Here is a 72,089-nt window from a genome sequence, read left to right as displayed (position 1 = left end):
ACGTCAAAAATTGCTGGAGTGCTTCATGCATTTGCCAATTGGTAAGCGAGAATACAATAGTTTCAGTTTGAGATCTCCTTCATGTCCCATGTTGTGTTTAGTACCGCAGTTGATGACATCACCTGATCTATTGATACCAAAACCTACTGCACTCATTTTTTATTTTATTTATTTTTTGTTTCGTTTTACAGAGCCTGTTGTTTTTAGGGTTTGTGGTGGTAACAATTTCTGACCCAGAACCCACCATGTTTGCTAGATGCAGGATAAAAGTTTGTTAATGCTAAGCTGGTACAGAGAGAGCGCTGGCCATATATAGTGCACTATCACAAGATCACAATACCAGATATTTCCGGAAACTATTTCCCAACGCATTATCAATGCAAATCTTCATGTTCCATTGCAGGCAGTGGGCATTACAGTTCTCTTTTCTACATATAAACAAGCAATTGATAATTAGTAACCGTAAACGATAGCATGACTTATGATGCAGATGCTACACCGCATGTGATGGGTTCAATTGCAGTAAAAGATCATATGTTTGTGAAATGGTCAGGAAGAAAATCACACATTGTATGGCCCATTTGTAGACCTGTCAAGCCTTCTATGTTACCCTACCGGAGGGCAGGAGAGGATAGAGGGAGAGATGCTGAGCTCAGAACTATGATGTGTTCTAGAAGTAACTCTTTGGTTGGACTCACAGGCTTTCTAAGTGTTCCGGTAGCGTCTTATCGGCTTTCTTTACAGGAAAACACTGAATCAAACGGTTCTATACATGAGTCCTACCTCTCAACCTCTATCCTTTGCTGTTAGATAGGATGGCATAGATTGGTGTTTCTCAAGTATCCCCAACAGGTCACGATTTGAGGAGATCCTGTAGAGAGAACATCTGTGGGCGCTTACCATAATTACATGACTTTTGCAATACTAACGAAATCATGACCTGTTTGGAGATACTTTGGAGTTGAGAAGCGCTGGTATAGATGGTCTGACGAAGCCACTGTATGTGACCACCTCCGTTGTTATGTCTGTGGATACAAGTTATGTAAACTGGCCTTGCTGCTTTTTCAGTGTTGTAATCTGGTAAAGAATATATATGTGTATACATATAAGACAGATCTCGGCTCTGATTTTAATGGAGACCTAACAGGCATGCCCAGCCACTTGTATTGGGAGTTGTGGAGACCTGAGCTCACTCCTATCTAGGTTAGACTTATGGACGCCAACCTTCCATTCAAATTGGTAGATTGCTTGATAGAAAAATTGATTTAACTTCAGCAAGTTTAAAGGGGTCGTCTTTGAAAAGAACTTATTCCTTAGCTACAGCAAAAGGATAAGTATGTGATTTGGGGGGTCCAACTGCTGGGATACTACCAGTCATGAGAATGGGGGTCTTGAATATCCCATGAATGAACGGAGCAGTGGTCATTCATACACACTATCGCTCTATTCTTTTCTACGGGACTGCTGGAGATGGAGTAAAAGCGCTTTATCTCCAGTTGTCCCTTTGAAATGAATGCAAGGGTATTGCGCAAGTATAACCTTCGCTCCATTCATTGAGGGGTATCCCAGTTAGATACCTATTGGCTTGGGGAGAAGTTCTTTTCATTGAGCAACCCCTTTAAGTCCTAGTTTGCGTCTCCATTGTACTGTATTTCCAATTGGTGTAAGCAGCAAATACTGAAAGTCCCAGCCAGTTTTCAGATCTCACGTTGAACTGTCATGTTCTAACGTGTGTGTGCCTCCTTGCCCACAAACTGAAGAAGCCCTCTTCAGTAGCTGCTACATTAATGCCCAACTGTGTTTTGGGAGGTGCTTCTATTCTTTTGCACTTGTTTTCCGATAGAAGGCCAGATCCTTCCTCATGACATTTCTGTTTTAACTTATTGGTGATTACATTTGGAAGTTGGTGGAACTTTTGGAGTGCCTTATAACCAACTGGTGTTGCTTCCTGGCTTGCTTCCTCCAAATCTGCTTTTGAGTAAAAAGCTTTCTTTGGTAATATACAGATTTCTTGAGTATATGTTCTCTCGCTTTTTTTCATATCCTTCTTGCCACAGAGGGCAAATGGATTGACATTCATCTTCCGATGTTTGTCAGTGCAGCGCACAATTACAATGCCAAAACCCTTGACCATGTATAACTGCTAGAGGGTATTCTAATGTACTGTATATTTCAACCCTTCTCTGCTGTAAGATCACCCCAAGCCATTTCAGTAGTAAAGTGTAACTTCAAAACACACCTTCCACAGATCCTATACTTTGGACAAACATAGGGCTACGAAAGGGTCCTTTTACATGGGCAGATTATTGTCTGCAATGAGCGCCAATCAACCATATAGCAAGTCGATGGCACTTGTTACCAACCACCGTTTTTGTATGGTGGTACAGTTGTTCATAAGATCCAGTTGACCTTCAATAATGGCCACACATGAGTGGACGTGCCACTGATAACTATCATTTTTGCACCCGCATAAAACATATGACAAATGAGCGTTTTTGCTGTTCGATTGGAGGCCATGTTAGGCAGTAATTGGAATTAGTATTTCAATATACAGTCATTTGTCCAATCATCCGCCTGTGTAAAAGGCCCAAAATAAAACACTCCAACCATCTGACAAACTCTGCTACCTACGCTTGTGTCTACACAATTAAAGTTGCTCTTATGTCCTTAAAAGCACAAACGACTCAGGAAACTCGATAACACAATTCAATATTTTGTGGACTCTTCCCACTAGGTATGATACTTGTCACATATATTGTTTTAAGGGAAACCTGCATAGCTTGATGTTTAAGAAACCTAAGGGGTGTAATGTATCCTAGATTGCTGTTGGACTGGAATGAGAAGTTTGACTCTGCTGCATTGGTTTCCTCAGTTATGGCTCACTTATGATAGTGATGGTGTTGATATAACTTGCAATTGCTGTGTTTTTTTGTTTTTGTGGTTGCCTTGTAGAGAGTCTTGGAGTTATTCATGCTTCATATAAAAAAGGATTAGTTAAAAAGTAATGCATTGTTTGGTATGTGCGACCATCATGAGTAAGGAAATACATTTACTTTCTCTTTGTGTATGCTGTAGGGAATTCGTAGCTGAAATTTTGCCAAAATTTTTGACCTTATGTATCCACATGGTATCGGATAAAAATGTCCTGACTTTCCACAGCAACCCACTAAGAGTGTATGGTGCATTTCTCCAGCACAGGCTAAAAAGTGGAGCAGAACTCTGGTAGCTGTGTAGAGCCATGTTGCTCAGATATTTTAAAGGGATTGTCAAGGCTGAAATATTTTTTAATTTTTTTAAATTTATTTATTTTTTTAAATCTGCCCAGAGTGTGGCACAAACGTGAGAGAAGAGCTAATCCTCAGACCTCATTTTTTTTTTCTTCTCCTCCCTCACTCACTCCTGGCCTCTGTTGCCCTCTTCTTCCTTTCAATGGTGTCACGATACCTTTCAATGATGTACTGTGTTGAGACGTCTCTTACATTGGATGACTGTCCGGCGCTTAGGCACCTGATAGTCATCCCAGTGATGATCACTTCTGTGAATCGAGGCAGAAGGGACTGGAGATCTCTTCCGGCCACCCGCCTCCATGTACTGTAAAGAGGCAGTTGCTCATAGATGAACGACTGCCTGTTTACACAGGCCAATCGACGTTTGATTTTTATGCGTGCAGAAACTCAACGGCAAACGCATTATCACTTGTAACTCAGTCCGCACTTATGCTGAACAGTTATTAGGTTTCCCAGATTCCAGTGAGAATCGGAACGATAATCGTTCAATGTCAAAGAGCCTTTGGCTGCTGCATCATGGAGCATTGGTGATCAAGTAAGAGGAGTATGTCGTTTTCTTATGTTTGCGCCACATTCTGAGGTATTAAACTTTTTTTTTTCTGCCTGGGTAACCCTTTTAACACGAGGCTCAAGGATCATGTTGAGCAATCGGTTATAATACAACCTGGTAACTCTATGGATACATGACTACAGCAATCTTATATCTGTGTGGTCTTTTTGCGCCTGGATACATAAGGGCAATTGTTTTGCCTGTGTGATAGCAGAAGGGTTGACTTTTGAGCAGAACCTTGCACCCTCTCATTTCTTCTCCCCATCCAACTAGCCCTCTCGGTATTTACCAGCTACATTTCGCATCGTTCTCCGGTCTCTGGATGGCCATGCAGTGTTATCGCCAGCTTGTTTAGAGCGCAGGCTTTATTAGGTTTTGTTGAGGTTTTTCCAACTGACACTTTTATTTCGTAAGTATTTATGTGTATGTCAGATAAGCACTTTGTTTAAAAGGAACTAGATTTGTTTTACATAAATTTATATATATATTCAGATATATATAGTTTCCTGCCATTTGCTGCTAACTCTGGACTGCTCTGTACGCTGCAGCAATACTTGATATAAGATACATGCCGCTGGCAGTTAAGATACAGAGGGACGTTTAAGCCTCAGGTTAGGTTGAACTCACAGGGTTGTCTATTTGACTTTGTCATCGGGGACGTGGTCAGACAGTCCCAAATTTTATTACTACGATACAGGTCCTGAATGATGTGGTATTAACCCCTTAAGCATTTCTACGTTTGCATAAGACTTAAGAAAAACGTGCATTCTTTGACGCTAATAAGTTGGTTGCATGGGCAGATCACTTAAAGGGAACATGTCACGTTCCCACAGCACAATAAGATATGATGCTAGTAGAGGACGTGATGGTGATCTGGGTGATGTATTTTTATATTCACCCGCTCTTGTGATCCGGTGGTGCTACCCCTCTGAAGATTGTCGGCTTTTCAGAGTCATGTGTACACTGTCCTATACAAGTCTATGGAAGAGCGTGTGCACAGGACTCAAAAAAGTCAGACTTCAGATGGGGACACCGGTGGATTGTGGGAGCAGGTGAATATAAAAAAAAATCCATCTCCCGGCTCCCTGTCACATCCCCTAATGGCACCATAACTTTGTTTACGGCGCTGTGAGGATGTGACAGGTTCCCTTTAAAACGTATATATTTACCTTTTAAACTTTATCTTACAGTTTATATATAGACATATAACCTTGAGTAACTTTGTAAATCTATTGCATTATTTCTCTCGCTAGTTATTATTGGCAATGGTTGTCAATTGACACATTTCTAACAACCTGGCTGAGTAGTTTTTCTGACATTCGCTAACTACACACAGCATGATGGAACGCTAACTCCTTCCAGAATTATAATCCCCATAGTAAACTACGTACAGAGAATAAGGGTCAAGTAGAAAGACTAACATACCAAAGTGTTGTAGTATGTTCTTGGTTCCCAGCACAGTCCACTTTTAAAAGAGAACTTTTGTTGAGTGGCCACCCACTGAAAGGCCGTGCCTTCCGTTGACTGACCCAAACTAAAAAGCACTTGGTAAATGAGGCAAGAACTGTCATATGCCAATTCTTTCATTATAATTGTTTGCCATGACATGTAGGACCTCCACTTATAGACTTAAGAAACACAGGAAGATTTCCGATCTGAACTTTGCAGAACTGTGAATACAGCTCCGTACTACAATACAGGCAAGATATGTAATGCAATGTATTTATGAACGCTTCAAGTTGATGAATTCTGAATATATAGGCTGTGAAAATAAACTTTAAGAGAAGGTACAGTAAGAGACGTTATGATCCTTTCCATAAACGGCACACCTGTAACTTTGAGTTGCCTCAAAGCTCTTATCACTATATAGCTCTTTTTACACAGAGCGATAAGATGTTTCCACGAGCGATCGATGACTTGAGTTCGCTCGTGGGGCCAGATAAATCATTCGCGATTTCTTTCAGAATTGCCTTTGCAAATCGTTCAGTCATCCACTGCACCAGTGAACGACTAACCGATCGCAACGACATGCAAATGATTTTTTTTTTTTTTTAATGCCTCTCGTTCGTCTTCCAAACGCTGTCCGTGTTTACACGGAACCATTATTGTTCAAATTGGCAAAATCCAACGTTTTTTTTTTTTAAATTAACGATAATGGTTCTGCGTAAAAGGGCCCTGATGTTAAATACAAGATGTTGTTGGAATTGTCCGATCATATTGAAAGCTCTAACAAAGCAACACCCACATCTCGTTTCTCAGGCCAGTCTAGTATAAGGTATTGGCACAATCGGTGTAACCCAGGACCAATATGTCTATAAAACCTTCTAAGTAGTAAGACTGTCTGTGCTTGGCCCAGACCACCAGGAGCCACCGTGCACCCTCCATAGAATGACACAGTTTTATAGGAAAGCTGTGCGGCTTTACACATTAACCAGGAGACTCTGTGGTATTTAAAAACAGTCTAGATATGGTTGTACTTTGATGCCAGTAATACTCTGCTTCCTCTATTGTCATTAAAAAAATATATACATATATTGTCAATCTTCTAGTGTACTTAATGCTGTCATGAGAAAAATCAATGTAAGACAACTATATATATGTATGTTGATTTCTGCATTTTGTGTACATTATTTTTGAGGATGGCCAGATTCCAGCTACGTACGGTTGCATAGCTGTGGGTTCATCTTGGATTTGAGCGTCCTATATAACTCACCTGTGTGTGGTGTAAGCATTGTAAAAACTCAACGTCTCATTTTGCACAGCATGCACACGTCACGCAAGGCTGAGGTTTTTCACCAGAAGAAACCTTACTGGATGTTATGCCTAAGGGATATTTTCCCTATGGTTTTGGATCTTGTTAAACTTGATTTAGGGCAGTTGTGGGTCTAGGAATGTCCCTATATGGGGAAAACCCTGAATTGTAGAAACTTGTCACTTTAGAGATGACCACCATGCTATTTTTTTTTTTTTGTCATTTCTCTATTCTCTTATGGTACTACTTGCCCATAGATGGTGCATTTATTATGGTGGTCTCTCACTATTGTCCAAATTGTGCTCCGAATGCCTAATTCTGAAGCCAACAACCAAACAAGGTTATTGGGCACAAACTCTATTCCAGTATTACTGTATTTTCCTTAAATACGTATTGACTGTCTGCTGCAGGAGACCCAACAGGTCTCGGAACTGTGTAACTTTTTGTTTGGGTGGTCATGTATAGCACTTAAGGAGACCTACGTCTTGTTTGTTACCCTTGCCTGTCGTGCGTGTGATGTGGCTTTTATAACTGTGCCTTACTTGTACATTCAGAATAGAAGTGGGGCTTGTCCTAGGCCCTTGTTGACTTGGACCATTAAAGACACAAAAACTTCACTATATGTGTGTTATGGACTAAGAAATGTGTATATTTTGAGTGCCTCTCTCCTGTCATGGGCAATGCTTGCAAACAATCTCAGTGATCACATAATGAATGGGATACGGTTTGGATTCATAGAAGTTGTATGCCATATTCCGTTAGACTTCATGTGCTGTGGGCATATACATGAAATTTTTCGTTCCTTTTCCATTGCAAATAAACATGACCTGTTGTTGTTTTATGTATTGAAGGCTATATGCTGAGTAGATGGCTAAAGTTGGACCGCAGTGTTGCCGATATACTTTTCAACAGTAGTTACGCTTTACCAGCCCAGCTCTTGCAGTATTTATTATTTTTTTTAACCCTTTTTATTTTCTTTATTGCAATCATGCATTATCAATGTCAAGCTCTAATTTAAAATTTTAAAAAAGAATTAAACTACTGTGAGAGAATTGTATTACAAATAGTTCCATAATTTGTTTGAAAGTTATTCAAGTACTAAACCCCTCCGGGATTGTGGGGAAAAACTTAAAGCCTGCAGCCAAGTGGCATGAAATGTCACCAACAAGACCTCCTTTTGGCTTGGCATAGGATGCCTCGTAAATATGCCACGATAGTCTTATGGATGTGGGCATCGGCTCTGAGACCCACATATATCTCTGTTTTTGGCCCTCGTTGCCCCCAGCCTGGATTGCCAGGAGTAGTAGAGACCTAAGGAACCCACCAAATGGGCTGCGCTACACTACTTCCGTAACTCCATAGAAGTCAATGAGAGCTATAGAGGCAGCGTGGCTCTGCGAGCTACGTCTCTGTATGTTCTAGCCACCACATTCAGGCGGGTTTGGGCCGGAACTAGAGATATGTGTTGGGTATCGGGAGGTAGGACCCAAACCTATCCGACTTTCATGGTATAGCCTGTGGATATGCCATGAAACTGTAAGATGGGACTACTTCTTGAATATCTGAATGACTATTGATTGTAAATGAGTAATTCTGCTAATAACACAATGTGAGACAAATGCTCAAAATACAAATCCCGGAGGTAATGGTTAAGTGACCCCAAATTTGAGCTTGTTATTAAAGGATAACTTCATCCAAATAAGAAATAACTTGATTGTGGTTGTTTGAGTTTGGCAGTAGTGATACAGGTACTCCCAAGTACTTTCTACACTGCTTATTGCAGTCCTTTTTTACCTTTTCACCTTTTATTATATTCTTTTCATTCCCCAAACTGTGGATTTTTTCATTGATAAGTCACTCAGAACTCAGTATCATTTTCCTGGACTGGATATACTCTGGAAGCTCTGCTTGATGCTGCTACAAGTCATTAAACAGATGCATATGACTAGATAACCTTACCCCACATTCGTAGGTCTTCATATTTTTGCACGTAATTTAACAGGTGGCACTTTAAAATGTTCGAAGTATGTTTATTGCAGACCCTTTATTTTTGATTGCTGTACAAGCTATTAACAGGCTGCTAAATGGTTTCCATAATTATAAACTGAGTTCCACTTCATGAGGCACCAATTCAGTCAACTCCTCCCAGCAAGTGTCATTACTAAAGTCCTAAGAGAAGGGCGTTGGTTTGTTCGTTGCACTTGGCCTTTGCACGCTTTTCTTTGCTTGATATAGCAGCCTTCCATTCCACAATAGGTAAAGTATTCATATAGATTGACTTGCTCTCTGCTGTTTTAATGTGTATATGTCATCATTGTACCACTTGCAATAGGACTTTACCCTATGGACTATAAACACACAGGAGGAGGATGTGTAGCTGGAACCCAATCTGGAGTTTGTAATACAAAAGTTAAGATACTGTAAAAAAAATATTGGTATTTAAGTTTATTTTTTTCAGTCTGTTATCTTCTGTTTGCCTTTTATTTAATAAAGTTGTTTGTCTCTTCACAGACAGATCGTGTATGTGCTTTATTTTACTACCCCCTTGTATTCCTTAACCCATTAAGGGCCAAGCGCGGTAAATATACGGCGCTTGGTCCTAGGCTTAAAGCCCCGCTGATAATAAAATTACGGCTGGGATTTAAGCCTCTGCAATCAGAGAAAGGATGGGCTATCAGCTGTTAGTAACAGCTGATAACCCAGAGGAGAATGCAGGAGGGGTTTTAACCCTTTCTGCCTTTTCTTTCCCCGAGTACATAGCGCTGTGTACGTGAAAGTGTAACTTCCACTACCGGAATTCCCTGCTATAGCAGAGCTGCAGGGTCATCCTAGACCATGACCAGCTCTGCCAGTGATTAATGTCACTACAGGGGGATGTTTTCCCCTGTAACTAGGGCTCCCATGGATGCCCCAGCTACAGTGGGAAAGTGTGAAATAAAAAAAATATGAATGTCCCCCAGAGGTCTTGTATGACATCATTGGGGACATAGATAGTAAAAAAAAAATACATCATTACATTACAACAATATATGCATATGAAAGAAAATCACCCAAAACAGACGCCAACCAAAACAGTTGCTGTAAGCGTCCTGTAATCCAAAATCATACATATTATATATCAAAACATCCGAAACAAATAGAGGAACCTGTCCCAATACTCTATTTTAGCATAAATATACTAATTAAAAAAAAAAAACTATAAATGTTTAAAAAAAATCATTTTTTTAGCATTTTACCCCAATAAAACCAAAAAATGGGGAAAAGTCAGTGAAAAAGTTATTTTAAAAAAATCGCCCTATATGTCACAGAAAAAAAATACAGCAAAAATAATTTTGGTAGCTAAAGGAAACAAAATACGGCAGTTAAACCACCACATGGGTAAAATCCCTAAAACGTCCTTTAAGGTACAAAACAGCCTGTTACTTAAAAGGGTTAAACAAATCTGCTTTATTGATTACAAAACAAACACAAAAATGCAGCGATAAGTTCACAAAATTTGATTAAATTGTAAAAAAAGAAGTCCAAATGTTTAGGTATAGTGAGTATTTCTGGGTGTTACTGCATCTGTTATATACTTTTGTATAGCCGACACAGCAGATATACATCTGCTTACTCAATTTCACTTTTTTAGGGTGACCCACTACAGTTTTTTTTTTTTTCCACAATGAAATTCGCATTGTTTTTTTTCTGCAGGGGTCTATTGGACTTTTAATGTTAAAATCGCAATTTACCGCGATCGCGATTTTAACATTACAAGTCCCATAGACCCCTGCAGAAAAAAAACACGGCATATTTCGTAGCGAAAAGAAACTGTAGTGGGTAGTCACCCCTAGGAGGTGCTGAATAACTGTCTTTTGCATCATCCTTACGCTACTGTCTAGATGGGAGCACAAATGGACTATGAAGCCATTGTGCTAAAAAAAAATAAAATCTTTTCAATAGAGTATTTGATTGTATGGCATAGAAATTCTCTTCCAATTCCCTGTCCTGACAGACTCTCTCCATAAGGCTGCATTCCCACGAACGTATATCGGCTTGGTTTTCACGCCGAGCCGATATACGTTGCCCTCATGTGCAGGGGGGGAGGGGAGGATGGAAGAGCCAGGAGCAGGAACTGAGCTCCCGCCCCCTCTCTGCCTCCTCTCTGCCCCTCTGCACTATTTGCAATGAAAGGAGGCGTGACGGGGGCGGGGCTAAGTGCTGAGAATTAGTCCCGCCCTGTTCCGCCTCTCCCCATTGCAAATAGTGCAGAGGGGCGGAGAGGAGGCAGAGAGGGGGCAGGAGCTCAGTTCCTGCTCCTGGCTCTTCCATTCCCCCCCCCCCCCCCGCACATGAGGACGACTTATATCGGCTCAGCGTGAAAACCAAGCCGATATACGTTCGTGGGAATGCAGCCTAACATCTGGTTTATAAAAATCTACACTTCTTGATAGGCAATCATTCATTCCACCCCTGGAGTTTTCTGAAGGCCGCTGACTGTTGCTACACCCAGATGGCACTGTGGGATCTCATGGAACGCTGATCAGGGCATTTACAGTGTTAAAATTGGTGTTCTCTGTGACTGCGGCTGGTGTGGCGGCTGTCATAGATGGCTGACACTGTGTGTGAAGTGGACTCTGCCCTCAAGCCTGTCCCATACACAGACATCTGACGTGTGCCACATATGTACAAGGAACGTCCAGAAGGGATTAATGACTCTCCATTTTGAATTCAAGTATCCTACAGCTTCTATGCAGACACATGTCTACATGGTTACAGATTATTAACAAACCCTGTGCAATCTAATCCTGCAATCTTATGTCCTGTTTACACAGAACGATATTGTTCAGATAATTGTTCGAACAAGGCTGAGCAATAATTGTTCAGTGACTGATGAGTGAGAATCGTGATGTTCTTGCTCATCGTTCAGCTTTGGTGGGCATATAAGCCAGCGCCAGCTTGGGCACTTAGCGTGCCGTTTAAACACTGATCGTTCAGTGTTTTACATAGGAATGTAAAACACCAAATGCTAAATGCCCGAGGACTGCACTAAATGGGCTGTCTGATGACGTCACCAGCTTGTTCCATCTGGCAAATCAGAATTGTGAGGTTTTCGATTCGTGTAAAAGGGCCATTTCTGTTGTCTGTCCCCTACTTCTTGCCAACCGACCAAATATACATTCTGAACTACTTTTTAGCTGAGCAGAAGTGAGTGGAAATTATTTCTGATTCCTCCTCCTGGGGATGCTCCCATTTTTGACAAAGTATGGAATGGAATACAGACCTTACATACAATGTCTAATTTGTATCAGATAATCATTCCTGCTGGCCACACTGTCACTTGGGAATCAAGGTTTGCAAGTAAAGTGGAAGAAGCTAAAGGAAAGCAGATCTGTAAATTGAAGCATGTCGGCACTGCAGGGTAAGTAACAGAATATTTAAAGCAGTTGGTACTTCCCGAGGGCCATGCTGTGTGAGAACAATAGAATTAGGGGGAAATATTCTGTATACAAGGTCAATGTAAAAAAGAGAGGCTGCATATCTACAGGGGGCAGGACTTGTGCCATGTAGAGCCCCACACATACTTTTGTAGAATATTCTCTATAATGACTAAAAGTATATGGTCATCACTAAGGCTGGGTTCACACAAGGCGGATTTCCTGCAGAAATCTCACAGCCAAACAATGGATTACAGGGTGGGATCATGGAGCAGAAGAGCATGCAACACAAGGTTGGCAATCTGGGCACCATAGACACATATACCATGGAGAAAGCCCATAACCAATTAAGTCTTCCTTATCTCCACTTTCTTTGAGAAGCTGCCTGGGACTTTCTACTACAAGGAACTACAGAATTGGCAGAGAAGGACTGAATAATTTACAAAAGGGTCAATAGAACAGCATTGGATGGAAGAAAAGACACCTATTTGTCCTGAGTAGCCTTGCACCATAACTAGAAGCCCATGGACTTTACTGAGACTTTCAGGAGAAAACACATATGATGACAAACTGTCTAATTTCGAGGGGTGACTGTTTACAACTGACAGTGTTTACTGTTTACTACAGCGGTGACCCAGACCTCATTTATTTCCTCAGTGGAGGCTGTCTGGTGAGTAGAGCTGGGACCAATGAAAGATTATAATAAGGGCGATTGGGGTGACCGGCCTGAGACTCCAAGGGGGCCCACAGCCATCCCAATTGCCTCTATTGCAATTCGCACTTTAACCCCTTCCTTTACCTGAAGCTAGAGGTTTAAAACAACTTCCTATTCTTACAGCCTTCCATCTCTGCGGCCTGCGATCTTGCTCTGATGCAGCAGAGACAGGGAAAGCTGTGTGTCGTAATATAACCCCTTCCTCTCCCTTCATCTGTGGAGCATAGCAGCAATGGGGGACCTTAATACTACTTGGGGTGCAGTGGGGGACCCTATTGCCATTGGGGTGGCATTGGGGGACCCTGATACTACTAGGGCAGCAATGAGGGACCCTATCACTATTGAGGTGGCAATGGTGGACTCTATCACTACTGGGGAGTCAATGGGGAAGCCTATTACTACTGGGGCAGCCTGTTACTACTGGGGCAGCCTGTTACTACTGGGCCCGCAATAAGGGACACGATTACTATTGGGACCACCAATATAGGGGACACTATTACTATTGGGACCACCAATATAGGGGACACTATTACTATTGGAACCACCAATATAGGGGACACTATTACTACTGGGGCCACTAATATAGGGGGTTACTATTACTACACAGGGGGGATTTGTTGTGGAATTCACATTAGCTTTAGCAGCAAAGTGGATGAGATTTTGAAAATCTTATCCACACGCTGTGGAAAAAAATCTGCACAAACCCGTGCGGATATGACATGTGGTGCGGGATTTAATTTTGCAGCATGTTCACCTATATATATAAAATTGAATGTATGTCTGTCTGTCTGTCTGTCTGTTTGTCCTTTATGCGCTACTACACCATTCATCCGATCGCCATGAAACTTTGGGAAGTTGTTGAGTACACTCCTGGGAAGATTATAGGCAAAGTACAAATATTCTATGATAAATGGCGCGCGTGCGTGCGTCATCGACAGTTACGACCCCCCCACGTAGATCGTTCGATTTCCATCATTGCCACTAATTCTCTCACTTCCCGATGTTGTAGAAACGTGAAATTTGGCACGAGCATTGACTATGTCATAAATAGGAAAAGGTAATGGGTCCCAACTCGATTATTCAATTCTAAGCGCCAAAGAATTAGCGTCCAAATTTTACGTACGGAATCTAATTTTCTCGCTTCCCAATGTCATAGAAACTTGAAATTTTGCACGAGCATTGATTATGTCATAAATAGGAAAAGTTAATGGGTCCCAACTCGATTATTCGATTCTATGCGCAAAAGACTTAGCGTCCAAATTTTACGTACGGAATGTAATTTTCTCACATAGAAACTTGAAATTTGGCACAATCATTGAATATGTCATAAATAGGAAAAGCTAATGGGTCCCAACTCCATTATTCAATGCTATGCGCAAAAGAATTAGCGTCCAAATTTTACATACGGAATGTCATTTACTCACATAGAAACTTGAAATTTGGCACGAGCATTGAATATGTCATAAATAGAAAATGCTAATGGGTCCCAACTCCATTATTCAATTCTATGCGCAAAAGAATTAGCGTCCAGATTTTACGTACGGAATGTCATTTTCTCACATAGAAACTTGAAATTTGGCACGGGCATTGAATATGTCATAAATAGGAAAAGCTAATGGGTCCCAACTCCATTATTCAATTCTATGCGCAAAAGAATTAGCGTCCAAATTTTACGTACGGAATGTAATTTTCTCACATAGAAACTTCTGTCTGTCTGTCCTTTATGCATTACTACACCATTCATCCAATTGCCATGAGACTTTGGGAAGTTGCTGAGTACACTCCTGGGAAGATTATAGGCATAGTACAACTATCCTACGATAGGTGGCGCGCGTGCGAGCATCGTCGACAGTTATGCCCCCCAGACAAAGATCGTTTGATTTCCATCTCAAGCACGAAAGCAAAAGGCATTACGAGCAACGGGATGAGTGTTCGACCAGAAAATGATGCATCCGCCGAACGTTTTGCAAGACAATTGCTGGATATTGAGAATGCTGAGGTAAAATGAAAGCTGTGCTGTGATTGGTTGCTATTTCTTATACTGCTGAGGTAACATGAAAGCTGTGCTGTGATTGGTGGCTACTTCTTATACTACTGAGGTTGCATGAAAGCTGTGCTGCGATTCGTTGTTATATATTATACCACTGAGGTAACAGGAAAGCTGCGCTGTGATTGGTTGCTATTTTTTATATTGCTGAGGCAGAATAAAAGTTGCGCTGTGATTGGTTGTTATTTCTCTTACTGCTGAGGTAACATGAAAGCTGCGCTGTGATTGGTTGTTATATTTTATACTGAGGTAACATGAAAGCTGCGCTGTGATTGGTTGTTATATATCATACCACTGAGGTAACATGAAAGCTGCGCTGTGATTGGTTGTTATTCAGATATATAAAAACGAATGAATGTCTGTCTGTCTTCGCAGCAACGCGCGACGGGTAAGCTAGTTTTAAATATAATGTATATTAATAGCCCATCCAATGCTCCAGGATTCCTCCTTGTTTTTTTTTTTTAAATAGCCATGTCCTTTTTATTACATCGGAGAAAAAAATCCTATGTTGTGATAAGCCACACCCCTAACCCCTCCCCTGACCACACCCTCTGCCATCCTTTGGGGCTCCATGAGAAACTTTTGCTTCAAAAAGGGCTCCATGGCTGAAAAAGTTTGGGAACCACTGTTCCAGAGGGTTGTTTGCTCAACTTTGTGCCAATAGTTTGGTATAGACCATTTCAGTATCACGAACAAAGCAAGGACTGTACAAATATGGCTGCATAGTTTGATATCTTGAAATGCCAAAACAACACAGAATTTCAGTGCCCAACCCCACTAATGTGCTCCCTGCCATGTGGATTCTATTACAGTAGAAAACAGGGAATAACTTGTTGCCAAAGCATTAGGTCATACGAATGACATAGGTTTAGGGTGATGACCGGACAGAATGCCCCTTCATCAGCCATTGATTTTAATGGGTGCTGTGGAAGGCCTAAATAACCCCAATGAGGTGATTATCTCCTCATCAGATGTTCTACGGGTACTTTTACATGTGCTGTTTTTGTAAATAATGAAAGGGGGTTCAAGTTATTATAAAACTTTTTGAATTCTGTTAAAGAAACAGTTACACAATATTAAGTCTGGTACCGCCACACTTGTTGGCTGGAGATCATGCCGGGGGCCATGCTGCTGTAGACTAGAGCGGCTCCCGATTTATTTAAGCTCCACGGAGAATCAGATGTTGCAGTGAGTGACGTAGTGGTTTTGCCGGGCAGAAGGGGAAGAGAAAGAGTCCCAAGTGCTGAATAGCGATAAAACCAAAAGAAAGAAGCCGAAGGTTCGGGACAGAAGCCCTGCGTGATCCACCTACATTCCCGAACACCAAGTGTTTAAATATATGGAAAAGTACTACTGGTGTACTGTGAAAGCTGGTCACCAATAAATCCAGTTTGAGCAGATTACAATGTAATCTGTCCGAGGGTTACGGTATGTTCCCGGAATTAGGACACACGATGCTTCGCAAACTGCAGTAAATTCTAAGCCAAAAGCTGCAGGCTGCTGCGGATTGGGATGCTAAATTGAAAATGGTTAAACCTGCTGCAATTCCATATTAAAAGCTGCAGTTAGACCTGTGGATTCTGCAGCTGGAGATATAGGTGCATCTTGCATCCTAATGCCAGACCATGTGACTGGTCCCATAGGGGTCTTAGTTGTAAAGTAGCGCCCTGTGCACACTGGAAGGCAGAAATAGAGTCGATAGGACGCCTGTCCCCTTAGCCCTGGTGCACACAGATTGAGGGCGCCTACCCACTGGCGTTTGCGATTTTCGTGCGTGAAAAACGCAGCGTTTTCCGTGCGTTTTTGGCGCGTTTTCTGTGGCTTTTTCGCGCCTTTTCCGTTAATTTCCATTGACAATCATGGGTGCATTAAGAGAAAAATAAGGACACATATGCAACTGACAGTTCCTATGTTAAAAATTGCAACGGACCGAAAAAAAAACGCAAGTGGACAAGAACACATTCTATCCTATTTGCTCTTCAGAAAAAACGCAAAACGCAAAGGAAAAAAAATCGCAAGTGGGTAGGCGCCCTAAAGGGGTATTCTGGTCTATGTTAACTAATGAACAGAGGAACCCCTGTCTATCAGCTGATCGTAGGATGTCATAAATGGTCAAAAGAAGCAAGGGTGACATTGGTTTACCATCCATTAAAACGAATGTGAGCGCTGCGCTGTCCTATGCTTCCTCTTCAGGGCAGGATGTGACTATGAGAGGCGCAGGACGCAGCACGCTGCTTCCATTCATTTCACACCGGCCAGCTGCTGGGCAGGGGTCAGAGCGGCAGACCCCTCATCCATCTACTACTGATGGAGATAGGTCATCAAATAACCCCTTCCCGCTCCATAACGTACCGGTACATCATGGAGCGGCGGGGTATGTACGAAGAGAGGTTGCCGGCAATAGCCGAGATCGGCCGCGCGGCCGATCGCGGCTATTAACCATTTAAATGCCGCTGTTAATTCTGACAGCGGCATTTAAATCCCCCGAACGTCCCACACGGCCCCCCCACGGTGAGATCGGGGGAGCCGTGCAGGTGTCAGGGCAGCCGGGGGCCTAATGAAAGACCCCAGGGCTGCCTTACCAGACTGCCTATCAAGCCATCCCCGTGGGGTGGCTTGAAAGACTGCCTGTCAAAAAGCAGTATGACGTAATGCTATAGCATTACGTCATACTGCAGGAGCGATCAAAGCATCACATGTTAAAGTCCCCCAGGGGGACTTCAAAGTAATGTAAAAAAAAAGATCAATAAAGTTTTTTTAATTGAAAAAAAAAGTTGTAAAAGTTTAAAAAATCTAAATCATACAATAAAAATATGTATTTGGTATCGCCGCGTCCGTAAAAGTCCGATCTATCAAAGTAGTTCATTATTTACCCCGCACGGTGAACGTTGTCCGAAAAGAAAAAAATAAAGAATGCCAGAAATGCACTTTTTTAGTTACCCTGTCTCCCAGAAAAAACGTAATAAAAAGCGATCAAAAAGTCGTATGTATTCCAAATTGGTACTATTGGAAACTACACGGCATCCCGCAAAAAATGAGCCCTTGTTGAACTACGTCGACGGAAAAATAAAAAAGTTATTGCGCGCACAAAATGACAGCAGAAAATAATTGAAAAAAATTAAATGTCTTTGAAAAAAAAGAGGAGTATAGTAAAAAAAAACCTATACAAGTTTGGTATCGTAGTAATCATACCGACCCATAGAAAAAAGTTATCATTTCGCTTTTGTTGCCGTTGGTGCGCGGTAGCAACAAGACGCACTAAAAGATGGCGAAATGTAGGGGTTTTTTTCATTTTACTCCACTTACAATTTTTTTAACGTTTTTTAGTACATTATATGGTACTTTAAATAGCACCATTAAAAAATACAACTCGTCCCGCAAAATACAAGCAATCATACAGTGACGTCGATGGATAAATAAAGGAGTTACGATTTTTTTGAAGGGGGGAGGAAAAAACGAAAATGGAAAAAGAAAAAAAGGGTCCGTGTCATTAAGGGGTTAAAGCAGACCACAGGTACAAATACATTTAATTCTGCAGTGTTTTATTTATTACCAAACATTACACAAGCCTGAATAAAAACTCAATGGGGCAGATGAATGAAACAGTGTAAAAGAAAATCTGTTTTAGTTGCCCCTAGCAACCAAAGAGCCCGGCTTTCATTTTACCAAAGCAATATATAAAATAAAAGCTGTGCTGCGATTAGTTGCTATGGGCAACTGGCAACTAAAACAGATTTCCTTTTGGACAATTTCACAATTCTCCCCAAAGTCCCCCCGTGCTGAGCCCTGGTGATAGTCGCGGGCACCGCACTTCAGCTCCTTGTGATCAGATGCTGCATACAACACTTTCCACACTAGATGGCGGTAGAGTACAGGTTAAGGGGAAAAAAAACACACGGCACAGCTTTCACTTTGTCGTGTTTGGGCCACATCGCGCTCCGTAGCAGCAGAACAACAGCGATGGCGGCGTCCCGGGATGTCCACGTCGAGATCTGTCACCAGGAAATCGTCAAGTACGATCTGGAGATCAAAGCGCTGATCCAGGTACAGAGGCGGGTGCGGGGCTGTGGTGCCCCCTGAGCTCCTCATCTGACATCATACCACCAATGAATGGGTGACTAGTAGTATGTCTGCCCCCATGTATTAGTTGTCTGTTGGTAGGAGGGCTGGCTGGCAGCCACTTTACCTGTCATAATGGACGATATGGCTGTCACCCAACTGTTCCAGGATCCTGAAGGACAACCCGCCCCGGGATACAGAAGGACTGATGTGGCATCTCTAAGCTGGCACGGGACACAGTGCCCGGTTTGGGATGAAGCCCAGCAAGGAGCTCATTACTGGTGGTGACATTTACTGCAGCTCATTGGAAGCGTACATTAACCCCCTAGTGACCACACTTTTTTGCTTTTTTCCATTTCCGTTTTTCCCTCCCCCCTCCCCCCTTTAAAAAATCGTAACTCCTTCATTTATCCATCGACGTCGCTGTATGAGGGCTTGTTTTTTGTGGCACGTGTTGTATTTTTCAATGGTGATATTTCTTATACCATATAATGTACTGAAAAACTTTTTAAAAAATTATAGGTGGAGAGAAATGGACAAAAAAAAAACACATTCCGCCATCTTTCAGTGCATCTTTTTTCTACGGCGTACAAACTCCAACAAAAATGACCTGATACCTTTATTCTATGAGTCAGTACGATTACTACCATACCAAACTTGTATCGTTTTTGGTTTTTTTTTGCTGTACTACTTATATATTTTTTTACAGATATTTAATTTTTTAAAATTATTTTGTCTCCATCTTCTGCGCACAATAACTGTTGTGTGAGGGCTCGTTGTGTGCGGTACGTCCTGTAGTTTCTGTTGGTACCATTTTTACATACATATGACTTTTTGATTGCTTTTTATTAGATTTTTTTCTTGGCAACATGGTGACCAAAAAGTGCATTTGGTACCATTTCTTGGGTACATATACTACCGTATTTCCCTGAATATAAGCCCTAGTTACTCTGCATTAAAAAAAGGATTACATTACCTAGCAGGCTCAGGCAGGTCGCTCAGGAGCGGTTCCCACTCTCCTCAGCCGGTGATACACTGTCACTTCCTGGTCCATAAATCCCGCCTCCAGGAAGTGATGCCTGTGATTGGCTGAGCAGCGGTCAAATAACCAATTAATGCAGCGCTGAATGAACCAAAACACAGCTATCTCATTGGTTCATCGAGCACTGCATTGATTGGCTGAGCAGCAGTTGAAGAAGCAATCAACAGCCATCGCATTGTGGAGGCGAGATTTATTAAGTGGCTGAGTGGCGTTCGTCTCAGCGGAGTCTCTGCATCTCCGGCGGCGATAGCGATGTCTGCTGCAAAGTGAAGAGAAGCCGCCACTATAGATGCAGAGATTCCACTGAGACGAACGCCGCTTGACAAATTAATAAATCCTGCACTCACAACACCATGGCTGTGATTGGTTCATCCAGTGCTGCATTGATTGGCTGATCAGCGGTCGAAGAACCAATTACAGCCATCCCTTCTTGGAGGCGGGATTTATGAATCCCATAACCAGGAAGCGACATTCTGTGGGCGGCCAAGGACTGTGGTAACTGCGTCAGAGAGCAGCGGGAAGGATTATAAGACATCCCCAAAATAAGTATTTTCTAGGAAGCACGGCATATTGTAAGACTTCTATTATGTGTTTTTGGTAAGTATGGAGAAAATATGCCTCGATGCTGCCACTGTTTTTTACTGCGTCTATTATGCAGCATAAATGACGGGATACATGTTATACAGCGATTATGGCGATACCAACATCTATATAAATTTTCTTTAGGGTTTTCCACATTTGCACAATAAAAACTTTTTTTTTCTTCACATTGCTGCATTCAAAGTTGAATCCCGTCCTTATTTTTTCTTTTGACGGAGCTCTGTGAGTCCTTGTATTTTGTGTGATGAGCCGTAATTTTTATTGGTACCATTTTTGGAGTACATACTGCTTTTTTGATCACAGTTATTGCGTTTTGGGGAGTCCTAATGAACAAAATAAGCATTTTGACTTCGTATTTAGGATTTTTTTCCCCACAGTTTTTCCCTTGCAGGATAAATAGTGTGTTCAAGTTTTTGTACATTACAAATATAATGATACCTAATTTAAAAAAAAAAATTGTTTATAAACAGGAAAGTGCGCAAAAATGTCCCTGTAGAAGAACTTAAAACTGTGAAGCTATGATAATACATTGCAGTACTTCGGTGGGTGTAAATGTGCCCATGTTTCACTTTTCTGCCGAATGATGATTTCATGTTCGGCATAAAATCCATGGTTCAGCAGAAGAGCTGATAGCAGGGACTTCACGCTGTGTTCTCTGCGGGGAGCGCTGATAACATTTTCTCAACTGTCAGCCTTGCAGCAGAATAAAGGGAATGTATTCAGAGAACAGACCACCTGCTGTTCTCAGAATACAACTCTCGGCAGCTCACACACTACTAATTGGTACTAATAGTCATTAGTACCAATTAATAGTTTATGCAAAATGATCCCTCAAAAGCCATCTTTTGATCGATCATCTTTGTGTGCAAATGCGCCCTAAGTTGGAATTTTAGCAATGAATGAAAATCTCCTAAGGGCAAACTGAGACAGCAGTAATGTGGACGCATGTTAGTGACCATATTATAAAGCTGTCACATGGGCATCTAATGTAAAAACCCCAGCAGGTCCAGTTGTGGAGCTCCTATTGGTTGCAACAGTCATGTGACCACTGCAAACCCAGTAAATCACTGAGGGACGGGGGCAGCGAAGAGGTGTGTGTGTGTGTATATACATAAAAAATGTTTCTTCTTTATTTAATATTGCCACTAGAGATGAGCGAGCGTACTCGGTTTGGGCGTTTTTGCACTCGGGCACTGCTTTTTCCGAGTAACCGACTACTCGGGCGAAAAGATTCGGGGGGCGCCAGGGGTGAGCGCGGGGTTCCAGAGGGTAGTGGGGGGGGGAGCTCCCCCCTGTTCCCCACTGCTACCCCCTGCTTCACCACGGCGCCCCCCGAATCTTTTTGTCCGAGTAGTCGGTTACTCGGAAAATGCGGTAAGTTCGCTCATCTCTAATTACCACCAATGAATTTCACATAACATACATAATGCTGTTAGTTCAGATCGTGATATATATGATCAGACCTGGAATTGTGCCTATAACACAGATGCTAAAGTGTGCCCACATTACGGCGTCTGACTTACATCCCTGTGAGGTCACACTGATCTGCAGATGCAGTTTGGTCAATGCTACCACTATCAGACTTTATACCGCCTCGCCCCATTAACTAGATGACATGTAGCATCCACGTGTTAATTTATAGATTTCCAGGAGGAATAACAGAGGAACGGTGCAATGTAGAGATCTAAACCATCTAGTTTTTTTTCCTCTGAAAGTTAAAATTTGTATTTTCTGCATCTGTATAGGACAACTATATAGTAAAAAGATGGCTATGTCATCGCACATCTGACCGGTGAATGCAGATTTGGTCTATCACAATGGTCTATAACCAGACGGGGGTTTCCATGCCAAAAGCACACCAGAAATTGATTCATTTTCTCAGAGCAGGGAGTAGGATCGGCAGCAGTGCTTTTCATAGATTTAACGAAATGCTAAGATAAAGCAGATTTCATCATGGATTTGGCTTCGGCAGCCGTGTCCACATCCCTCACAAAATTCCGTAGTCTGAACAAGGCTTTAACCCTTTGCAATCCAATTTTGGATTCGGGGTTTCCTAGGGGGCTTTCCCTTTCTGTCATTATACAATGGCGCCATCTGCTGGCTAGAGCCAGTACTGCAGTATGTGACATGCTGGAGAGGCCCCCCGACAACCAAGCGGCTGGCAAAATTCAGTAAGAATACCCTGCCGGAAGTCTTCCAATATCAGAGCTGCACAGGCTTCAATCAGAATGTAGGAAGACGTCAAACAGTGGATTGGAAAAGGTTAAAGTCCAGTCTACAAACAAAAGGCACAGAAGTTAGCAGTCCCTCCAGTAGATGAGGGTACAGTATACCGCCTGAGGGGCCTTAAGGAGGCTTCCAAAATTGACTTTTAGCACTTAGGTGATAAATGTCTGATTGGTAGGGATGAAAGTCCCAACGATCCCATGAATGGGGCGCTCGTGTCCACCTATCCTTCTCACGCAGTGACTTATTCCCCGCAATGACGTGGCGGTCACACAGCCTGTTTAATCTTCAATGAGAGTGTTGGAGATATTTAAACGCTTGTAGTCCTCTATTTCCGTCAGCCCCATTGAAATGAATAGAGTGGCACAACACTTGAGTGACCGCCGCTCCATTCAACCTTCATGTCACTGTTCGGGGGTGCAGTGGGCTAATCGCATGTAGATCTACTGCATCTATAAAACCTTGGATGTTTGTTATGGATTATGTGGCAGATCCACTTTGGGCTTTAGGGCATTCCTCTATGGTCAGAAAAATGCAATTTACACGCAACGATATCGCTCAAAATTTGTTCAAACGATGGCATATGAGCAATAATCGCTCAATCTTTGGCTGAACGATGATTTTAAAGTGAGCTTGAAATCCATTGTTCAGCTGGAGAGAGATAACAGGGACCGCATGCTGTGTTCTGCACGGAAGTCAGAGATTACATTGTATTCTGCTGTGTGAGAACAGTGGAGCTGTGGGCAGAGCTCAGACTACATGCTGTCCTCTGCAAACAGCTCCCGGAGGCTCTTTAATACTCAAATGAAGCTGATAAAGTGTTAATGGACATTAGTGTCTATTAACACTTTATGCAAAACGATCGCTAAAACTGTCAATCTTTCAACCGTTCGAAAGATTGTCTTTGCGTGTAAATGGGTCTTTAGGCAAGAATCCAGATTTGCCAGAATTCTCATGTGGGCCAACCGGAAATTCTGCGCCATTTGCAGTAGCAGCAAAATGAATGAGATTTCAAAAACTCTCATCCAAAATCTGCGGAAGTGATCCGCACAACGCCTGTGTGGAAACTGACTGGTGGCGCTGAATTTAATTCCGCTGCATGTCAATTTTATCGCCATCTCCACTGCGGAGCTCTCAATGAGGGGGTGAATTCTGCACAGGAATATGCGATAAAACCCGCTTCAGAATCAGCACTAAATGGTGTGGATTTGGAGGCCGGCCTGCCGCGGCTCTTCTGCCGTGGACGTTCCTCGGCCCCCGTGTGGACACAGCATTAATGTGCATGTTAAAAAAACCTTCTCTATAAGTGATTTTATTTGACCTTTTTCATTATGGAAGGGGGTGATATAACCTTGTTACCCTCTGATCGAGCCGTGGGGTGATATATCCTGCCCTCTCCTTCCCCACACTTCCTGTATTTACCCCAAGCTCGCTGGAAGAGATGCCAGGTAGAACGTGCAAGACGATGGCAGGGGTGGGCATCATAGAATGGTAGAGTTGGAAGGGACCTCCAGGGTCATCGGGTCCAACCCCTGCTCAATGCAGGATCACTAAATCATCCCAGACAGATGTCTGTCCAACCTCTGTTTGAAGACTTCCATTGAAGGAGAACTCACCACCTCCCGTGGTAAGAATCGCATCAAGAGTCCTTCTGGTATCCTAGAGCGTATATATATTTAGTCACAACTACTGTAACCCGCAGTGTTGGGGATGGTGACACTTTGTTGGTTTCTGCTGTTCTCAGGACATCCGGGAATGTGGCGGTCCGATAACTACCCTCAACGATCTCAATGCGCAAGTCAAAGACAAGTTCCATCTGCTGAGGCTGCGGATCCAGGTAGGACGGGAGTCAATCATTCTGGGGGGTTTTCTACAGAAATCTTACAAATGCCGCAGCCGCACACCACCAGGGGGACATCTGTACCTTCATATTAGGGGTGTTGACCAACTGATCGGCATGTTATGGTGTTTTCGGGAGGATCATGAAATGTAGCGGATTTTAACCCCTTAAGGACAAGGCCTATTTTGGGCTAACGGACGCAACGATTTTTGGCGGATTTTCATCTACATTTTTCAAAAGCCATCACTTTTTTATTTTTCCATCGACGCGGCCGTATAAAAGCTTGTTTTTTATGTCATGAACTGTAGTTTTTATTGGTGCAATTTTTGGGTACATTGACTATATTGTAAAACTTTTATACATTTTTTTATGATAGCAGGGAGAGAAAACGCATCAATTCTGCCATAGATTTTTTTTTGTTTTACAGCATTAATCATGCAGCATAAATGATACAATACATTTTTTCTGTGGGTCGGTACAGTTACAACGATACCAAAATTCTTATATTTTTTTAGTTTTTTTCCACTTTTCCGCAATAAAAACCCTTTTTTGGAGGGGGAAATTATTGTTTTTTTCTAAATCGCTGCAAAGTGCTGTAACTTTCTTTTATTTTTCCATGGACGGAGCTCTGTGAGGGCATATTATTTGCGAGACAAGCTGTAGTTTTTATGGATATCATTTTGGGGAACATACGGCTTTTTTGATCACTTATTGAGTTTTTTGGGAGGCAAAATGAAAAAAATAAGCACTTTACCTCAGTTTTTAAACGTTTTTTCCTTTTTCCGCTTTTTGACGTGCAAAATAATTAGCGTGTTTAATTTATTGTACGCGTCGTTACGGATACAGTGATACCAAATACGTGGGATTTTAATTAAAAAGAAAAAAAATGTATACTAATATGGAAAAAAGCACAAAAAAGTTTTTTTTTACATTTTTCTTTTTTTTACATTATTTTTATCTTTTTTTTTTGTTTTGTTTTTACACTTTTTATGTCCTTGTAGGGGACTTGTACAATAGCACCTATGATCGCTATGATAAAGCAATGCAGGATGCCTGTAGCTGGCGTCCTGTTGCCATGGCAACCCGTCGGGCTCTAAGCGATTACATTGCAAGAGTCCGATGACATCACATAGGGAGCGCACTCCCTCTGTGAACCTTTACATGCCACAATCTACATAGATCGTGGCAGGGAAGTGGTTAACAGCGGGGGGCGCTGTCCCGATGCACCCATACTGTTGTAGGGGGGGCCCGGCTATCGGTGACAGCCGGCTCCCACTGCCGGATAGCGCAGGATGTCTTATGATCTCGCGCTATCCCCAGGGTGTAACTGTCCGTTCTATTGCGTTAAGTACCTCCCTGCCAGGACGTACAGTTACGCCACGTGGCGGGAAGGGGTTTTCTGGCACTAAGATATTGATAATCTATCCTCTGATAGGCAATCAATGTTACAACAGTGGGGTCCGCCCTTCAGGACCCCTGCTGATCAAACTGATTGAAGAGGCTTTTGTAAGTCCCGTGACCTTTTTTCATGTGTGTGATGTCACGTTCAGCAATCACATGGCCTAAGAGCAGCTCAGTCCCATTCAGACTGCCTGGACTAGAATAGACTGCAAGCACCTATAATTGGGGCAACTTATGAGGTTTTTTTTTGTTTGTTTTTTTAATGGTTTCTGTATTTCCTTAAGGATCTGGAGCAGATGGCCAAAGAACAGGACAAGGAGTCTGACAAGCAAGCGTTGCTGAAGGAGATGGAATGTCACAAGAAGCAGATGCTCAGGTGTGTACTAGGTCTGCTTCATGTAAGTAACATAATGGGGTTGTCCCACTTGTAGCTATTGATGATCCGTCCTGACAGTAGGTCATCAATAGATAGAAGTAGGACAACCCCTCTACCCACTTGCCTCTCAAGCCAGTTTTGTCCTATGTGACCAAACCTAATTTTTCAAATCAGGTGTGTCACTTCATGTGGTCATAACTTTGGAATGCTATTACTTATTCAAGGGATTCTGTTTTTTTTTCATGAGACTTTTTCCCCCAAACTGTTTCCAAATGACAATGAAGTCCCACAACTTGGGAACAGTTAACTGCACAAAGTCAGAGCACAAGTTAAGAAACTAATGAGTCTCCTGTAAAGCGGGATTATCAAGAAGGTAACAGTCAAACATGCAAATCAAGTTACACTGGGGATGATCCAGTAGAAACCTGTTGTTATAGAAGAGCAAATGGTTAACGGGTTAAAGGGGTTGTCTCGCGCCGAAACGGTTTTTTTTTTTTTTCCATAGGCCCCCCCGTTCGGTGCAGGACAACCACAAGGGATGTGTTAAAAAAAAAAAAAAACATATTACTTACCCGAATCCCCGCTCTGCGATGTCTTCCTTCTTCCTTCTTCTTCCTTCACCAAGATGGCCGCCGGGATCTTCACCCACGATGCACCGCAGGTCCTTTCCCATGGTGCACTGTGGGCTCTGTGTGGTCCATTGCCGATTCCAGCCTCCTGATTGGCTGGAATCGGCACACATGACGGGGCGGAGCTACGCGATGACGTGTAGAAGGGGGCGGAGCCAGAACGCCGCTCGTGCCTGGACCTAGGAGAAGGGGAGAAGACCGCACAGCGCAAGCGCGTCTAAAAAAGCAAGAAGACATCAGAATTAGACGGATCCATGGCGACGGGGACGCCAGCAACGGAGCAGGTAAGTGAATAACTTCTGTATGGCTCATAATTAATGCACGATGTATATTACAAAGTGCATTAATATGGCCATACAGAAGTGTATAACCCCACTTGCTTTCGCGGGACAACCCCTTTAACAACAACCTCTACAAAGGCCACATGAATAGTATGAGCGGGGAGTAGTTAGAGTTAAATCCATTAGAGTTCCACTCCAATGTGGCCTCGAACCTGAGCAGCTCCTTTTCAATTCTATTCAACTTCTCAAAACTTTGGATCTCTTTACTTTCAGCTAAGGTCTACTACTGCGTTTAGACGGAATGATTATCATTCAAAATATCGTTCAAACAAGCAAAAGTGAATGATAATCTATAATCATTCCGTCTAAACGCGAGCCAGTAACTAAACGACAAATGAGAATTGTTCTCTTCTCGTTCGTCGTCCAGTATCTGCAGGCATAAAAATCATGGTTGGCTCGTTCGCTTATCTTTGGGTTTAAATGCTGATCATTCAGTCCCTGTATTCGCTTATACTGGGACCTAATATTTCTCGTTTGAACGAGCTAAGGATGTATGTGCCTGTCTAAACAGGCTGCATGAGTGCGAATGAGTTAGCGGGGACGTCACTCGCTTGCTCAAATGAGAATTGTCTAGTCTAAGGCCTCATGTCCACGGGGAAAATCGGGCCCGCTACGGATTCTACATGGAGAATCTGCAGCGGGTCCCTCCTGCCCCGCGGACATGAGGGCTGAAAAGAAGAATAAATGACAATAAACTCACCTCCCATCCGCTCCGTTTCTTCTCTTCGCGGCGGCGTCATCTTCTCTCGTCGCGGCCGGATCTTCATTCTTCGGCTCGGCGGATGTGCACGATGACGTCGGTGACGTGCCCCGCGCATGCGCCGGGCCGAAGCAAAATGATCCGGCCGCGGCTGAGAGAGGATGGCGCGGCGCCGAAGAGAAGAACCGGAGCGGGTAAGTAAAATGTGATTTTTGTGTCCCGCGGATCCGGACGGCTTCCATAGGCTTCAATAGAAGCCCGCGGGAGCCGTCCCCGCGGGAGACCCGCATGAAAATGGAGCATGGTCCAGATTTTTTCATGCTCCATTTTTTTTAAAATCACTTTTATTGACGATCCGCGGGTATTTATCTACCCCGCGGGTGGTCAATGCATCCCTATGGGGTGCGGATCCGCGCGCGGGATAAGAGTTAAAATCCGCTGCGGATTTTAATTCTTCTTTTCCCCGTGGACATGAGCCCTAAAAGGGCTATTAGGAAAAGGGATAGTTGAGGACTTCCAACTAACTGCTCTAGCCCAACTTAGCATCTGATACAATGTGCGCCATGACCTGTCAATGCTTTTTAGGTAGGCCTATTATGTCCACATTCACAAGTTCAGACCATGGGGCAGGTTGAATCCTGACTCCAAGTTTGGAATTTAATACTTTTTCGACTCTCTTCCATTGTGTTTGGGAGACTAGGCAGAATGGCAGGATAAGTGCTGAGGTCCCTGGGTCCCCACAGTTGTGAAAACAGAAGTTAGAGTTGGAGGGAAACATTTTGGAGAGCCTCTCCATTTTCTGCGGATTCCTGAAGTCAATGGAAGCCGTCCGATCCGCGGCACACCCACAGCTGATACTGTGATACTGCAGACGTGCTGCAGGAAAGTAGGAGACTTAGAAAAATAAATAAAAAAATGTACTGCGCCGGTGCGCCCGCACACATCCGCTGTGCAGAGTAAAGAAAATCCGTCCGGAACAGAGAAGACCCGCACCGCTTCCGGACAGATAATGAAATATCCATGGCTGCGGGCACGGGAGGATTCCGCACTTGGGATCCGCTTGTGCTGTGGACATGAGGCCTCAGGGGAATATCTAAATCCTATTGCAGGGTCTCAAAGAGGATTATCTTAGTTCCCCTACGGACTTACGGACATTCTACGCACTATTCCAAGTATGTCCACACGCCATTGGAAGGGCTAAATCTGTGTGTGAATCTATGGCGGGATACACAGCAGTAATATGCAGCTTACCCCCAGGTTTCTGTACTGTTCTAGATACGGAATCCATGCCGAAATAAACCTGTTGGATTCCATCGTGTGAACATTCTCTTACTGTGTGTAAGGATTGTACAGATCTACGTATATCTCCGGTACCTTGTATTGGTTACATAGTGATCGATGTATCAATCAGTCTCATTGCTCCATCATATGACAATGAACTGCATTACTACCAGCCTCTATCCTAGACGTTAGCAGCCATTTACATCCTGCATGGTGACAAGGCAGCTACGGGATCTACGGTACTATGCCCCATAAGAGGCAGATTGTTACTACTAGATCCTCGTAGTATGACTATACATCAGAGGAGCCTTAGGTTATCATCACATTCCATGAAGCATTATTCTACACTAATAGTTTCTCTTTTTGGATGTCGTTATGCTGCTTTTGCTAATGGCTACACGGGTAACTGCAATCCGTCTACATTAGCTCACATATATTGGCCAACCAGTAGCTTCACAACCATGTCCTGGTCTGACCTCCACATATCCTATTCCTTCCTGCAGAACAGATATTATGTTGTATCAATAGTTTGCACTGCCATGGTAGCTCCATTGTAGCACCCATCACAATACTTAATTTACCTCCTCTATAGGGGAGTAATTTATCTTATGGTTAACCCCTGTACCGTACGTAAATTACGCAACTCCTTTGCGCTTTTGCCTTGTCACTCGCCCAACGGGGGAGCATTTTCTGATCTGATTGCCCTCCTCTTTTTTTACAATGTTGAGGACATTCGGTGCTTGTAAGAGTTGAAAACCCTTTATTCCAAATAGAGACAGTATATACTCTTCATCCGGTCCTGAACAATCTCAGTAGTTCGGTGGCGGTCGCTGCAATAGCTGTGTATGGCTGCATATATGGAGGTAGCTGTCAATCACTGATGGCTCCGCCCATTGGACTGTTCAGCTCAGAATGTGCAGGGATATAATTGAATAAAGTACCAGTTCTACTGAATCTTTCCCCATAAAACTATATATCAGTCTGCTCAGCGCCTCCTGCTCTGTAACATGGTGTTTGTGGTTTGGACAGCGTGTTCAAGCCGACAGATTCTCTTTAATGTACTATAAAATGTATCAAAAACTTTGAAGAACACATTTTTAAGTGAGGTGAGGTGGGGTGGGGGGAAAAAACAACAACTTAATTCTGCCATTGTCTTCTAGGCTTTCCTTTTACACTGCTCACTGTAACTTTTTTATATATATTTTTAAAAATGTAACTTTGTTTTTTTTTAACTTCGTGACCTAGTGTGATTCAAATATGTCATCTCTCCTGTACTGCAGTGTATTGTGCTTCAGCTGTCATCTCTCCTGTACTGCAGTGTATTGTGCTTCAGCTGTCATCTCTCCTGTACTGCAGTGTATTGAGCTTCAGCTGTCATCTCTCCTGTACTGCAGTGTATTGTGCTTCAGCTGTCATCTCTTCTGTACTGCAGTGTATTGTGCTTCAGCTGTCATTCTATCACACCCCGGTAATCGGTATACTATAACTACAAGCCTGGAGACCTACGACAGGGCTATGGCTGCCATGACAGCCACCAGGTTACCCTCAAATCAAGGTTAGGATTAAGCTGATTGGGAACAGAGGGAGTCGCCTCACTCTGTTTAACCACTTAGATCCCGTGGGCCGCATTGCAGCTCTGATGCAGTAACGATATAGACGATGTTGGGTTTGGGAATGAGAAGTGTATGTGCGGCCTCTGTGATATCCTCACAATCCAACTTGTGTTTAATCACTTATACAACATCTTCATTTTGTTTTAGCAATCAGACTGTGTGGAGGAAAGCCAATCTTTCTTGTAAGATGGCGATAGATAACTCTGAGAAGGATGAACTTCTGGACGGAGGTGATGCTACACGGCAGAGGTATGTTCTCTACACTTCCATGGCGAAGGATATCTAAAGGGTATCTAAAGCACCGTAAACTAAAACGGATGAAAGTCTGACTCTTTTCTAAGTCCTGTGCGTGCGCTTTCCTATACAATTCTATGGCTGAGCGCACACAAAGGACGCTGAAAAGATTTTCGTGCCGCACGCTGACTTCAACGGGCGACAGTTCTACTCGCATGTCGGGTCCCATGCTGCCCCTAATTTCAAAAAGTTTATAAAGAAATTAGTTGGTAGTTAAAATGCTCTTCAAGAATGGCCATTCACTATACAGCTGCATGGACTCCATTACTGAAGGAGCGTTTTAGATGTAACGTAGTAAACGAGCAAAAGTGTATGATAATTATTCGGTTTCGACACAAGCCAACAACAAATGAGAATCGTGCACTTTTTGGTTTGTTTGTCCAGTTTCAGGCAGCATACAAATCATCATTGGCTCGTTCACTTCACTTCGTTGTGTTTAAACACTCCGCGCTCAGTGCTTTACATAGGAATGTGGAACACTGAGGCCCAAGATCCACGGGCAGAATAGAATTGATAAAACCGCGCGGGTCTCCCACATGTGTAATCTGCGCCCATAGGGAATCATTGGATACCTGCAGGTAATTAAATACCTGCAGATGTCATTTTTCCGTGGCGTGCGAATCGCACGTACAGTCCATTGAAGCCTGTGCCGGGGAAAGCAGGAGTTCAAAAAAGAAAAGTGAGCACGGCGTGCCGAGCACATCAGCCAGGCCAAAGAAAGAAGATCCGTCCGCGACAGAGGGGAGACCCGCAGCGTCTGGACAGGTAACTATAATCTATTTTCTTGGCCTCATGTCTGCTGGGAAAGGAGGAACCTGCTGCGGGATTCTGCATGGGAATCCGTGCAGGCCCGAATTTCCCCGTGGACATGAGGCCTGAACTCACACATCCGTTGTTTTCCAGCATTAAGAGCTGAGTTTTCAGCACAGCGCTAAACACTGTCAAACTCTACCATTGATTTTAATGGGGCTTTTCAGATATGCCTTAAAGGGGTTGTCTCGAGGCAAAAGTGCAATATTTTTTTTTGCCCAGTCCCCCTTCTAAAGCAAACATTACTATGCACAAGTGTAAATGGCTTTTAACGATGGTTTCTACTCAGCGTTCTAGCGTTTCAGCAACTTATAAAACTTCTTCCAAAGATGGCCGCCGGTCCTTTCCCAGGGATGCACTGCGGTTTTCTCCCATGGTGCACCGCGGGTCTTCTCCCATGGTGCACCGTGGATGTCTTGCGTTCCATTGCCGATTCCAGCCTCCTGATTGGCTGGAATCGGCACACGTGACGGGGCGGAGCTACGGGATGACACGTAGAAGGGGGCGGAGCCAGAACGCCGCTCTTGCCTGGACCACCCAGAAGGGAGAAGACCCTTCTGCGCAAGCGCGTCTAATCGGGCAATTAGACGCTGAAATTAGACGGAGCCATGGAGACGGGGACGCCAGCACCGGAGGGGGTAAGTGAATAACTTCTGTATGGCTCATATTTAATGTACGATGTATATTACAAAGTGCATTAATATGGCCATACAGAAGTGTATAACCCCACTTGCTGCCACGAGACAACCCCTTTAAAAGGCAACGTTTTTAACACTGCAGTAAACGCTGTCAAAAATGCATGTCAACGCAGCTGAAAATGCAGTAAATGCAGCGTTTTTGTTCAAGCGCATGTGTGAGAGTGGCCTTACTGAATAGACTGCATGAGTGCGAATGAGTTACATAGAGGCAGTAGTCACTACTACTCTGGCACATAACCCGGCAGGCACACATGCAGTCCTACTTGTCATGCTTGATAGGAGCTGGCCCCTTTAGGAATCACAGGTACATTTAATATACAAACACCTGGCATTGTATGTATTATTGCAGCTTCTTAAACATATACTTTAAATGGATAGCCATTAGAGATGAGCGAGCGTTCTCGCTAAGGCAAATTACTTGAGCGAGTATTGCCTTATGCGAGTACCTGCCCGCTCGTCTCAAAAGATTCGGGTGCCGGCGGGGAAGAGCAGGGAGGAACGGAGGGGAGATCTCTCTCTCTCACTCTCCCACCCCCCCCCCCTCCCCCCCCCCCTCACCGCTCACCCGTGCCGGCACCCGAATCTTTTGAGACGAGCGGGCAGGTACTTGCAAAAGGCAATACTCGCTCAAGTAATTTGCCTTAGCGAGTACGCTCACTCATCCCTAATAGCCATACATTACTCTATATTCGTGTCCCTTTTTTACATTAAACTGTACGGTTTACACTGTAAACTTTTTTTTTTTTTTTTCATTCTTAATAAAATTCTGTAGTTAAACACTTCCCCCCCCCCCCTTTTAAAACATTTGAGGGTAGAAAAAACGTATGCATTAAATGTTTAGAAATACATGTTTCCATACACTTTCCAATGTTACGCTTTTTTGCCCCAACAGAAAAAACCTACATGAAAATAAGGGAGGGCAAATGTACTAAAAAATATGTACTTTTGAACAACATTTCATCAATTATAGACAATGGATACGTCAAGGAATATGTTTTGATGCATTTTTTTAAAACCGTATACACTTAACGGATGGTAAGATCCCAATGTGAACCGCCCTTTGGATGTCTGGGTAACATCAGTATTTCAACTTTTGGAAACCAAAATGGGGCTGACCATTGAATGATTTCATGCCAATATCTTTTTAAGTATTATTTTTTTACCTTTTCAGTCAAATATATTTATTATTTATATGTTAGAAATGAAATTGAATATATATTTTTATCAATCTTTATCTTCCAACAGAAAAGTAACAAAAGAGAATCTGGCCCAGTCCACAAGTGGCATCACAGAGAGTCTGATGAGCATCAGTCGAATGATGTCCCAGCAGGTGCAGCAGAGTGAAGTAGCCATGCATACTCTAGGTAAGCATCCCTCCCCTTATGACGATGGGAGTGTTAGGTTAGGTTGTTCTCAGTAAGCCAGAGTAGAGATTACCGTAAAAGGGAAGCTCCTGCCCTGGCGGACTGTAATACTGTGTGGTCCGCTACAGCTACTCCCTACAGGATCATCAAAGGTGATCATCAGAAGTTTGGGGAGCTGGCCTACTGTACCTATTGTTGCCGAAAAGTTCTACATGTCTTAGTGACATATCAGAAGTTTTGAACTAGAGAGGCAGCGGCGCTCAGTTGAACACTGTGTCCCTTCCATGAGTCCATACACTATCATTCCTGTCTCTTGCACGAGAGTAGAGCTGATTACAGCAAAGAGATTGCTGACCACTTGTACTTGGCTATTTTCAGTAGTCTCATACTGAGATGTATGGAATAGCAGTGCACAGAACGGTGGTCTTAAAGGGGTTGTCCCGCGCCGAAACGGTTTTTTTTTTTTTCAATAGCCCCCCCGTTCGGCGCGAGACAAACCCGATGCAGGGATAAAAAAAAAAAACGGGTAGTACTTACCCGAATCCCCGCGCTCCGGTGACTTCTTACTTACCTTGTGAAGATGGCCGCCGGGATCTTCACCCTCGGTGGACCGCAGGTCTTCTGTGCGTTCCATTGCCGATTCCAGCCTCCTGATTGGCTGGAATCGGCACACGTGACGGGGCGGAGCTACGAGGAGCCGCTCTCTGGCACGAGCGGCCCCATTCAGAAGGTAGAAGACCGGACTGCGCAAGCGCGTCTAATCGGGCGATTAGACGCTGAAGATTAGACGGCACCATGGAGACGGGGACGCTAGCAACGGAACAGGTAAGTGAATAACTTCTGTATGGCTCATAATTAATGCACAATGTACATTACAAAGTGCATTAATATGGCCATACAGAAGTGTATAACCCCACTTTGTTTCGCGGGACAACCCCTTTAAGTATGAACGACCACTGCTTTGTGATCGGTGGGTGCCAGCTGTCCTTGACAGCTGACACCTGCCCGCAACAGGCGCAAATGCTGATCGCAGCTGTTAACTCTTTAAATGCCACATTTTGACATTGGCATTTAAATGCCCCAAACGGTAGGTACCCCCATGATGAAATTGCGAGGTACCCTTCAGTTGCCTTGACAATGAGATTGCGAGGTACCCTTCAGTTGCCCCCAGGGCTGACTTGACTGATAAATAGAATGCCTATCTATACCGGAACACGGTATAATGTAATACCATGGTACTGCATTATACTCTGGGCAATCAAATGATTGCAAGTTAAAGCGGACAAAAAAAAGCTGAAAATAAATTAAAAAATAAGTAACTCATTAATTATTCCACATGGTGAATGTTGTAAAAAAAAAAAAAATATATATATATATATATATATGTTATTTGTATAGCGCTAACTTATTCCAAAGCGCTTTCAGGTACTTTATTACCCCCCAGCAAGCTGGGTACTCATTTTACCAACCTCAGAAGGTTAAACACACTGTGCCACACAAGGTTCCTTAAGAAAAAAATGCACAGTACTAGAATTGTGCCTTTTTGGTGACCCTGTCTCCAAGTGAAAAAATGTAATAAAAAGGGGTCAAAAAGTTGTATGTAAAAAAAATAAGTCCTTGCACAGCTATGCCAGCGGAAAAGTGAAAAAGCTATGGCTGCCAGAAGATGGCGTCAGGAAATAATTTTATTTTTATCGAAAGACACTTTTATTTTTTTAAAGTAGTAAAGCAAAAAAGCAATGTAAATTTGGTATCGACATGATCGGATTGACCCGTGGAATGAAGTTAAAAACAAGACCCCACCCACCCCCAAAAAATTGTGGCATTGGTTTTTGTTTTATTATTTCACTCCACTTAGAAATCTCTACAGGTTTTTCAGTACATTATATGGTACATTAAATCGTCCCATTCAAAAATACAACTCATCTCCCAAAAACAAGTCCCCAGACACCTATCTCGTTGGGTAAATAAGAGTTAGGATTTTCTGAAAATGGGGAGGAAAAAACAGAAATGAGGGGCAAAAGAGCGTTGCATCATTTAGGCTAACTTCACATGGGAGAGTGCGATATTGGGCCGTGAATCGCAGCCCTAGATTACGCTCGCCAACATGCGATTTTTTTTTTTGCAGCGGATGCAAGGCGTTTTTGTAACACCTAACTGCCTTGCCTCACTTTGGTGAAGCAGTAATCCTTGGAGGATCTCAGAGTTTCTCCCATTGTTTTCAATGGGGGAAACCTTGCATTGGTCCGCGTGCACCTAGTATATGGTGCGATGCTGCCTCTGGGGTTCATAATCTTGCAAGATTTATGCGTCCCGCAATGCACAAATCTCATGCGATCGCCAGTGTGGAACCTGCCTAAGGGATTAAGAACTCGCCAGTAGCCCCGCACACCCACAGTGATTGCGACTCATTTCTTAACGGGAACTGCAGGAACAACCTGAAAGTTTTTTAAAAGTACTGCACATTATCCCATAGGTTGCAGGCCGCTGGAATCAGCACTACTTTTTAAGTTGCCCTCCATGAGGACAGCATAACATAAATGACTGGTTCCTTTTTAGGTTTTCTATGTCTTGCAAAGCTGTGGTGAAATTCATATATTTCCTATTAATTCTCAGCAACCTCATCCAGAACCATCCAGGAAGCCAATGAAGAGTTCAAATCGATGTCTGGAACCATTCAGCTTGGGCGAAAACTCATTACCAAGTATAATCGTCGCGAACTGACGGACAAGTTGCTTATTTTTCTCGCACTTGCCTTGTTCTTAGCAACTGTACTTTATATCCTAAAGAAAAGGCTGTTTCCTTTCTAGCAGCCAGTATGCGCTCACGCATTCCCAGGACCTTATATAAGGATGGCTGTGATGATGAACAGAAGATGCCTTAAAGGAGCGCATTCACAGTGGGGTACCTCTAGCACAGCTATTCGTGTCTTACCCAAAGAGCAAAGAAATCTGAAGTCCTCACAATCGTTGTATATATCTTTACCCCAAAAATACAGTTACTTCAGCTTAGACATTGGTTAGAATACTGAAAAGTTCAAGAGATATTTATATAGAAAGCAAATGTATAGTTTGTCTTGGGTACGTTTTATGGGGGGTGGGGGTGGGGTTCCCACTGAAAGTAACACTTTAGTCTTGTTGTGTTTACAAACCACTTTGGTTACTTTTACGGATGTCTTAAAGGGACGCTAAACTTAGAAATGGATAAGAAGCACTGAAAATCATTTCCTGCTATGTACCACTTTCTACAAGCTGAAAGAGAGTCCATGTCCTGGTCACCACAAGGCTAGTCTCCATTCCAGAGAGTAGGAGTGAATGGTTTCTGCTGCAGCAAGCTGCTTCCAAGCCAGAGACAAGGCAGCCTAAGTCAGTTTCTCTTAACCAAGCTAAAGCTTGATGGGTAGACAGAATGGATGTTTTTGATGAACACTAGGTACCATACCATTATGTGGTGAAACCTTTTTACTTATATGTTGACACAGGCTGATGTATAGGATGCTAAATCATATCCTTCCCATAAAACTCAATGGAGGTTAAAAAAATTAATGTGACTTTTTTTTCTTAAAGATTAAGTTCTCAACAAGTTTTCTAAAATACGCCAAGTTCTCCTTACCCTCTAATTTGATGGAGTTTGTACTCTACTTCATGTCTAAGTTTTGATTTTCAAGTGGTTTTCCCCATTCGTCTTCTGTTCTGCTATTTGCAACACACTTTCAGGGAGGGGGCATGTAGCCAGCCTAGCATTCTGCCAGTAGTTCACTGTCCTGCACTTCCTTGCCCTTACTTTCCATGCTGCATTACACTGTCACTTGACTAGAGCTAAGCGAACTTACGCGTTTTGAGTAATTACTCGATCGAGTACCGCTATTTTCGAGTACTTCAGTACTTGGGTGAAAAGATTCGGGGGGTGGGGGGAGGTGTGGCGGCGCGGGGGTAGCAGCGGGGAACAGGGGGGAGCCCTCCCTCTCCCCCCCCACTCTCCGCTGCAACCCACGGCGCCCCCCGAATCTTTTCGCCCGAGTACGGAAGTACTTGAAAATCGCGGTACTCGGGCGAAAAAGGCGCGTGGCCGAGTACGCTCGCTCATCTCTACTCTTGACCAATCAGCATGGAGGCAGTATGTGAATGCTCGCCCCACTGCTTACCCAGGATGATTCAGGAATTTAGATATATTTTGGCCAAGTGGTTAGTAAACCCATTTAAATGTGAATACAGTCACACACACAAGTGGTAAAAGCAGGAGAGGCAGAGATTGTGGAGAATCTTATCACAGTGTCTGCAGATCTGTCAGCTTGCAGCCTCTGAGTGCACAGGAGCCACCTTTGAATATAGCTCCCTCCCTGTTGCTAAGGAACCGTCCTTGTTACTACAGAAGCTCTGTACCTAATGACAGAGAAGCTGCAAGGGAGACCCCTGGTTGTAGCCAATTCAAATGTGATTTACAGTGGTAGCTAAAACAAGCTAATAGAAGAACATACCTAATCTGAAAAGTTAGTGCCCCTTTAAGCAACCATATAACATGTTACAGATGTCAAATACAGATTAAGATATGGATGCTATACAGTACTGACATGATACTGATACAACATTGACATAAATTTGTAATGCACAAACAATAGTGACTTTAATTAATGTAGTATAATTTATGTTAAAGGAGTTTTCTGACTTCTCATAAAATTTTACAAAGAGCTGATATAGGTAATAATAATAAAAAAACACCTTTTAAATAACATAGTAACCTAATATGTAAGGCCGAAAAAAAGCATATGTCCATCCAGTTCAGCCTATTAACCCCAATGTTGATCCAGAGGAAGGCAAAAAAAACACCAATGGGGTAGAAACCAATTTTCCCCATTTAAGGGGTAAAAAAAATCCTTCCCAACGCCAATTTGGCAATCAGAATAATCCCTGGATCATCAACCCTTCTGAAGTTGTTAGTGATTATAACATATAATCTTGTATCACTCAAGATAGGCGTCCAGGCCCCCCTAACCGATGCTCCATTCTTTGTCGTTTCGTACCATAACCTCCTGTAGGAGGCTTGTGAAGGTCACTATTCACGTGAACGGCTGCAATCAATCACTAGCCTTGCTACCGCTGAGGCCAGTGACTGACCATGGCGGTCACATGAGTGATGAATGGCACATGACCGCTGCAGGAGGTTCCAGGGAACTGAGTGAGGGAAATTTTAAAAGGCTAGTAGTGGGTTTTCTTTATTCTACAGCTATCTCTGCTCCCTCTAAACTTTTATGAAAAGTTGGAAAATCCCATTTAAATATAAATATACAATATTTATACAATTGATCTAACATGAGGTTTGTGTTAAGCGACCATGATTATTTTTCCTTCCAAATCTTTTTGCCCAAAACATCCCAAGTAATGGAGGAAAGAGAATACATAGAACAGCGTTATGTAAAGGAGCTGATAATACTCCGAGGCTCCTGTTCTTACAGAGTTGTAAGATTAGAGATGGGGTGCAAATAAAAAAAAAATATGCTGGAGACCTAAGGCAATTCTTCAGCCGGATGTCTGGTTTAAAAATAACAAGGATGTTGGGAGAACAAAGACCTATTGGAAGTAATGTATTCATTTGGCAGAGATCACGTCTTGCTTTCAACTCCCGTCTTAGTTAAAATGTAATCAGGATTTAGAAAAGCTGTTCTTTATATGTGAATTATCATATAATATTGAAGTGTCCATCCAATGGAAAGATGTGGGGTTAGACTTCCTGTAAATAGAAGGACCAATTATTTCCTCTTGGAACTAACAATCTGATACTTAAAGTTTTAGTGCTTAACTTTTTTGTCCCATTGACTACTGGATCTAATAAATTATGGCATATTTATGTTTCCTGTTCTGCTGCATTATTCTTACTCCGTATTAGGGCCCTATCTGTGCTTCTAGCAAAAAGTACCAAGATCACCATAGATGTCTATCGTTTTGTAAGTTCAGTTTAGTAGAATTCTGAGGGATACATTTGTTCTGGTCATAATATAGGTGTTATGTGTCCATATTACAGCCTTTGACCCTTTCCAATACAATTTACCTGCCACCCGCACACTCCCTATCGCTTATTTATTTTGGGTGAATTCCTTGAAATTACTCAATAGAAACACATAAAAATGAACCCGCATGTCTCTTATATCTACCTATCATTAAAGAAACTGGAAATGAATAGAGTATGCAGGACAGGGTAGCTCTGATGTCAGAGGCTGTTCTGCATATGTATATTACCCTATGCAGAACAGCCTCTGATATCGGAGCTGCGCTGTCCTACTTAGTGTTAGAAAGATGTCCGACCTTGCCCAACATCAGAGCTGCGCAGGAAAATCTGAATGTCGGACAAGGTCCGACGCTGGATTGAAAGGGTTAACAAAGCTCATGCAAGAAATACTTGGACTTGATGCACCTTTCCTTCTACGGGACATGACCGATTCAAGTACTGAACCTGAATTGCCATTTGTTCAAAACCAGTGGGTATAACACGTTTCAAGGCAAACTTACAAGGATTGAGTATAACAATTGAAGGACATTGTGTTCTAGTCGTTAGCCATTATTGGTTTGGAGTCAGTCCCTGTTACCATAAAGCATCTAAAGAGGCCATTGGAATTTGCAGACGTATAGCCAATGAAGGTAGAAGTATAGAGTTAAATGTCAAATATGTTTTTGACTTGATTTTGCCTAAAATTATCAGTTATTTGTTTCGCACAGTTTTGCATTGCTTTAAGTTATTTCTCCCTGGAAATCATGAGAAATATCTGTGGGTTATGTCTATGTGAAACTGACCTACTTCCAGTCTTCTAGTAAAGTGCCATGGAGTCAAACTGTTATAGTAGAAAGAGAGGAAATAAAATACAGCTAAATTTCCATTTATACCTATCTTTTCCAACCATGGTAGTATTTCATGTAATTGACTTGGATTTACTAATGTTGTAACCGGATTACATTATGTGCATACAAAGTCATTGGACACAAATATCATAGTAGTCTAGCCGGTCATTGGTCACACTGGTTCATTTATCCTTAACTTTTCAGAGCCATACATCCTGATGAGGCAGTTGCATATCTAGGCATTTGAAATTGTACTACATACGAGTCTGATATCTAAAATGAGAACACTGGGTCTGGTGGGAATTGTATGGAAATGGATCAAAGGGGATGTCTAGTTCTAAACTATTGATAGCCAATCCTTAGGATAGGCCTTCAATAGTAGATTAGCAGGGGGCTGCCACCTGGGACCCTCTGCCAATCAGCTGTTTGCTACGCCGCTGTGCTTGTGCACAGAGCTGATTTCTGCAGGTAGCTAACAGCTCCGTTCCTACTGCAGTGTCCAAGGCTTTGTATTGCAGGCATTGATGTGAATAGGAACGTTGCCTGTAATGCTAAGCCTGACCACTGCAGTGAGAGTTGTCTGCTTCCTGCACAAATCAGCAAGGGTCCTAGGCTGGGGGCCCTCGCCAATCTACTATTTATAGCCTATTCTAAGAATAGGCCATTAATGATTTACAACTGGACAACTTCCTTACTAATTGGCTAAATACACATGAATTGTAAAATATTGGGCAGTTCCAAGATGCAATAAATGCATTAAGAGGCTTTGCATCTCTTCATGCCACCAGGACTGGGGTCCAAAACATGGAAAAGGTGCTAATCTTTCCATTATAGTTTTTTTTTTTAGGTATTCTCCAGTCCTGGTTTTGTCTTAATAGTGATGCGAGACACTGAACAAAATACTGCCATCTGAAAGACGCCTTGAGGGAGAGATCAAGTCTTCATACAGCCTTGTCGATTGAAAAATAATAAAGTTATATCTTTTGGAATGTGTCAATAGAAAACATCACTGCGTACTCGAGGTCCAAAACAGCCACATCCTTAAAAAGGACCTGTCATGTTCTCTCACAAGTAAAACTGGCTGCATGCCTTGACAGCCCCCTCCTCGTTGAATCCAATGCTACTCTTATTTTTCTTCTACTTCCCCCATTGACCCACAATCGCTGTTCATTTCAGTTTTGGAGTCCAATACAAGTAAATTGTTATGTGGGCTATCTGTATTGACCAAATTCAACCAAACATCACCCCAACCATTGACACTGAGTGGTGGAGATCGCCCTCAGGATAATTTACTAGTATCGGCCTCTGGTATTTGAAGGCAGGAAAATTGCTTACGGTCTGACTGCCTCCCCAACAAGACTAACATCGCTGGCCTTTTACCTAGCAAAACCAGTAACAATACCATACGCTGATAAGGGGCCATGACTCCGAAACAGTAACAACTGTATGTACATGGATATTCCAACATGGATTGTCTCACTAGTCATTGCAAGGTCGGTTAAAAGGTTGGACATTGGTGGCCTTCCAATAGATGATGCTGTAGAAAAAGATTATTCCATCACTCATTTGTATGGCTTTTTCCCAGGAAGCATTGCATGGACTATATAAGATTCCCTACAGCCTTGTGGTGCTCTCTAAATGGAGGAACATTAAATCCCTCCCTCCAGTCACACTGTTGGCGTCTCACCTAGCCAAACCCAAATCCTGCTGTACACTGATCAGGGGCAATAACCCAGAAACAGCTGTCTGTTTATGGACATTCTAGCTTGCCTCACTTCCCTCAACATATTGCAGGGGGTGTTAAAAAGTCAGATATTGCAACAATGGGAACAAGGAAAATATTTTTGGAAAGGTTATCGTTGACCACGCTTGGTTCCATTTCTATCTTTTGGGTTAAAAAGTTATAGATTGGAAAGTGAACTCATGTTACATTCACGTAAAAGGGATCCAAGGTATCACTGCCAGGGCAGGCTACGCGGTCATATTGTGTACATACATATCTAGACTAGGACCCCAATAGAAAGAAATGTAACAAAAGGAAAATAGGACATAAAAACTGTTTAGCTATATTTAAACAAACTTTCAGATTTCTTATGGCAATAGAAAATCCCTTTAAATAATGTACCTTAATTATTAGTGACTGTAATAGTGGTGTTTTAGTGCCACGTGGAAAGTAAAGGTGAAATAATAATAGGTCTACAGTCATGTTTGATGGCAATATTGGAATAGATGTTCCCTCCAGCTGCTAATATTATCTATGCATTCCCAGTCTATGGATTTTGGGGAGTTCTTTCAACAGGTCACTCACATTTCATTGAACTGTTTCCTGTTGCAGACATCTATGAGAATGTTGGAATACACAGTTGACTTTGATGGTAAAGAAACAGCTGCAGTGTCCAGATTTTAAGTATTTGTGGCAAAGGATTAATTGCAATTAGCCCTTCAATTAGAGACTCATGACCACATGAAAACTTTTCACAGTCGGTCATTTGAAATCACAGGAGCCATGGGATGGATAAGGCAAAACACTGACAACATAGTCTGGCAGTCTGAAGCAAAGCGTCCCTTAGGGACTGATCCATCACACATATGACATGTTATATTGTGTGCAAGAGATGGACAAGTAATCTTCACAGGAACCTCGGAAAGATCTCTTATTCCCAGTCTGCTGTTCCTAAATAGAGAACACTGGAGGTAATAATAGAAAAAAACTGCTGGGTGACAGACTATTTCCAGAAGAAGAAGCTGATGTGAAGTGACAATGACACTACTGTCTGGGGTAGGATTCTCCTATAGGATAATCTATCACTTTTTGGGTTACTTCTCAAATGATCATAGATGTAGCCTTTTCAGCTAATATGTCCAGTAAGAAAAACTGGTGACAATAAACACTATCTGTTTGTAAGAAAATCGGTGATACCAACTGTGGCCTCAATTGTAAAATGTATCAGACATTCTTCAGCCTTTCCTTCCTAGATATTCATAGGGCTCTAAACAACAATCTGCTGAAAATTATCGGGTAAGAACTTGTCTTAATATTTGGATTTATTACCAACATCAGAGCAGTTTTTTCTTAGTAAATGGTAATGGCAATACAATGCACATGTAGTTTTTGTTGTCATTACTATAAAGGGTGTTACTGTAAAGGTGGACAAAAATACGAGAACATGGTCACTCTAAATAGACGTTTTTGGCCATGTTGGTTGACCATCGATGGAGAGTGAGGGATGCTATACACATTGAAAATGGTCAGACATAAGCCGTGTGTTGGCTGAATCGGTATGACTGCAGGGGCGGTTGATTACGGCTAGCAAGGACTGCAGTTAGTAGGACAGGGAGCATGTTATCAGGCGGAGTAAAGAGGGGTTTGGTTTACTCTAACATTCATATTGCATTTCATGTTTCAGTCGCACTAAAAAATTCAATAAAAACATTGAAGAGTTAACACTAATGGTCATCTGTGATGGCAGTCTTCTAAAGATGCAATCCATCCTGTTTTAAAATTTCAGCCAGCTATAGCCGAAATTGCAAATATATAGCATGGTTGGCCAAATTTGGCTATTCTTTTGCCATACTGTCCAAACTCCAAGGAGTCAGTTTATTTTAAAACTGACTCTCTGATCATCCATTTTCATGTGCAGTATAACTAGTGGGATAGTTTATACAGAAAATTGTGGCTTGCTTAAGGGTAGCAGGCATAGGATTTGCTACAGAGCTTAGTGTTTGATGAGGCCCACACAAGGTCAAACTAGAGTATGAAATGATCTTCTGGTGGACCAATGCCCATGAGATCCAGCAGATGACATTGTGGAACTGTTCTAAGAGCAGATCATGTGTCAAAAAAATCCAACCGTTCAGGATCTCACCATTTTTATTGAGGAAATGAGCTTTGTGTGCAATCATTAATTAAAACAAGAATGAAAACTGTGGGTGTAGGCAAAACAAAAAATGGAGAAAATGGCAATTAGAGTCCATGATGAAATATCAAAAGATATACAAAACAGTTACTAAAATTGTCACAGAAGAAAACTAAATTACTCTTACTAAATTACCCGTACTAGTAATCACCACTTGGTCTCCTAGCTGCTGGTGGACCTAAAGGTATTGCCCAGGATTCAAGACTGGTTGGGTGTTATAAACACTGGCTAATGATGGGTTCATGAAGCTTCAACTGAGCCAACATGGATATAAAGGGTAAATAGATGCAAATGAATAGCTAGTTGAGGACTTGAGGGACACTTGGAACCCGATCGGATTGTGTACGGGCCATGGATTATTGTAATATGACATAGGCCTCCACAGGAAGACCCAGTATTTCTCTGTGTGTGCTGCAGTACAGGGTACGACTCTGCATTGCTGTATGCATGAGCCCCAAGCCAGTTTTCTGTTGGTAGACTTGACTTACAAATAGATTTTCCAGCTTAGAATTGTGGCTTGTTAACATCTGACAGAGGCATTTCTGCTGCTGCATACATTCAATACCTTTGATGATCATTAATATGACTACTTCTACATCATCAACCCTCCACTGGTGGACATATTATTATATATAGGGCTGCTCAGGAAATTGGACAGCTGTGCCCGGCAATCTTCAGAGCAAGCCGACCAGTAATAGAAGAACCATTAAGGCCAATGAAGATGTATGGAAATGTATATGCAGCATTATAAATCAGACTTCACAGACATGAGAAATCCGCCCTATGCTACAACTTTTAACTTTACTGTTAATTGAAGGAGGAAGGTGTTGGGTCAGAGGCTACAGCCAGCATTTTAGAAGATGATAATAGTCTGCTTGTCAGAAAATATAATTGAGAGGCTTTTCATCAGCGTTATCTGCTCTTCAGCCAGTCTGCCTCATAACAGAACATTACAATGATTTGCTGGATAACTGAAGCAAGACTTGTTTCCTATATACAGAAAACAACCTAAATCTAACGTCCGAGCAATAACCTTGTACAGCTGGACAGTAAGTGGTGGAGGAAATTTGAAGAGAATCTCTGAGATGCTATATAAAACTTTTTGAAGATTGAATTCATGTGACTATACTTTATGCAATATAGCACTTTGGTATCTAAAAGCAAATCTTAAGCAGGCCACACAGGAAAGAAGTCAGTCAATTCAACTGTACCCAACAGCAGATGTCAGGGGAAGAGAGATCAGGTATGTTGGTTTCAATGTGCCCTGAGCATTTGTTCCCATGGAAGATAAGCTGCTGGCAGTGAGGTCTGGAAATGGCTTATTCCCCTGTCCCATTGAAATAAACATGGATATTTAATAAAGTCAAGCATTCAAGTCTACAGCATAGGTGGATAAAATAACTGTGGGACAAATGAGCATTTAGTTGATGTCTTATGCGTATGGCCAGTTTCGAGACCATGGCTCCCTGAGCTGTCTATTTTGGACAATTACTTTTCAGATAGCCCTTCCCCCTGACACAAATGAAGTGGGTCTCTGGCAGTGGGTCCTATGGGTAGGCTCGGTGTAGGCCTTTCTGGTGGGGGGTGACAGTGACTCCAAGAGCTTCCTTACCAGAGCCAGGAATCTCCTAAATAAGGCTCGGTCACGCCACCAGGCAGATGGGCATGGAAGTTGGCGAGATCACATACTTGCAACATAACTATTTATTCCAAAGCAGTTGCACATAGTCAAATGATTTCAGTCCTAAGATGTGGTGGCAACTGGTCAACAGTGGTAGTGAAAGTACTCACTCCCGGTCTCATAATACGCCTCCCGATTACCTCGCTACTTATCGAGAAGATCACAGCTCATGGGAAGCTTTTCTATCTGCACAGCTCCCTTCTGCTCATTAGACGGCAACACTGTATCACGTGCATCGCTCGCCTTCGCGGAGTTCCCTTATATCAACTCCTAGACATCTCCCCCTGTTCCCAATGCCATGACACCAGGTTCCTAGGCTTTTCTTAAAGTAGCAGCACCAACGTTTCAGCAAACCGGAAAACTGAACAGTTTCACAAAAAAATAACCGGGGATTGTTAATTGTCCCTCTTACTAAGGCTGAGCAGATAATATTAGTATAAAAACAATCTATTTGTCCTGATCACTTTATTCATTACTATGTGAGTCAACCAAATGGCATACTATTGTTACAATATAAGTGGGGTAAGTGTCTGTTCAGCATTCCTTGAGAGGAAATAAAGGAAACTTCAATCCATTCAATCCTCGTTTCTCCAAAAAGCAGACCGTGAGGTATGTTGTGCAGTCATCATACACATACGGTTGTCTGCACATGGCATCAAAATCCACTGTATTATCCAGGGAAAGAGTTCTATGGGTAGCATTAGGTCTTATTCAGACACTGCAGGAAAGAATAAAATTAAACTTTATATACGGTACCTTCTTTTTTAGGTTCCAGTCTCAGTCTAGCTAAAAGAAACCCAGACATGCAAAAACTGCCATGTGAACAAGGACTAACAAGCTTCGTGCACCACTAATGGACCCATGAGTATATTCTTTTCAGACACCTGAGCTTCTCCAGCAGACACAACTCAGTTTATCATGAATGTGGAAAGAGCTTGTCTAATTGTTAGAAAGCACAGATCCATCCTATGACAAACAAAACTACACTGATCACATTTTTTGGCCTCGTTCACACCTGCATTTATTATTTCTGTTTTTGAATTCTGTCTGGCTGTTCTGGGTTTGGAGCAGAAAAAATGGAATTTAAATAGAAATGTGAATTTCAGTTTTTTTTTCCATTGATTTCAATGAGTTTTCAAGAAGATGGAGTGCTTTCTGTTTGATTCTGTTCCTTTATGGTCTTGTTTCGTAACTAAACAAATAGCGCAGTCTACTGCGCTATTAACCCTTTCCAATCCAATTTGTATCCTGATTTTCCTAGGGGGATCACTCTTTTTCTGCTGTTATACAATGGTGCTATATGCTGGCTAAAGCCAGTACTGCATGAGGTGACACGTTGGATAGGCTCAGACAGCAGAGAGGCTGGCAATATACAGTAAGAGAACCCCCGGCGGACGTCTTCCAACATCGGAGCTGTACAGCCTTAAACCATTATGTCTTCAGATGTCAGACAGTGGATTGGAGAGGGTTAATCTCTTTAAAAAAATCCAACCATAACAGAATGAAATCAAACAGAAAGCATTCTGTATTCTTGAAAACCCACTGAAAATAATGGGGAAAAAATGGAAAAGTTTTTTTCTATTTGAATTCCAAATTTCTGCTCCAAAACTGGAACAGCCAGATGGAATTCAAGTGGAAGTAGTGAATGTAGGTGTGAACGAACCCTTCCTTGATTTTTATTACTTGAAGCTATTCTGTCATCAGGTTCATGCTGCCCAGCACATGGAAGCCCGTTGCCTCTGTGGGTGTTTTAATTCTGGAACTCTGCTGTGTTTCAGAACAAATACGCTTTGAAGTTTGACTTGGGGCGTCGAGTCTCAGGGGCGGGCCCCACCTGCCTCTCCCTGCCCATTGCTTGCAAACTGATGGCTCTCTCCCTATACATTCCGCAGAAGATCCACAGCACAAAGTCTGCATGTGAAACTGCACTGTTTGGTGCTACTTTTGGCATGGTTTTTGATTTAGAATTTGGTGTGGAATGTCCACCCTCATTTGAAGAATTTAAATTAATACTGGAAATGAGATGCTATTATTATAATTAATGATGTGAAATTGAAATCTGCACCTGCAATTTTCACAGTAGATTTTTTTTCGTGCAGTGTGCGGACAAGATTTTGAAAAATCTTATCTATTTTTCTGTTACTGTAAATGCTGCAGATTTTCTGTGAAAAAAACCTCCCCATGTGGATATATTCATAGGATGGACGCACATTTCCATAGTGCAGCTCACTGGCGTAACTATAGGGGATGCAGAAAATGCAGTTGCACCATAAGGCCTCTCTTCTCCATTTAGGTAAGCCCAGTACTATGAATAAAGCATTATAGTTGGGGCCCTGTTACAGGTTTTGCATTGGGGCCCAGGAGCTATAAGTTACGCCTCTGGTACAGCTAAATGCAACCTCGGAGTTGTAGGGCCACGCTGTGCCTCCCAATGTAGTACAGAGCTGCAGGAACTTATAAAGCTGATAGACTGCATCAATAGAATTATAGCAACAATGACTGTATGTTATAATACAGATTTGTGCAACTTTTTTAGGCTTTGGGACCAGTTAAAGAATGCGGCTTCATGTCTTAGCGCATACCAATGTTGCTACCCCTAAAAATGCTTACATGGGACAACTATTGTCCGAATAGTTGCTTGATAAAGTGAATGTGATAGTTGTTCTGTGTAAACACAGCCACAAACTGGGTCACGACTGAGAATGTGCCCGCTTTTCACATTGTATTAGTTCACATAAAAATAATCGCTGGTTGATAAATTATCATTTGGTGCAAACAGGTTGAAATTTTTGCAAGTAGGTGTGCGCCTCCCACTGAATGTTGATTGCCTCCTGCCTTTTTTGGGGAACATTTTGTCCTCCCACTTGTCACCTAGTTGCACAGCTAAAGAGGGGTTTGTACAGTATAAAACACGTAACACAACATTATCGTCATCTGGTTAGTAGGTGATATTGGTATTATTGAATCTTGTCACCACCACAATAATGGGTGGAAACCTACACTGAGAGCTAAGGGCTAGGGTACGCCCCCAAAGGTCCTCATTGGCTGCCTGCATGAAGGTCCTAGCAGCGTGAGGAGTGAGATTAGCCTTGGATGGAGGGTTAGGGTTAGTTTTAGTGTTTGGCTTATAAATTTTATCTGTGCAGCCACAGTAACATTGACGTATTCACAGCAAATAATGTAAGCCTCACACAGAAACTAACCCTAACTGTAACCCTCCATCCCAGCAAAAAATAATTGCCTGCGCTGGGAGCGGAGGTGGGAGTCTGCCGCCAGGACAAGAGTACAAGCGGGGTGGCCAGCAAGGGGAGCAGAGGTGGGAGACTGCTGCCAGGGAGACTGACAGCAGGGCCGGTAAGTGGAGCGGAGATGGGAGACTGCCGCTGGGACGAGAGTGACAGCAGGACTGGTAAGGGGAGAGGAGGTAGGAGACTGCCATTGGGAAACACGAGAGTGACAGCAGGACTGGTAAGGGGAGCGGAGGTGGGAGACTGCCGTTGGGAAACACGAGAGTGACAGCGGGACCGGTAAGGGGATTGGAGGTGGGATACTACTGCTGGGATGAGACCGACAGCGGGGCCGGTTAGGGGAGCAGAGGTGGGAGACTGCCGTTGGGAAACACGAGAGTGACAGCAGGACAGGTAAGGGGAGCATAGGTGGGATACTCCTGCCGGGATGAGAGTGACAGCGGGGCTGGTAAGGGGAGATGCAGTCACAGCAGCTGGGAGGGCACAGCTGGCTGCTACAATCAGAGCAGGGACAGGAGCAGCGCCACCGCAGCAGCAGATGGCTGCGGCACACTTACAACTGTGGCTTGTGTGAAAGGCAGCTGGACACTCTCATCAGAGACCAGAGTGGTGAGTGCCAGGACCTGTGAGGCCGAGCAAGGGAAGCCAGCCATGCAGCCAATGGGGAACAGGGGGCGTCACCGGCCTGTCAATCTTGTCTCCACCACTACTTCCGGTGGTAACAAGATACAATAGTACCAGTAATATTTACCTCAGTTTTGCTTGATGGTTTTCAGGTGCTCATGCTTCCTGTGAGTCAAACGGCTTGAACAGCAACAACAAAAACACTTCTTTTATTCTTCTCTAATAACAAAAATTCTATAAAATTATAAAGGATGGGTACCGGGTGATACCATATCAACACACAGACACGAAAGACACTGCTTTCATGACACAGAGTAGGCTGATAAAACATACTGCAAAAATGCTTAGAATCAGGTGTTCTGTACATTAAAAAAAGCGTAGTTATAATTTAAGTATTTACGTATATGTGTTTAGTGGACTCAAGAACCAATGAGCATGTGTTGGGGAGAGGTTAGAATTCTGATTATTGTGAGCAACTATTCATGGGTAGGTTGTCCCGGATACATTCCAATACTTTGACAAGAGAAGCAGAGCATTACAATGGCTGGTGCAGCAGTGAGATACAACGCTGGCTGTGGAATGTCTTGTCTGAAAATGACACGGAGGTGGCTGTGATTTCAACATGTATGCTATTCCGGGCAGGTACCAATCTGGCGGCAGGACAGGCTGGATCTGAGTGATACTTGGCTTCTGTGATCCACAGCCTGTGATAATGCTACATACGTCTCCTTGTTCCCTAGATAAAAAGGCGAAGGGCAGGCTGGTTGGAAAAGGGCGCCTTTGTTGGGATCAGCACACACTAGGCGAGGGAGATAGAATATCTTCTATGTATGTGACACGGCGGAAAGTGTTTGGATGTCTTCCTTTTTTTAGTGGTGTGATATTGCTGCATCATACACTGTGACCTATTTTATTTCTTCTGACCTTAGCAGAGAGTTTGTTTCTTATGTGAAAGAGTAGATCTTGCGATAAGCTCTTCTAACCACTCCTGAGAGATCAATGGGATTTTCATCCTGCTTCAAAGTCACTGGGGTACTGAACAAACACATTTTTCATCTTTTGCTAGGAATCAAGTAGTTATTATGAAGGATTCAGAACACCAGTCAAACTTGCATTGATGTAACGTTTGCAAGGACCTGTAGGGTAAATGCTATGAGCATAGCAATAATCATTCACACTTGCATTTGGTTTTTGTTTTCCTGCTCCTTTATGGGAGCAGGAAAATGGAAACTACTAGCCGAACAGAACTGTCATAAGACGGAACTAAACGGCACTGAACGGACCCCACTGACTATAATGGGGTCTGTTCAGTTTCTGTCTGTCTTTCCAGCATGCAGCGCTATTTTGTCCTGTGTTTTAACAGAAATCATCGATGGAGGCTCTGAGCGGAACCTCCCATACTGATGTGAACAGGTCCTAGCAGTACAACAGATTTCTATTTATATACTGTTGCTTATACAGTAACATAGTAGACGAGGCCAAAAATAGACATATGTTCATCCAGTTCAGCCTATTACCCCCCAATGGTGATACAAAGGAAGGCAAAAAAAACCAGTGAGGTAGAAGCCAATTTTAGAGAAAAAAAAAATCCATCCCGACTCCGGATATGGCAATCGGAATAATCCCTGGACCCATGTGAAGGAATTAGTGACTATAACATATAATATTGTAATACTCAGGAAAGGCATCCAGTGTCAACATATTCCTCAGTGCAGAATATATAGATTGTCATCACTTTTATTAGCCCGTGGAAATTTAATATCCCAGTCTCAAACACACTAGAGGCAGTTTTATGGAAAGTTAGTGAATCTACCAGTTTGTTTTTTGAATGTTCGAGGAAACCCAAGTAAAAATGGGGAGAACATAAAAACACCTTGCAGATATTGTTCTTGGTTATATTTGAACCCTGGGTAAGAGGGCTAACCACTAAGCCACCCAAGCTGTCCATATTAGAAATTATTTATGACTCCTTTTTTTTTAAACCCTAAGGACCCATTCACACCGGTGTATATTCCCTCCGTGTGCTGTTTGTGTATTTCACGGACAGCACATAGACTCATTATACCCCGTCAGGCTATTCTGATGGGCGATTTGAATTGCAACATGTCTGTTTTCACGGACGAAAATAGCACATACTATGTGCAGGGTCTGAGAATCTTGGACGCAACCTGCACATGGCTGTCTGAATATGGCTTTGAAGGCATAGCTAATTTTGGCCTTCAGGATGCTGATGCACCACCATAAAAAGGTGCATGCATCAGAAAAAGGCCTCTTAGTGATCACAGTAAAAAGGTGTATGGGCAGTCATTAAGGGGTTAAAATATATCTAAACTTTCAAGTAGCCTTTCAGAATAAGCTGTTTTGTGTGTATCACTATTTATGACTTGTATTTTGCAATTTCCCTCCGCAGTCTCCATCACTCATTCTTCCTGCATTGGTGGGTGGGGACTAGCTGCTACGATGTCTTCCATACACTACACACAGTAGATGAGATCCTGCTCCCCTGTCTCTATCTATCGTGTACAGAGAAATAACAGCTGCATAGATGATATTACAGGGAATTAGTGTGCAATGTACAGTAATGCAATTCCTGTAGCTTTGAGACATTCAAACATTTACTATTAGTTACAGCAGTATATCTGTGTATGTCGCTTTGTTTCTCACTCAGCTCCTACTCCCTCCTTCCTCTCTCCTCCCCTCTTTATAGACCTTTCTCGTCAGCATGCAATCTGATCTGTTAGTGAGTGCATTTTAACTGTCTCTCAGAGTAAGGGAGCAATTTAGAAAGAAGGAGGTATATTATTACAAAAGTTTCAGTATATTTTTCAAAGTTTTGCCTGTACCTGTATTATTGATTTTTGTAAAGTTTGTTGATAGCGCAGTGGACACTTAAATTGCAACTCACAGTATAACTTCACAACGCCTGGCTTTACTCCTGAGATCCCTTCTTCATCCAACTACTCCTACAACTCCTGTTTAGTCTACTACACTACTGAACTGACCCATCCAGGCCACACTCGAAGCCTCAGGGTAGCCAACTTCCTACTATAGGCCTATATGGACCTAAATTTGTCTCTGACTGGCGTCTAATATAGTCCATCCCACTTCCACCTATATCAGTTTCTCAGTGCTAAAACCTTGCACAACTCAAGCTTCCTTTGCTCCCCTTTAGGTTAACCTTCCTCATAGCCCCAGTAACTCCTCACAACAATTCCTCCCAATGCTGAAAGCACACTTAACCCAAACCACTTCACTATTGTCCAGCACAGAGGCCCGCAAGAGCAGACAGTAAACACCCCAACACCCGCCTCAAAGTAGTGCACTGGCACCGAAAAAGGCAACCCCATTCTTTATGTGAGCCAAGATCTAAGGTCATAGACTAACCAGGCTACTTAAACACTGGGCACAATACAAATACAGAGAACAGAACACTGAAAGTACATACAGATGGTATTATTGTATCTTGATGCCACCGGAAGCTAGGGATGTGACAGGTGTTGGATGCAGGAACACCCTTGTCACACCCCCAGATCCCTATAGGGTCAGTTCTGTAAGGTCCTAGCAGCACGATGTGGAGACATTTTAGCCTGGGCTGGAGGGTTAGGGTTAGGGATTATTCTCCATGTAGCCTTACATTACCCTCCATGGCAGGAAAATATGTCTCCAGGAGATGCAGCCATTTGTCTCCCTGTAGCTGCCGTCCCCCTTCCATCTCCCCTGGCCAAGCGCTGGCTACGGACAGAAGGGAGACGTACATCGCCTAGCAGCATCAGCGGGGAAGCGCACGACTGTAGTATCCTGCCGCCGCTAGAGCTCCATACACTGGATGTTCTGCCGCCAGCGGTATGGAGAGAAAGGAGTCATACAGCGGGGAGCAGCGACAAACGGCCTGGGAACACACTGCGGTAAGCAAATCTTACGTCCGGGGAGGCTGCTACAGTGAGACCAGCAGCAGAAAGGAGCGTAAATGTCGGGCGGCCCACCGAGTGTGCCACAGGGACAGCAGCAGCGGGGAGGAGAACACAACTATAGTGGGCTGGCAGGGCGTTGTACACTTACAGCAGCAGCAGGGAGAAGAACTGTGCCCTTGTGCGGGGGCATATTAGCCTTTTACTCCCCACTTCTACACCTTTCTTAACCTGATTGGTTGTTTGGATTTACTCATTCACGGTGATTGGTTATTTGGGTTGCCTGATTCATGGTGATTGGTTGTTTAGGTTGGCTTGTGTAGAAGTGGGGAGTAAAAGGCTAATATGTGTGCCGAGGGAGCTGAGACGGAACAATTCTAATGGGCTGCCAGGACCAGCAGGGGAGCTTTCTCAGCATCCAATCAGGTAGAGGGGGAGTCACCAGGCTGTCACTGTTGTCTCCAGCAGTACTTCCTGGTGGCGTCAAGGTACAATAATACCCATACAGACATGGAGCTACAAGGCTCAGAATTACACACAACCAAACAAGACCAGCACAGAAAAAAGTCCCTGCACATCCGACCTGACCAATATACAGGAAGTATAACTGGCACCCTCTGCAAGGAGGGTCTGATTAAAATATGATAAGCGTGTTACTGTCTGACTGATTGGCTTGTCAATCATCCCAGCCAGTCCATGAGCAACTACAGTAAACTTATTGATTAACTGGATGGGCTGCCAATCACCCAGCCAGGCCTTTATCTTAATAGCAGCAGAGAGATATTTAACACTTGATGACAAGAAGTGAATGAAACAGGAATATGCCAGCAGGCACATCATGTGATTTGGGTCTGACTTTGTGACATCCCCCTGAAATGACTTCATGACATGAAAAAAAAGAAATCAACCCTAGTGGCACCATGACATCTGCCTTGGTTCATAGTTCAGCATTGCTTGTTATCTTCTGCCTTTTTCCTCAGGGATAGTATTTAAGCCGGGGATGCTAGTGGGGACAGCTGAAGTCTGCTTAGGGACAGTGGTATCTGGTTTTGAGCAATAGTATCAGGGTGAGATTAGGGGAAGAAGTAGAGAGGGCTAGGAACAATGTTTCTCTGGTCATTATTTTGATTCCATATCATCTGTTCTGGTCTCCACTGCCAGTTTCATCATCATCATCATCATCATAAGTTTACCATTACCCTTTGCCCCTGTCATCCAGTGGTTAGTCCATATCTGTTTTTGCTGTGTGATATGTGCTATCTGCATTCTTGTGACATCCTGTTATTATACTATTCGACTTTACTTTAAGTCCTGTGGGGTATCTGAGTATTGGAAGACATGGTTAGTACTCAGGAAAGATAATTGCTATAGGTGAAACTACTACTCAAATACTACCAACATGTAGTAACCACATAGAAGCTGCACACATGCACTAATGCAAATAATAATGTTCTACAATGTCTAAATCAAACTGATTAAAATTAGGATTCATGGTGGCCACTAACCTCAGGTGGCAGGCCATCTATGGCTTCTGCTTTTAGCTAGGTGGCTGATGCACCTGTCAGGTTGTAGACCCCCTAAGGTATGCATGCTTTTCCAATCTACCATAGTATGCAGCACTTTATATGGTGTGTTTCTATATGAAATGTATGTAGTATTTGCATTTTCTTTTATACATTTGGTCTGATTTTAGGAATTAGAAAGCAGCCTGTAATACCATAATTCTCACCTACGGGCAATGGATATATGATTGTGTGTCCATGGAAGTAGCTAATCTGTCAGCTGAACTAATATTTAGGTTATGAATTCATTGTGATGCTCAGGTTATAGAGTACCTCATCCGTCATTATTGTTAGCAGCTTTCAGGATGAATTCCCATTATACACACATGTTCAGACGCTATCCAGTTCTATGACATAATCTTACATTCCAGGAATATCATTTGTTATGGCAGTACGTCTGACACATGCCGCCTAGCACTGACACACAATTGGATCCAGATGTAGTAGTCGGGATTTTTCTACTTATCTAGTTTTTAAATTAAGGTATTGGCGATGTAATACACAAAGTGAACACTAGGTGGCAAAACAAACCTGTTTCTCGATATTGCGCTTATTAGCCGCAACGCTATGGATCAGGGAATTGGATCCTTTAGTAACTGCAATTAAATAGAAGTAAACAAACAAGCACAAATACTTACATATGTACCATATTAGAAAAATAGGCTCTTAAGTCTGAAGTTGTGGTTGAAGAAACACTTGGTGCTATTGAGAAAGTCAAACGTGAATCATTCAACCAAGTAATTGTCTATTTCAAATATTCACATAAGGATACAGAACAGCTTCTATCATTTAACCCCTTAAGGACACTGACTATTTTGACCATAAGGATACGATTTTCGAGGGATTTTCATCTCCACCTTTCAAAAGCCATCATTTTTTTTATCTTTCCATCGACGTGACCATAGGAGAGACTGTTTTTTGCATTTTTTACAGCATTAATCATGCAGCATAAATGACATGATATATTTTTCTGTGAGTGGGTATGATTATAACAATACCAAAATTATTATTATTATTATTGGGGATTTTCCACTTTTGCACAATAAAAAACATTTTTGGGGGAATTTTTTTTTTTTACATCGTTGCATTTAAAGTCTCATAACTTTTTATTTTTCCATGGACGGAGCTCTGTGATAACTTGTTTTTTTGTATGTTGAGTTGTTTCTTTTGTACCATTTTGAGGCACTTTTTTCTTCACTTTTATTGTGTTTTTGGAAGGCAAAATGAAGCATTTTGCCTCCCTTTTTTAGGGCTTTTTTTGTTTTTACAGTTTTTGCCATGCAGTATAACTAGTGTGTTCAATTTATTGTACAGATCATTACGATGCGATGATACCAAATATGTGGGGGTTTTAAAATTTAAAACATTATTTTTTTTAAACAAATGAGAAAGTGTCCAAGAGCTTTTCTTCTATTTTTTTTACGTCCTCATAGGGAACCTAAACCATAAAAGCTATGGCCGCTATGATAATGTCTTATAGCTTACAATAGCGATCATGAGCCATTTCGCGGAGGGCCAATGACATCACAGAGGGAGCGCACCCATGTAGGGGGTTAACATCAAAGATTGCTGTTCCTATAGATCCCTGCTGTTGCAGCGGGAGGTTGGCTATCTGTCACAGCCAGCTCCTGCTATGGATGGCATGTGCTCACTTCTGAGCCTGCGCCATCCACAGGACGTACATTTATGTCCTGTTGTGGTAACTACCACCCTGCCAGGATGTAAATTTATGTCCTGTTGTATAAAGGTGTTATGGTTGTTGGTCATCAGTATATTTATACATAGCGGATATACTGCGCTCTGCATGCCGATGTACATTTAGGCTTCCTTAATACACCCTCTATCTGGTGTTTTTGGATGTGTTTTTTGCAACTTTTTAATACACATGTTTTTAATAGCTTTTTTTCATGCATTGTTTAATTTCCTATGGCCGCCTTCACACGGGCTGAGGAATTATTGCTAGCGCAACCGCTACAGAGATTCCACAGCATTTACAGTACAATGCAAGTGAATGGCATTTGACAGATCTCCTTCACACATCGCATAATATTTGAGGTTTTGAAATCTGCAGCATGTTTATTTATGCTGCAGAGTTTCTCCATAGAAATCAATGGGAAACAAATCTGCACCAAAATCTGCAAATAGATCTTCGTTGGGGATTTGGAAACATTCCGCTCTGAATCTGCTTAAAAATCCATGTCTATTGATGTTTGTCAATAAACTTTTGCCAGTGTGAACTCCGAAGCAAGAACTGCCTCTACCAGATCACAAAAAGGCAACACATTCTGCTGCAGAAAATCCACATATAAAAACGCAGGTAAATATGCAAAATTTAGAACAAAAACGCAGCAAATTCCGCACAGCGACGTAACTCTGGCCATCTGCAGGAAAGCAACAGAAATTCCACAGCAGATTTTTCCCAGCACAGATATCATCCGTGAAGGTATCTTAATGGGGAAGCCTATGAAAAACTCAAAAAAATGGCACCAAAAGTGTGAAGAAACTGCCACAAAAACGGTTTTGTAGTATGTTTTATATACTTACCGTTACCATCTGACTGCAATATTACATACATAGAGAGAGCAAGAGAAAGACACGGCGAGAAACCACTGAAGGCCGGTTTCAGATTGTAACACATCCGTATCTGATCAGTATTTCCCTCCTTAGATTTTATTTTCTACCGGGTAAATATTGATCCATATTTTTTCCCTGCAGTACAAATACCGAGGCAAAAAAGCAAAAAATAGGTCATGCCGTGAAAAATACCGCCCTGTGAATAGATACATAGATTTACATTAACTCTGTTTTACGATCTGCAAAACACGGACCAAGCAAAAGAGGTAAAACACGCTAGTCTGAAAGAGGCCTAAGAATTCCATCACACAGCATTTTTTGGGGGTGATGGTTTTTCTGTAGTTTTTCGCCTTGCTTTTTTGGCAGACACCAGTGCACCCACATGTGCTTAAAGTCAACAGGAAATTATGACACGTACTGTTTTACAAATTGTGTCCTGTGAGTTTTTTCTGCTTTTACAACATATCCAAATTGGAGTACACTTAATATTTTCCCATACACCTCTTTATAGGAAACGCCTTAATAAGCAAATATTCAAATTCCGTGCAAAAAAAAATAAAACTACACAAAAAACACTTGTAAAAGCACACATGGGATTCATGGTATTTTTTTTTAAAGCCCCACAAAAAACACAAAATAAGGCTGTGTGATGGAAGCATAAAGAATGAGGCATTTGGGGAAAAAATGCCCCAGACCCCAAAAATGAACGCAAAACATGAAAAATGTCACAAAAACATGCTTGGATTGTGTTTCAGTAGCTAATATGGAGCTACAGCTAACATCTGGCATTTAGTGCAGCAAAGGACAGAAAAATGCTAATTCTTAATACATTACTATGTGCTAAACCACCCTAAATGGGGATTCCCACACAGCTGTTTATGGGAAAATGCCACAGCTTTTGTGGTAGATTTTCATATAGTTGTTTGAGCCAAAGCTAGAAATGGGTTCAAAAGGAATGGGAAATATAAAGCAAGGAGTCGTACGTCTCGTTTCTGATGGATCCACTTCTAGCGTTGGCTGAAATAACTGCAGTGGTGTGTTTCCAAAAAAAGGCGCATTCTGGGTTATTTCAATAATTATAAGAGGGCCTCGCTATTTCAATTTCCCCTGACCCTATATGGATGGCGGCATTCTCCCCTGTGTGGTCACAATAAAGGGGACATCATGATGACTGGTCAATCTACGGTTATCACCGAGGCTCTGATTGACCATCACGACCACACCCCCAGAGCAGGACATCAAGATGCCACCCGTTTCAATAGGACTTGGTGGGGATGACCATTTTGGTGTGGGAATGGAGGTGATTTAATATGTGAGAACAGGGATGCTTCTGTCATTTATGATACTGGTGATACTTATGTGGCCTTTGGCTGCTACCCCTGCACCCCCTATAGCTCCAACCCTGTCAATGACTGTATAAAGCTTTATGTTGCCGGCTGTGACATGCTTGTAGGATCTGGAGCTTGAGTCTTTCCCTGCGTTCTCCTGAATCAGCAGATATCAGATACTGGGCACGGCATTCCAAAGAGGTTCATTTGCTGAGATGTGTACTTCTGCTCTTCAAGAGCGCCGCAGAAATCAATTGTGACTTCAAGGATATTGCTCTGTGGACCGTACTTTATTGAAAACCTTTTTAGCACAGCTGAAGAGGAGATCTCTACTCCTGCTGCATATCAAAAGCTCTTCTAATGTCATCCTGTGATCAGCGGGTACGCAGTGTCAATTATGCATAGTATATTTGCGGGAGGCTGCTGTCTTTAGAGCAGCTGCTGAGATGCAGTATAAAACTTTTAAGGGTAAAGTTAACTCTGACGGAGTATGTGCTAAATTGTTTGAAAAGAACAAAAATGTTTGGTACCGTGTTAGCCAGTAGACAAAATGTGACTGTTCTCCGTGAGAGAAACCAAGTAATCTTGTAGATATGATGCCTTTTAATGGCTAACAAAAATACATGATGTTATAGCGAGCTTTCGAACCTACATAAGCCTGAGGAAGAACCCTGCGTAGGTTTGAATAGCCTGCACATGGTTGGCCTTATAAGTTCCCTCCCAGCTCCTAGGTGCTTTCCCTAAGGAGAAACCATACCCTTCCTGACCTCTATTCTCACACTCAGAAATACTCAAAACACAACACAACTCAGTGATCTGTGCATGAGGGATATTTACATGTGGGAAACCACAAAATATGCATAGTAAAAGTGGTAATTCATGTCACCGAAGTTTAACAATCTCAGTTTTCAAAAATGTAATGTTAAATGGGTTTCTCATTACTTAAAATTGCTTCATGGCCACTCTGTATTTGCTGGTTGCTGCTGACCAGGACATGTGACTGCTGCAGCCAATCACTGGCTATAGAAAGTCACTAGTGTGGCCAAGGATTGTGCAACGTTCTGCAGCGACCGAGGCACACACTAAGATGGCAGGGATATAGATGGCACTCATCACTGTGGCTCTACCAACTCCTCCCCAACCTCAGCCAAGTCACCGCTAGGCCTCTTGCAGGCAACGCTGCGACAACGGTTACCTGAATAAGTGGTGTGGTGGACCTGAAGTAACGCCACTGTTCCTTTACTCCGTTGGATGTCCGACGGGCAAATAAAAGAGTCCACACACACAGTTAAATTAGAAACCTCAATCACTGGGAATGGGCAGTGACTGGAACTTTACTTCTCCACCTTACAACTTCACACACCAGTGCAGAAAGAACAGTTTACCGAGATCAGGGAGGAGAACACTGGATGAAACTGGGACTACAGTCTAGGTTATCTGCATGACTCCGCTCCTGGACACACACACTCTTGGACACAAGATGACACCGGGCCTACAGTCTAGGTTATCTGCATGACTCCACTCCTGGACACAGATGCTCCAGGACACTGGATGACACCGGGCCTACAGTCTGAGTTATCTATATGACTCCGCTCCTGGACACACACAATCCGGGACACAGGATGACACCGGGCCTACAGTCTAGGTTATCTGTATAACTCTGCTCTTGGACACACAGATACTCCAGGACACAGGATGACACCAGGCCTACAGTCTGAGTTATCTGTATCACTCCGCTAGTGGACACATACATCGGGGGATGACACAACACTCCACTGCCACTCACTTGCAGGTGGATACTTGGACACTACACGGCAGGCTCTTTCTCTCACTCTCACTTAGGGTAGGGGTCCTGGAGTTGGAACATTGAGGTACCACTCCTCTTCTTCCATCCTTCACCACATGAGGGTTGAAGGTAACAGCATGTGGCTGGCGCTCTCCCTCCACACACTACCATTGAAGAAAATAGAACTCCTTCTTGCACATACTGTACTCCTATATATATATTACATACCCACGTGACATAACAATTGGTTACAATTTCCAGACATATCCCAGACATTCATAGACATTAATCTATACATGCTGCAGCTGTGCAATACACATAACTAAAGACAAGACAATTTGCACAAAGCATTCACACAAAGGACATGACATGTATGACAGTTTTGGAAGGGGCCAGATATATGTACTTTTGGCCACTACAATTGGTTGCAGCAGTCACATGTCTTGGTCAGCAGCAACCAGGAAGCATAGAGTGGTTGTGAAGCAATTTTAAGTCGTGGGAAACTCCTGTCAGCTGATCCCCCATGGTATAAAATAACAAATCAGCAGTTACTCACCTGCCCCCGCTCCTCCATTCGTCCTCCGCTGCCGCCTCCCATCCCCCTGTGATGTCACTTGGCATGCTGAGCCCGTGTACAAACAAGCTGCAGCAGCCAATGACAGCACTCCACGGTCATTGGCTGCTACAGCAGGTTTATGGACATCTAAGCTGCCTGTAAACAGACATATGAGACTGGAGCTGGTGGCAGAGGATGAACAGGGGAGTAGGGAGATGTAACTGCTGATTTGTTATTTTGTACCATGGGGGACCCAGTGACAGGGGTTTTCTTGACCCGTACTGCCACTTTAAAATTTGTCACTTTTTTTTTTTTTACATCTTTCTGAACCCTCTTTGTTTCCAGACCCCAGACATGTGCCTCGTTGGTCTAATATTTAAAACGTTCCTGACAGTACCTGTGAACTGCAGGGGGGCAGAGGTTTGCCTAATGTACCTGTTTTAGCATATATCTTGCATGTCTGTTTACCTTTTGAGATTGTATTCCAAACGTAGGATTTTTTGAAAAAAAAAAAAAGCTATAGTCAGACCCCACATGGAATATTTTAAACAGTTTTGGGCACCAATACTCAAGAAGGACATATCAGAGCTTGAGCAGGTATAAAGGCGAGTAACAAAATGTAATGGGTGGACTACAATACCCAGAGAGGTTACCAAAATTGGAGTTATTTAGTTTAGAAAAAAAAAACGGCTGAGGGGCGACCTAATAACTATGTATAGATATATCAGGGGGCAATACAGAGATCTCTCCCATGATCTGTTTATACCCAGGACTGTGACTGTAACAAGCAAAAGCAGTACTTTGGCGTCCGATGGAGTATGCCACAATTTTATTTCTGGCGGGCTGATATGGAGTCTGACAGAAAAAAAAATTCTGTGTTCCTCTGATTGAAATTGGAGATGTAGAGAGGTACAATAGAGGGTTCTCGCATCTCTATAGGGAACCTATTAGAAAAAGGGTCTGTGTAGGTGCATGAGGCACAGATTTAAGTGTAGTATAGCATTTATATGATTATTTTTAATAATAAAATGGAGAATTTGCAGTACCTACATACGAGGCACGGATGTGCCCAGATTGTGCTTTTCCTCTGCCACCTGCTGCGTCACGTGTTACCGTCCCCTGAAGACCACTAATCAGGTTAATATCTTCACAACTGCACGGAAGTCAGCTGCTGCTAATTCTTTTTTCCCCTCTAGATTTCCTTGCACTGCCTCTACTCTGCTCCTTGCAGAGACCCTCAGCTGGAGATCAATGAGCTCCTGACACCTGTAGATCAACATAAACTTGACCTTTCAAAAAAGCAGATTAATCATCCTGTCCAAGCCTGGCAGATTTTCCATGGCTGAGCCTAAACAGAGGGCAGAATCTTTTCCACTAATATGAAAACACCTTCCCTGCAGACTATTAAATGTCCTTTGCCAAGGTCAAGAGTCAAAGTGATAAAAGTTCTCAGCATCTTAAATCATTTCCCATTTTAATGACTGAAGATTTTTTTTTTGCACGCTCAATCTACTTATTGAACCACTTTCTAGGTTTATGAACTGTTTACAATTTACTAAGCCTTTACACTTTTATTGATCCCCTTTTAAGAACTGATGTATGCATATATTTTGCTTATGTAAATACATCTTCAAGGGATTGTCCAAGAAAGTAATAAATTAACCTAAAAGAACAAAATGTAATAATACCAAAAAATAAGTATTACTGTTAAACCCTCCGCCACTCCAGCATTGGCACTGCTGTACATCCACGTGGCCATAGCAGCCATTCCCAGGCCATATATGCTATCATCAGTGCTGAGGTCCGTGATTGGCTGCAGTAAGTCCATGGATGTTCGGCACATCATCGCTGCAGCAAAGTAAACGAGGGTTGGCGGGGACCATCGGAGTGGCAGTGCTGTAGTGAAGGTGAATTTCACATGTGATGGTTTCTCTCCATCAGCTCTAGAAGTACAACTTTGTCAATCAGAGGCAGGAGGTGGTGTGAGGGAGAAATAAGCAATGCATCCCATGAATACATTAGATTAGGGAAGCTAAAATCATTAAATATTTACCTCCCTACACTCAACGCCTCTAGAGCTAGTAAATGTGTCCTCAGAGCAGGCACCATTTTTCATGCTGACTGGTTCTTTTTAAACTCCCAGAAAATTTTGTAAAAAGAAGTTGTATCAAAATTGACTTTTATCACCTACCAGACTAGCCCTGGCCCTAGTCTTGTCAGCACTGCATCTAGCTCCTGCTCACTGTCTGTACTCAGACCAACGATAGAGGAAGAAGTCTCCAAATTGCTCTTCTCTGCTTGCCCCACCACCTGCGCTACAACCCTCTCCTGTCACATCTCCTCCGATCCCTTTCCCCAGTGGTTATCTTCTATCTCACCATTACATTCAACCTCTCTCTGACCTCTGGCATCTTTCCCTCTCCTTTCAAACACGCTATCATATCCCTACTGCTAAAGAAGCCAACTCTTGACACGACTGATGTTGCCAACTACTGACCCATCTCTAAACCCCCGTTCATCTCCAAACTACTAGAACACATAGTTTACTCCCGCCTTGTAAGCTGTCTATCAGAGAACTCTCTCCTCGACCCCCTACAGTCTGGCTTAGGACCCCAACACTCGACAGAAACTGCCCTCACAAGGGTATCCAATGACCTCCTGACAGCCAAATCGAGGGACGACTACTCCCTACTGATCCTCCTCGACCTCTCCGCAGCATTTGACACTGTTGACCACAAACCCCTCCTCAGTATGCTTTGCTCCATCGGCCTAAAGGACACTGCTCTCTCCTGGTTCTCCTCCTACCTGTCTGACCACTCTTTCAGCGTCTTCTTTGCTGACTCTACCTCCCCTCCTCTTCCCCTTGCTGCTGGGGTCCCCTAGGGCTCGGTCCTCGGCCCCCTCTTTTTTTCCATCTACACAGCCCCTATTGGACAAACCATCAGGAGATTTGGCCTTCAATACCACCTCTATGCTGACGACACCCAGCTATACACCTCTTCCTGTGACATCTCTGCACCTTCCCTCCAAAACATCACTGACTGTCTGTCCGCTGTCTCTAACACTATGTCCTCTCTCTACCTAAAACTAAACCTCTCTAAAACTGACTTACTGGTATTTCCACCCTCCACTAACCGACCTCATCCTGACATCTCCATCTCAGTGTGTGGTGCCACCATAACTCCCAGACAGCATGCCCGCTGCCTTGGGGTCATATTCGACTCTGATCTATAATTTCCCCTCTACATCCAATCTCTTGCCCGAACATGTCAGCTGCACCTCAAGAACATCGCAAGAATCCGCTCTTTTCTCACTGTAGACACGCTAAAAATGCTTATTATTGCCCTCATCCACTCATGGCTTGATTATTGCAACTCGTTGCTGATCGGCCTTCCCTGCACCAGACTCTACCCTCTCCAATAATGAGGCAGCCAGGCTCATCTTCCTGTTTAGCCGCTACTCAGACGCCTCTGCCATGTTCCGATCACTGCACTGGCTGCCCGTTAAATACAGAATTCAATTTAAACTTACTACCCTCATCCACAAAGTCCTCCACAGCACAGCACCCCCCTATATTGCCTCCCTCATCTCAATCCATCACTCAGCTCGGGCTCTTCGCTCTGCTAACGAAACTAGACTGCGCACGCCTCTAATTTGAACTTCTCATTCCCGCCTTCAAGACCTCTCCAAAGCAGCACTGGTCCTCTGGAATGCACTACCAAAGGCTACCCAGGCAATCCAGGACTCGCAGAACTTCAGGCGTGCTCTTAAAATGCACCTCTTCAGGGAGGCATACTGCATACCCTAAACAAACTCCTCTGTATGCCGCCTGATAACACGCTCCCTGACCTACTGACTGCAATCTCTGCTAGTCATCATAAACTGCTCCTGCAGTCATAAAGAATTGTACATGCGTATAAATATATGCAAAACTGGGCATAACAAAACAAGAACAAAAGATACACTAATCAGATTTTGCTTGTATTAAGTATGTGTTACCTTCCTTATTAACTGAAGGAGTCTTTCAAGAACCAAGTGATGTCTTTATAGAATACTTCCTTTTCCATCATTAAAGAGCCAGATCCTCCACAGGCCATTCATAGTTTATAAACATGACAGGCAAATATAGAACTCATATTTACCACCTGCCCATTTCCTTTGTTCCAGATGGTCAGGCTTCTTGGTCTACAAAGGAGAGAAGATTCTTAATCACAGCTGTTGCTCAATACAGTTGGAGAGAAGGACTTGTATCTGCCGACTTCCCTTACTTACCAGGCTGGCAAAACTGGTTTATGTTGACATGATAAAGAGGAGACTCATGTAGAGGTGTTTGGGTCTTTTATAATGACCTATTATATAAATTCCCTTTTGTGTTAAATATATTTTTTAAAGAATTTTTGGTGATTTTTTTTACATTTTTCGGTCACAATCTGTATTTTAAAAAATCTTAAAACTCTGCATTTTTAACACAGAGCCGGATGATAGGCTGATAGTTCCTGATATAGTAACATAGTATGTTAGGCTGAAAAAAGACATATGTCCATCTAGTTCAGCCTAAACCCCCCACAAATGTTAATCCAGAAGGAGGCAAAAATCCAATGAGGTAGAAACCAATTTTGCTCATTTAAGGGAAATAAGTTCTTTCTCAACTCCTAGTCTGGTAATCAGAATAATCCCTGGATCACCGACCCTTCTGAAGTAATCAGTGACTATAACATGTAATGTTGGTATACTCGAAGAGACATCCAGGCCCATCTTGTACTCTTTTATCAAATTTGCCATCACCACAACCCTCAGGCAGTCAGTTTCATAATCTCACTGCTCTTACAGTAAAGAACCCCCTTCTATTTGGTATAAAAATCTTCTTTCCTCTAGATGTAGAGGATGTCCCCTTGTTATAGTCACAGTCCTTGGTATAAACAAATCATGGGAAAGATCTCTGTATTGACCCCTGATACATTTATACATAGTTACTAGATCGCCCCTCAGCCATCTTTTTTCTAAACTAAATAACCCCAATTTTTATAACCTCTCTGGGTATTGCAGTCCAGTCATTCCATTTATTACTTTAGTTGCCTTACATTCACAATAGGTGATATGCTGTGACTATCTACTTCCCCCTCCTTGCAAAATGACCTCTGCACAGGTCACAGGACATATCAAGAACAGTCTCCTATATAAGTCAATGGGTCCCCTCTTGTCCATTTTATGAATGGCCTATGAAGCTGCTATTAAGCATATCTCTAAATGTTCTAAATATGGGAGTTATCTCTGGGCGGGGGACTAGGTCAGGAGAGTTGGTATGTTTCCTTAAAGAGGTGAGTCTTTATGGCACGTCTGAAATTCCGGGCATCAGGAATTGTCCGGATGCCTTGGGGTAGAGCGTTAGAGAGGATAGGTGCTGCTCTGGTGAAGTCCTGGAGGCTAGGATGTGAGGTTTGTATTAGTGAGGTTTAGTCTGTTTAGTCTGACTGTGTTGGCGGAGTTTATCCTATATGGACTGTATAGATAGAAAAGAGAAGGGGGCCCCGTGGACCGAGCCCTTGGGGACCCCGACAGCTAGAGGAAATGAAGAGGCGGTAGAGCCACTGAAAGAGATGCTGAAAGAGTGCTCGAAGAGGAGGAGAACCAGGAGACAGCAGTGTCCTTAAGGCCGATAGAGCAGAGCATAGCAAGAAGAAGGTTATGGTTGACAGTGTCCAATGCAGCAGAGAGGTCAAGGAGGAAACAAAAAATTCTACAATCAGAAAAAAAAACAGATCAGGAAAATGAAAAATATTTCCCTGTCTGGTTATTATTAATAAAAAAAATACTTGGTGATATAGTCTCTTTAATAATTTCTCCTGGCATATAGGACTGCAGATTTTATGCTATCTCATATTTTGTTTGTATAAGTGTTTCTTTACAGGTGGAGTTGCAGGCAAAATAGCTCACCTTCACATGCGTATAGGGGCTGCATATAATGCGCGTATTTTTCACATGTGTAATACATAGAATGCAGTTAAATGCACATGTATCGTGCATTTAATGCATATTTTAAACCCCCTAGCCTATAATGGTCGTATTACGCATGTTATACAGACCAACATAGGACATGCTGCATTTTTTTAACACACTTAGTACATGCATGAAAAAATACATATCTGAATGGCCCAATGTAAATCAATGGGCTTTTAGGACTGCATATTACACATGTGAAAATGACACGCGTAATATGCAGCCCCCATACACCTGTATGAGTGAGCCCTTAGTGTATGTTTTAAGCTTGTGTATTCTGCCTGTCCGCATGTTATGTTGTGGGTTGCAGTGGTTTTCAGAAGGAAGACTATGTTAGCTGTGCTAAAAGCTGGAACCATTTTTTTGAGAGCATGGTCAAGCCAGGCAGCCCTAAACATTTGCTGGGGGCCCGGCCTGAAGGGTAGAGGCCTTCCTGCCCCCTGGTTTTGTGGGAAGAAAATTAGCATAACTTGTAATTTATTGATCTAGATTGCTGCTTTTTCTAACCTTAGGGGTCCAGTGGGCGGTCCTAATCAGTGACTGACATTTATTTCTGTATGCAAACTCATACAGGGAAGACTGTCAGTCATTGAGTGAAACTGCCCACCGGACACCTAAACCAAACAGAATTTTAGATCAATCAATTAAGTTATACTGAATCTTTTCCCATAAAACTGTATATCAATCTGCTCATCTTCTCCTGCTCTATAGCATGCTACCGAGGCTGCATCATCAACATGACACATTCCCTTTAATTACAGTAGTATAATTAGGATAGCGCCTCAAGGGGGTAAGGATAAAGGTAAAAAATGACAGAATAGAGATGGACTTATCTGGTGTGGGCACCTGGACCCAATTTTATGGGATAGCTGGGCGCCACACCTGTAGTCCTGATCCTCGTATCTTAGTTAAATCCTCTTACACAGTGGGCATCCAATGTGATGGAATCCAGAAAAACTCAAAAGGAGTTTTCAGGAGCATAAGACAAAATAAACAAAATGATAAAAAATTCCTGCGCTCATAAGAGGACGGTTCTTATTCTATAAACCCAATTCTCAAATGAGAGAAAAGAAAACTTACTTTGAAGGAGGGGGTATTGGATTGATGCACAGAACCCCCCTCCAGGTGGTAATAACCAAAGTTGCAGTTTGGAAATTCAGGAAAGCCAGGTCCTCAGTAGTTAATCTTTTTTATTCATCACATCAGACAAACGTATACAAGACAGCCAACGTGTTTCCGTGTTCACATGAGCACCTTTTTAAGCCTATAGTCCCATACTCCCCTCCTTCTAAGTAAGTTTTCCTTTCTCTCATTTGAGAATTGGGTTTATAGAACAACAAGAACTTTATTCTTATGAGCGCAGGCATTTTTTATAGTTTTGTTTATTTTGTCCTTTAATTTCAATAGGCACTGTACATTTTTACACTCTCCCAGCTGCTCAGCAGATGTTCGGTAAGCCAAACCCAAACCAATCAGCTATTCATTGTGGTGGCTTTATTCTAAAGGCCCTTTTAGACAGGACGAGTGTCAGGCAAATGTTGCCCGACACTTATTCCCAACATACTAGCTCCAGTGCTCCTGCAGGGGAGCTAGTATCGTTAGCTCTCAGCGGGGGGGGTTGCAGGAGATTTCTCTCCTCGCGCTCCCCTGCCCCCTCTCCATTAAGATAACATAGTGGGCGTTCAATACTGAACGGCTGCTATTTACACTGAGCGATCAGCTCATCGTCCATTGTTTATGCAGCATAAGGGTCCATTTAGACGTGACGAATGTGGGGCAAACGATGCCCGACAATTCTTCCTTGTATGTCCTCGCTCTCGTGCTCCTGCACAGGAACTAGTAGTGCTGGATCGCTCACAGAACAGTCAGCATGGGAGTGGGGAGGCTGCAGGAGATTCCTCTCGCTCCCCCGCCCCTCTCCATTGTCTTAACATAGCAGCCATTCAGTATTGACCCGCCGCTATTTACACTCAACGATCAGCGATCTGCTCATCGTCCATCGTTTATGCTGCATAATTGATGGGTGATGAGCCAATCGCTCATCATTAAGTGTAAATAGTGGCCATTCAGTATTGAACGGCTGCTATGTTATGTCAATATAGAGGTGCAGAGGGAGCGCGAGGAGAGAAATCTCCTGCAGCCTCCCCGCTGGAAGCTAACGATACTAGCTCTCGTGCAGCATCACAAGAGCTAGTATGTGCATGGACGAGTGTTGGGCATCGTTTGCCCGACATTCATCCCGTCTAAAAGGGCCTTTAACAATGGACAATGAGCCTAAAAGGGCCTTTAACGATGGACGATGAGCTGATCGCTCAGCGTTCAGTGTAAATAGCAGCCGTTAAGTATTGAATGGCCGCTATGTTAAGTCAATGGAGAGGGGCGGGGGGGGGGGGGAGAGGAGAGAAATCTCCTGCAGCCTCCCCGCCCCACTGCTGGCCAGCACTACCATCGTAGCTCCCATGCAGGAGCACGGGAGCGAGGACACACAGGAATGAGTGCTGGGCATCATTTGCCCGACATTCGTCCCGTCTAAATGGACCCTAAGAAATAGTCGTTCACTTGAAATAATTCCTTAAAGGAAACGGCATGCATAAATGTGCAGGTCCTGGCAGAGGTTTTCCAGTGTGGTACTAATGGAACTCTAAGAAGTCAAAACTGCAATAAATCAGATTTCAGTTGTCATATGTCCAATGCAGTTAGAAAATAAAAGCCGGGGTGGTGATTGGAAGCTGTAGACTTACTCATCCACTTTTTAAATAAATTAGTTTCTACGCAGGAGGTCCAATATGAGCTGGTTCATGTCCAATTGAGCAATGACCATCTTATTAGCACAGACTCATCGAAGACAGGCGGTGTGGCTCCGATCTACATTTATCTTTATACTTTAGTCTTGCTTTATACTGTATATTAGATGAAAGCAACCAAACATCATCTGAGGTTAAAAAAAACCTGTTCCCCTGCAAAAGATTACTTTCATCATATTATTCTGCTGTGCCTGCCAGTCTACTGTGGTTATGGGGACAATTTTACTTTGTTCCAGGTCAGTGAACTGTGTGCTATATTCTCAGCCACATGTGTGGTCTCAGCATACCCCAGAAGCTCAGGATTAAACATAAGACCAAGAAAGATCCATGGCATTAAAATAGATAGGGCAAATGGGCCAAGAAAGCTAAGTGGTCCTTATCTGCTGTCAACTTGTGAGCAAATCCTGGCACACTTGTAACTGCTGGTGCAAAAAAGGTTAGTCCAGAGATCTCCTATAGTGCCAGTGAAACACCAGCTGGGAATCTTTGCTGATACTGTGGGCACAAAGCGTGTGTAAAAAACTGCAATGACGTGACCATTAGGGTTTGTGCCAGGGGGCGCCCAGCTGCCTGTCTCTCTTTCTAGAGCAGCTAAATCCGTTTGTCATGTAGGTACCTGAAACAGTCAGGAACGAGCTACTATGTGCTCAGCATTTAAGGCCCTTTTAGACGCAACGAGATAATTATCATTCAAAAAAATCATTGAAGTGAGCAAAATTGAATGACAATCATGCAGTCTAAACGTGCGCCAACGACTGAATGACGAATCATTCTCTTTTTGTTCGTCATTCATTTCATCATTGGCTCATTCACTTATCGTTTGGTTTAAATAGCAATCGTTTAGTTCTTCTCATTCACTTATATAGCAAATGTGATTGAATGATTCTGAACAATTTCTTGTTTGAATGAGCCAACGATGTATCTGCCGGTCTAAACTGAATGCAAATCTATTTAATTGTTGTATATATGTACTCACTTCTGTAAATACAGTAATATATTGCTCCTGTCCCCCTCTCATGTACAGTGCTAATAGTCACGGTGGCCTTGTGTTTACTAGACATGAAATCGTTTAGGCTTCATTCACACAAGCATTTTTACGTGGTTATTTATCCGCAATGAAAAAACATCAAATGAAAATTACTCTCTCATGAATTTTGCCCTGATTTAAGAGCAAAAACTTGGGTTACCAGCCTTGCTCTCAATGGGGCCGCCACTGCTGCCAGTGGCCCCAT

At 42.8% G+C, this 72,089-nt stretch overlaps 1 protein-coding gene across 1 annotated transcript; it reads left to right on the top strand.

Annotated features, from left to right (window-relative positions):
• The first annotated feature begins 18,678 nt into the window (after positions 1-18,678).
• Positions 18,679-37,950, top strand: BNIP1 (BCL2 interacting protein 1). Its single transcript, XM_066591276.1, has 6 exons — positions 18,679-18,812; positions 24,440-24,532; positions 26,221-26,312; positions 31,024-31,125; positions 33,924-34,042; positions 36,659-37,950. The coding sequence occupies exons 1-6, from the start codon at positions 18,729-18,731 to the stop codon at positions 36,850-36,852; spliced, it is 684 nt and encodes a 227-aa protein (XP_066447373.1). The 5' UTR covers positions 18,679-18,728; the 3' UTR covers positions 36,853-37,950.
• Positions 37,951-72,089: the final 34,139 nt, after the last annotated feature.

Source organism: Eleutherodactylus coqui, chromosome 2 (genome assembly GCF_035609145.1).
Source record: "Eleutherodactylus coqui strain aEleCoq1 chromosome 2, aEleCoq1.hap1, whole genome shotgun sequence".
In the NCBI taxonomy this organism is placed as follows: Eukaryota; Metazoa; Chordata; class Amphibia; order Anura; family Eleutherodactylidae; genus Eleutherodactylus; species Eleutherodactylus coqui.
The sequence above is the reverse complement of the archived record's forward strand: the minus strand, read 5'-3'. Positions and strand labels throughout refer to the sequence as shown.

What these genes read in the sequence shown, in the direction of transcription:
- BNIP1 (XM_066591276.1), top strand. Translation starts at nt 18,729, where the DNA reads ATGGCGGCGTCCCGGGATGTCCACGTCGAGATCTGTCACCAGGAAATC. An exon ending in AGATCAAAGCGCTGATCCAG is followed by an intron (nt 18,813 to 24,439) that starts GTACAGAGGCGG and finishes TGCTGTTCTCAG; the next exon opens with GACATCCGGGAATGTGGCGG. An exon ending in CACAAGAAGCAGATGCTCAG is followed by an intron (nt 26,313 to 31,023) that starts GTGTGTACTAGG and finishes ATTTTGTTTTAG; the next exon opens with CAATCAGACTGTGTGGAGGA.